General features: G+C 39.0%; 1 protein-coding gene and 1 pseudogene across 1 annotated transcript; one reads left to right on the forward strand and one right to left on the reverse strand.

Moving 5' to 3' along the window:
• Nucleotides 1-37317: 37317 nt before the first annotated feature.
• On the forward strand, nt 37318-37809 carry LOC111598850 (mitochondrial import receptor subunit TOM20 homolog). The gene has a single exon (XM_023314285.1). It carries the CDS (start codon nt 37318-37320, stop codon nt 37807-37809), a length of 492 nt encoding a protein of 163 aa, XP_023170053.1.
• A 1118-nt stretch (nt 37810-38927) lies between these two features.
• On the reverse strand, nt 38928-39377 carry LOC111598851 (annotated as a pseudogene).
• Between the last annotated feature and the right edge of the window lie 32712 nt (nt 39378-72089).

A 72089-nucleotide genomic window follows, 5' to 3' on the forward strand; every position in this document is an offset into this window, starting at 1 on the left:
GGAAAGTACATTCGATTTGCATGAAGTAAATCCCATTTAAGAAGAGAGTTAAGAAAATGAAAATGCGTAAGTTAAACACAGATGAGTTCATGAAAATAGTAGTACACAAACCCAATGAAAATTGACTTCTTCCGTGATTCTAAGAGAACTTCAATCTTCATCAAATCTTACTTCAGTTTCAATTGAATTCAATTTTTTTTCTTTCAATTCAACTGAGTTTCATCACTTTCAATTCTTTACTTCACTTAAACCTGTTTCAATTCAATTAACCTTTTTTCAATTTGAATAACTTTTAGTTTGTCTTCAATTCAATTTATTTTTAATCAAGTTGAAGAGCATTTTGAAATATTTTTGTTTCAATTTTCAGATTCAATTCAATATGTTATTCAATTATGTTTCAACTATGCATTTAACATTCATTCAATTCAATTAAATTTCACTCAAACATCAATACTTCAATTTCAACTTCAATTGAAGAACATTTTCAACTATTTTTGCTTTCAATCTTTCAATTTCAATAAAGAATTAGGCTATAAATATTCCCTTCGATTCGCATTGCGTTTCAACCTGTTTCAATTCGCATTCGATTTGCATATGAAGAAGATTAGGGCAACTGCAGCATCGAACGATAATCAAGAGAGTTCAGCTTGAAGTTCAATTCAATCAGTCAATTCAATCAGCCCATTCAATCCATTGAATGCAGCCGGTCAATTATGAACCTTGCCTCCAAGCGTCGCGAATTCAACTTCAATTGCCGCCGGCTAATTTGGCGATTTGTAAAGTGTAATTAAGCCAAATCAGTCGGCTATTAAACAATTGAAGATAATTAAGCGAAATTAAGGGAATATCAGATGAGTGAAAGAAGTCCAACTTTGGCTAATTGCGACTACAAATGGAGGAACCCCCGCGCTGCCTAGATATGCAAATCAGAAACATTGCCGGTGACCCAAGAGACACAAGTCCCACATGGATGGAGTCGAGCCAGTGGGGCAGAGTCAGGCGAAGAGGTATCAAAACAATAATTAATAAAGAAATAAATAATATGCAAGGGGATGGGTTTCTCCGACTCTCCCTCTCTCTCCCTCTCGCTCGCTACCATCTTTAAGCCTCAGCTTTGTGGTTCGTGGTCCGTGTCTCGAGACTCAGCACAGTTGGACGTCGCGTCGTTCTTTGAATATCTTGTACAACTCCTACGACTCTCGTTGTTGTGCGGTAATAACAGCTCAAGGAGTGACCGACTAACTAATACCCTGTATGTAGAGGAGACATAATGGATAAATACTGCCATAGATGAGCCCAAACTTCAGTTTTAGGCCTATCATAACTCGACTAAACCATACCTAGTTTATATGTGACTGGCTTTAGGTAAAGTTTTTAAATATTTTATATAATTTGTATCTGTTACTCGAGAAGTAGCACAAAATATTAAAAATTTTGAATATATTTATGTAAGTAAAGCCCATATATAGCCACATACCAAATTTCAGAGGTCTAGCTTGAACCAGTTCTTAGTTCCTTGAGGACATATGAAGTAGGGAAAGAGTAAAATGAGTCTGAAAAGTAAAAAGAACTAACAGCAGTCAATCATATGCACTACAAATACTGATGCACTCTGAGAACTCTCTGAAAGCAGTCAACATTTTGAATATATTTATGTAAGTAAAGCCCATATATAGCCACATACCAAATATCAGAGGTCTAGGATGAGCCAGCGCCTAGTTCCCTGAGGTCAGCTGAGCGAAGTCAGCGCGACAGAGCCAGCCGAAGACCCAGCTCGGGCAGTAATGATTGCAGGGTATACGAAACAGCTCAGCTGAGCGGTAACTCAGCAAGCAACTCCTTTAATGAAGTGAAAAAGTAAACACTGAAGCGCTGTCTGCGCCGCATATCCCACAGAGAGCGGCGTCGCAGCAGCAGCAGCTGGCGAGGTGTACGAAAAGAAATAATACAAATATCGGAATGCCCAAAACAAAGAGGCAGCACCAGCTATATAGAGATGTGTGTGCGTGTGTACAGTTATAATTAAGTGATACACATAGAAGAAGAGCGTGAGAGAGGGGGGAGGGGGGATGAAAGATAGGGCTCTACCTAAGTTTTTCAGTTCGTTTTTTTAGCCCTTTCTTAATGATTGTTTTCAATTACTTTTTTTGCCTCACTGTGGCAGCGTCTTATGGGCCGTGTGGCGGCGGCGAGGGGGCAAGGGGGCGGGGTCAGCTGAGAGTCAATCGCGTGGAATCGATTGCGTCGGAGCCGGAGCGCCTTTTAAGTGTTTACGCTTGTTTTATTAATTTCCATCATACGTCTTCAGCTGTCAGCGTGCGTCTTCCTCAAGGAAAACGACTCGCAGAGGAAAACTCGCAAAAGACGTGGCCGGCGGGCGGGGGCGGCGCAGAGAGAAAAAACTTCAACGCTTAACGAGCTGCCAATGAAATCAACATTTGTTGACGTTGAAATACGTTAAAATATTGACCCTGAACATATGAAAAAAAGTGAGGAAAAAGGTAGAAGAAGCAGACAACATAAATCAACGAATTGAAAGGAAAGTTGAATTGAAATTGAATTGAAATCTTTAGATTGATTGAAAGCTGTTGAAAAGTTCGGCATCTAAATATTTTGATAGACAAACAAATTGGGCTTGGGAATTCGGCTAACAAATTGAAGCGAAAACATTCAAAACGAGTTGAATGAAGACTGAAATTGAACGGAAATTGTTGAACATAAATTTAAGCAAAATGCAGATTGAGACAAATGGTAAAAATTGTATATAAATGCGAGCTATTTAGCTATATATTAGAATTGAAAGTTGCAGCAGGTTGAACATGTGATTGAAGAAGAAAATTGAATTTGAGTACAAATTGAATTGAAAAAGGAAATGGAATAAAGATAAATAGAAGTTTGCAGAATGAACTGACATTGAAATTGAAATTGACATTGATATTGAAATTGACATTTGAATTGACATTGACATTGACATTGACATTGAAATTGACATTGACATTGACATTGACATTGACATTGACATTGACATTGACATTGATATTGACATTGATATTGACATTGACATTGACATTGACATTGACATTGACATTGACATTGACATTGACATTGACATTGACATTGACATTGACATTAACATTGACATTGACATTGACATTGACATTAACATTGACATTAACATTGACATTGACATTGACATTGACATTGAAATTGAAAGTGAAATTGATATTAAAGTTGACATTGAAATTGACACTGAAATTGATATTATTTTATAAATAATATATATATAAATTAGGATTAATTTAAATTGAAATTGAAATTGACATTGAAATGAATATTATTTTAAATGTAATTTATATAAATTAGGATAAGTTGAAATTGAAATTGAAAGTAACTCAAAATTATTTAACAAAAATTTAATATTAAAAATTTAAATTGATAACTAAATTGAAGAACGAATTGTAATTGAAGGCAAATTAAAGTGAGTTGAATGTTACATAAATATAAAAACTAAAATTAAAATTTTATTTTTACTTCAAATTTATATAAAAAAAATGTAAAAATTTAAATTTAAAAAAAATGACAACAAATATTGAACAAATAGTAGTTTTTTGACATTTATTGGTAATAGTAAATTATGGGAAATTGAAAGTGAATTGAAGAGGAGAAGAATAATTGTAAAGCTAAAATATTATCATATATATAACTTAACATATGTTAAATAAAATAAATTACAAAAAAATATAAAAAATTAAATTGAATAGAAATTGAAAGCAAATTGAAAGTGAATTTAAGGTGATAAAATATATAAGAAATATAAATAAGTTGAAAGTGAATTGAAAGTAACTGAGAATTGTGCATGATTGAAAGCTAAAATATAAAACATATAATATTTTTTTCATTCTGAAGTTGAAAGTGAATTGAAAGGAGCTTAGCCAATAGTAACGACTAAACGACTCAATAATTGTTACCAAAAATAGTTGAACTTGAAAGTGGACTGAGGGCGGGCTGGAAATGCAAATATCAGAACTGACATCTCGCCGTTCGCCGAGTGCTGTAAGTGACAATTGAATTGAACAAGCTGACAGCTGTTCTGTCAAGTAAGCCACCGACCACATGAATGATCCATTTAAGTTTTGCCAGCCTCTCGATGCCCTTCAGCAGCGGCAGCGGCAGCGCAACCCCCGGTCGTCCGTCGTCGTTTATCGTGACGGCGACAAAATAAATGGCAGCTCGAAAGCCTTGATGTAATCCAGTGAAATGTATTATTAATGCCACAGCCTAGGCCATATATATATATATATATATATATATAGCTAACCCTCAGTTCGAGCTGCGAGAGGCGGGACAATAACAATTGCACTGGCTGCTCTATAAGGCACGAAAGTTTACAGCTAAAACGATTCGAATTGCCAATTTCATGCTTCGAGTGCAGGGCTTTCAATCAAACCAGAGATCGAGACAGAGAGAGACAGACAGTGAGAGAGAGAGAGAGAGAGAGGGACTGAGTGTGTGGCAAGCAACGCTGACATGTTCATAGAAATGTAATACAGTTAGCTACATAAGTATTCGTACTTAGAGTTACATATGCAGCCAACTTTACTGTCTCCTCTGTCCGTCCGTCCGCCTGTCCGTCCGTCTATCTGCCTCCTCTGGACAGCCTGCAGTAGTGTATTAACAGCCTTTGAGTGAGCTGGTTTCGTATCATCGTATCGTGACCTCGTCTTGTGGCAATTGGATGTGCCACCAGCAACGACATCACTTTCCAACACAGATGCTTCCATCTATCTGCTCTCTCACTCTGCCCCTCCCACACACTCTCTCTCCTCCTCCATCTGTGAATGTCCTTTTTTGTTGAAGGCGAGCGCACGCGATTTTTATGGCATATTCGTGAGCTTATTGTAATGAATTACTTTACGTATCTTTTGCGCTCTTTCATTTCTGTTATACTTGAAATACCCTGTGACAGACGAAGGCAGCTAGAAGGGGAGCTTGGGCTGAGCCAAAGGCTTTGCTTCGGAAATTTCTATTTATTTTTGCTAATTTTTAAATATTTTTTTAATCATTATCTGTCTTTCGCGCGCTGTCTGTATCTCTCTCTTTCTCTCTCTCTCTCTCTCTCTCTCTCTCTCTCTCCCTTCTCTCTTTTAGTCTTAGCCTCCTTGAAAGCTACTCTAAGTGCGCTCCACAGCTATTGGAGCTGTAGTTAGCTCTCTTTGGTCTCTCTCTCCCTCTCTTTCTTCACTCTTTCCACATACCCAGCGCTGCGTAGCAGCTTCTAGCATAACTGCTAGTCGGGCATGCCCCACAGCTGCCACTTTTATATATACTTTTCGGTGTAATCCCTGACGATGGTCGTTAGTCGTTAGTCTGAGGCGCGGTTATTGACTGCATGCGGTTGGGTTTTAGCGCCGTTTGCCCATTTCCGACTAGCGAATATATCGCATATATATATATATATATATATATATATATATATATATATATATATATATATATATATATATATATATACATGTATATATATCGCTTTGGCTATGATTGTGCTTCATATCGTGTGACATGTGGTATTTTGCTGTAATCATAATTTTATGTCCATCTAAGTAGCTGCGCCTGACGACTGTCAACGGCACGGCCAGCAGGATGTACGACAACAACAACAATAACAACAACAGCAGCAGTAGCAGTGTCCAGTTTTAGCAGCGCTGTCAATCGACATCTTAGGCATGTCCTTTGCACATCCCCAGCTCAGCTGTGGCACCTGCATCCTTGTTTGCGACTCAAGTTGAAAGCTCTGCCTTGAGCAGACATTGCTCGACATTCTCAAAGCAGTTCGATGACTCTTTCGACTGAGATTTGATAGCAGATTCCATTGAACTAGTTCCGAGAATGAGTGTTCATACAGCTATTGCGTCACATAGTCAAGTCTTTTGCAGTTCGATAATTATCGCTAGCAAAAATCGAAATATGATATGCTTAAATTGCATTTCAATTGATGCATCAAATATTTAACAGCAGGATAAACTAACTGACAGTCACTTAAGCAAAGTGCAGCAGCTAATTGCTCATGCTAAACTGCTTGCTAACTTTGACAAGAGCAGCCAATATACCCCTACACACTAAATATATATATATATTTATGTATATCCAAGCAGAGACTTGTAATCCAGTTGGCATTATCCTTAGCTCATTCGCAGTCCTCGACCATCAACTGGCACGCCCAGCTCAGACCAGGCCAGCCTCTGGCCAGACAATCATTAGCCGTACATTAGCGGCATTGACGTTGAAAATGTTGCAACTGCGAAACGTTTACGTTAATGCTATGAGTACGCAAAGTAAGCGAACGCAGTCACAGGATACGAACACAGGGCATCGGGGCAGGCTGCAGCAGGAGGCGCACATATGCCAATGCCAGAGGACGACTGGTGGGTGGGTTGGGGCATCTATGAAACCACGTAATCTGCAAGTGAGTTCTTTAATTATGCTTGCAGCGCAACACATGTAAACGGCGCAGCAGGTGGCAGGCGCAGCGGGGCTGGGGCCGCCGTTCGCTGTGACCGATGAGTGCGGAAGCGCAAACAAAATGCGAAGCGAAAGCCGCTTACAAAACCACAAAATGCTACGGACATCTTTTGCCGACAGAAGGAATAGGAGCAGCAGCAAGTGGCAGCAAGTGGCAGCAGGAGGAGCAGCTGCTCCCATGCCACATCATTCCGCAATCCTCCATTTTGAAGTTTTTGGGTCGCTGCGGCTTTTCGACTCGCTCCCTCTATCGCTCGCTCTCTCATACTCGCTGGCCAAAGGATTACAATGGAGATGCGAATAAACACAAATACAAACAGAAAACACACACACACACGCACACACACACACACACACGCACATATCTCTCTCTGTTTGTGTGTGGGCGTCCAAGTGGCTGCTGCTGCTGCCAATGCGAAACCATTTGCAGATTTAATTGCCGTTAACATGAGCCTCGCTTCACTTTGTTATTGTAGCTCAACTGCAGCAGCTGCTGTTGCTGCTGCTGCTGCTGCTGCTTCTTCTTCTACTTGTTGTTGTTGAGCGTCACATTCGCTGGTTGGCGGTTTTGAAGCCAGAGACCCGAGCACCTATTAGCCGCTTCCAAGCCCGTCGCCCCCCTCTCTGTCTCTCCCTCTCTCTCCAAGAACTTCTTCAACTTCTTTCGCCTTTGTCGCAGCATTGAGGTTAGCTTTCATGTCTCTAATACCCTATGTACAGGGTATTACAAATATGAGTTGAAGCGTACACACTTCAACTATAAAGAAAGCGAGCGAAGCCAGTCAACAGAGGCAAAAGGCAGTCTGCTGTGCTGTGCAACTCTTTGAATGAGAATAGTTGTTGACTTTAGAAATGAGAACAGTTTTTGTTGCTTTTAAATTGAGAACAGTTTTTGTTTAGTCATATCATATGTAAGGCAACAGTTTTTAGTCCATACTAACAAAATTTAGGAGTGGGAACAGTTTGTTGCGTTTAAGCTTAATGCATGAGAACAGTTTTTACTGCCTACAGTTTTACTGTCATATCATATGTCAGGCAACAGTTTTTAGTCCATACTAACAAAGTTTAAGAGTGGGAACAGTTTGTTGCGTTTAAGCTTTATGCATGAGAACAGTTTTTACTGCCTTAACTACTAAATTTCTTATTAGGAAATAATTTTTGTTAGTTACGCCTTATATTTAGTAACAGTTTTTAGTCTAGATGAACAAAGTTCAATAGTGAGAACAGTTATTTTTTGTTTTAACTGCTGAATTTCTGCATTGGGAATAGCTTTTGATAGTCCTTTTTATCCATGCTAACAGTTTTCAGCCTGTACTAACAAAGTTTAAGAGTGGGAACAGTTTGTTATGTGTAAATTAGAGGAGTGAGAAGAGTATTTAGACCGAGAACACACTATATACGTTAGAAATTGTTTCTATACTCAAATGTTACGTACGTTTAAAACTGTTTAACATAACTTTAAATATGTTTTAAAATGGGAACAGTTTTTTTTATGGAAAAATAGAGTAATCAATCTATAAATATATCTAGAACTTGCAAGTCAATTAGATAAAGTGGATTTATAAAGATAAGTTGTCATTGATTGTTCTCAAGAATATATATATATATATATATATATATATATATATATATATATATATATATATATATATATATATATATATATATATATATATATATATATATATATATATATATATATAGCTATATAAAGGTCCCTTATTACTATATCATAAATAAAAATTTGAATAAATTACAGAACATTTCAGCTTCGCTGTTCACAGCTCACAGAATTCTTAGCTAAGTTTGTGGTCAGTTGAGGGAATTATGTCAACTCTCAGGTATCGCAGCTAAACAGATTTTCTACTCTTAACAGCGACTTAACATTCGTGAGCCCCACACAGAGCAGAGGGCGCGTGGTGCGCGTTGGTCAAGCAGTTGGCTTTTGAGTTAATTAGAAATAAGCTAGACCTTAATATTATATAGGTATAGATATATATAGCAAATAGTAAGTCATGTTAAATACCTATTTTAAATATATATAAATATACGTAACTTACTTAAAAGCCGAGTAATTAGCGCTAAGTTGAGTATATGCAAATGAAACTTACCCCTGTGAGTCGCCTGGAGAAATGGGTTTTAATTGCTGCTCCACAGAGCGCAGATTATCGCTGATTATATAATCTGTAGAAGAGGAAGAAACGGGAATTATATATATTAGTCCAATTATTATGCTCGAAGTTATGTTAAATTGGGAAGAAACTCTTTTTTTTTCCATTTTTATTATAAAGATATATAGCTAAACTAACTTCTACCTCTTTAAATTTCAATTTAAATTTAAGGCTGGAAAATCTGTTCCCATATTGCCTCTAACAGCTCAAAATTGTGCCCATTGCACTTCAGGAATTTTTCAAATAAAAAATACCATAAAATTTTCGGCAATTAAATAAAGTTTTCAACAGACACAAACTGTTCCTATTTGCTGTTGACCATAAAGTATATTTAATTAAGACTGTTCCCATTCATAAGTCTGATTTAGGCAGACATTATTTTTTCAATAATTTCAATTAAAAAAAAAAAATAAATAAAATATGTCAATAATTTTCATATACAAAGGCAACACTCTGTCAACTTACTTCAATTTCAATGTGAACTAAAAGCTTTTAAAGCTCTCACTGTTAGCTTACACTGCTGTTAGTTATAGCAGCAACATGTTAAGTGTAGTCATAACAGTAACTGTTAAGTCAGTCATGTTAAATGAAGAACGGTAACTGTAAAGTTTGTCATGTTAGATTGGCCCAAAAAGCTCTGGGGAAATTCTCTTGCCTTAGCAGGGAAATTTGTTGGGAACAGAAAGCTTTTGAGCGTCGGGAATTGGAACTTACCCTTCTGGAGCTGGCTGGTCGGTATGAATTCCTCGTGTTTTTGGTCCCCCTTTTCCTCGTACTTGAGCTTGTAGTCGGAATGCTTGCGCAAGGACATCAGCAGCGATTGAGTGCGCGGCGGTATCTCCGGCGGCGCCGGCTCCGGCGGTGGCTCCGACTCGCCGCTGCTGTTGTTGTCCGCAAATTCATTTGGATCGCATGACAGCTGCAGCGATTGCTTTACCGTTAGCTGCTGCTGCTGCTGCTGCAGCGGCGTCAGAGCGCGTTCGCTGCGATTAACGGACAGGGCCGAGGCGCCGCTGCTGGAGCTCGTCATGCCGCTCAATCGGTTCAGCGTGCTGCGTGCTGCGCCGCTGCGCTGGCTGCGGCTGCTCGACGCGGCTGTCGACGAGGAAGCCGACGCTGGCAGCAAGTAGCCGCCCGCCGCTGCCGCCACGCCCCTACTGCTGCCCTCACCGGCATCGAGGGCCGCCTCCTCGGCGGCGTACTTGGCGTTCAGGAAGGGATTTGTACTGCGCGGCGCCGCAGTCAGCGTCGTGCTGCTGCTGCTGCTGCTGTTGGGGAACAGGCCCAGGTTGGCATTCGAGGGATATTTGATGGCAGCGCTGCTGGCCGAGACGGTGGCCAGCTTGAGCGGCGACTGCGCCGCTGCTGCTGCTGCCACGTTGCCAGCGGCAGAGCCAGCGCCAGTTCGCTGATGCGGCTGGGCGTAGGTCACTTCTGCTTGGCTAGCCTCCTCGCTGCGATGATCGCGCTTGCGCAGATAGTCCGGTTCACAGTCCGAATTGTAGTGCTCCATGCCTGGCGAAGGAGAAAGAAAGAGAGGGATAGAATTAGTATGGGTCTTGGCACTAATATGGGAACAGTTTTTGGTCAGATCGCACATTGAATCTGGAAATAGGCAACGAATGCAAAAACTTTTTATTCTGTTCCCAGCTCGACGCGATTGTAGCAGAGCGAAGAGGAAGACGCTGCTTAGAATGGGAACAGTTTTTAGAGTAAAAATTTCTATTTAATATGTCTTGTATTCTCTTGTTACACATTTTGAATGTGAGCACAGTTTTTTTTAATGGGAACACTTTGCGAACTGTTCTCACTTTTAATTTTTCACAACACAATTTGTATATATGAATATATTTAGATGACTATTAGCTACTTTATGGGAACAGATTCCGAATAAAAATACTGCGACAATCATGTGCATGGTCTTGATGTGGGAATGCATTGAGAACAGCTCATTAGTGGTTTTCAGAACAAAATGAGAACAGTTTTCGATCTATTCTCGATCTGTCTCTCTCTGAAGCAACAGCTCAGGAAGAGTTAAGTACTTCAGTGTGGCTCGCTTATGATTAATGTCTACAAAAATGATGTGGGAACAGATTAAAAAGAATATTCGATATGTCTACTTAACTGACTCTTTGTGGAAATAGAATGGGAACAGTACTACATTGCCTAGCTTAACTTTCTTAGTGGTAGCAAGCGTAAGCAAAACTGAATAATTTGAGCGTGAGAACAGTTATGATGCAGTATACAATTTGTGTAACTAAATGAGAACAGTTTTCTATATTTTGTTTTTGGAGCAGTATGAGAACAGAATTGAAATGCCTACACAATTGTTGCCCTGTTGAACAGCTGTGTTCCTGATAACTAGCTGGGAACAGCAGGGAAACTTAGCCAGTGTAACTGTGTATCTCTCCTTCACTCTCTGTCTATTGCCCTTGCCTTTAATATACACGTTGAGAACAGTTGCCTGTTTAAGCAAACATGTCTTGGGAACAGCTGGCGCATGCATTTTAGCCTAGATCTGACAATGTTTACGTTACGCACTGGCAATATAAATTCCATTCTACTCAAATGACTTTCGTTTAACAACTCAATGAAGCATCTATTAAAAACCTTCAGCATAACCTTCAAAATGTAGTTCGTGATGCGCCCAATATGCTCTCAAGAGGTCGTCCAACAGATTTAGACATTGCCACGCCCGGACTGCCCCAACCCCCCGCCACCCAACGGACGACCCCCGCAGACAGGCTCCGCTGTGCAAAGAGCAACAATCGCTCCCCAGCGGCTGTGCAGGCACCCAATGTTATGAGGTTGTAAAAAATGAATCGTAAATTGCATTAAATATTAACAGACAATAAAAAGCAAAACACACACACATACACACACACACACACACACAGAGAGACAACGAGAGCAACAACAAAACGCAATATGCATTACGAACATAAAAATCGCACAACAGACGCCGATTTGCGTTTTATGCTTCGATTAGGCGCGCTGTTTGCGAGACCCTCAGCTGCCCCTCGATTACGCTCCAGCCTGCCTCATTCCCCATTCCCCATCGCCATCGCCGCCACTTCAGCTGCTTTCGTAATTGAATTGAAGCTTCAGTTTCAGTTAGTCAATCTTTATCAGCCCCAACGCACTGGAAACGCAAATTAATCGCAGCTTTTATTGAATATTCAATATCAAATTCGCAATTTTCGCACTCGGGAACAGTTGAAATTGCGCAACATTTTCATTAAGCCAGCAATTTTGCCATGGAAAATGCTGAGAGTGAGCGACATCTATATGTATTGCATAATATAACTGAAGTCTTGAAGATGTCTATATATATTTGAACCAAGGCCTTCGCTGCTGGGCCAATTTTAAGTTAAACTAGTTCACATTGTGAACTAAGGCACACACAAGTTCATTAAGTATACGATTATATAGCACACATCATATAGCTCTATCTGATCATTATAAGATATAACACTAACTTATACAATCTACAAATAAAATTACAAGAAATTCAATTTGGAACTAGTCGCTTGCAGCTCAGCCAACTAGAGCTGTACGCGACTAGTTCCAAACTGAACTTTTTATTATTTTCAGATTATTATAATGCATTTTTTGAACTAGTTCAATTTTCTATACGAGTAATATACTCATTCATTTTGAGAACTAGTTCAACTATGTAGCAGTATATGAACACAATGACATTTTTGTTCATAAGATGAACTAGTTCATGAACACACTAAATTATGTCGTGCACTTAAGGCACTAGTGGCATTAATGAGCACTTTTTGAGCGAAATTAAATGCATCGTTCATTTAAAGAACTAGTTCAATTTTAATGCAATTCACGAAAATATTGCCAATTTTGGTTAATTGAAGAACTAGATCAGTTCAAAAATTCAAGAACACACTAGTTTGTGTCGTTCATTTTGGGAACTAGTTCCCTTTTGGGCAGTGCCCTAAGAACTAGTTTGTTCATTTTAAGAACATTTGCAATGGATCAGCAGCACTTGAATAATGCGAACATTATGGGTTCATTTATGGAACTAGTTCATTATGAACTATATTATCTCTTTGAAGAACTAGTTCACTTTTTTAGTAGTTAATGAAGCTAACGAACTATATCGTTCTTAAGAACTAGTTCACTTTCTTAGTATTTCATGAGCCAATTAGGTTTTTTTAGTTCATTTCACAGAGCAGTTCTTTTGAACGCGTTCGGAGCTGTCTAACCACAGACCTCAGCTAAGTCTCAGCTGTTATTGCTCGAGCCCTCTGTACAGGGTATGGAAAGGACAAAATTGCTTTAACCTGACTTCAAGTGATTTAGTCCTTCAATGAAAAAAAACCCAAAACCCAAAACCCGAACCCAAATCCCAAAAATCCATCAATGCAATTCAAATCCCAATGCGTTGCGGCACGTTGGCTCGAATCGAATTGAATCCAATCAGAGCCAAAGCTCGGCCAAAAACAAAACCGAAACTAACAAAGCAGCGACAAGAATACGAGCTAAAAGCGTCTGCTCAACTAGAGCATACCCTGGAAATGGACCAACAGTAGTTGCAGCTTCAGGCCAAGTGACTGCGATGTGAATTGAAAAAGTTGCAAGTTCCAGTGAAACCAATCGAGCTGCCCTGGACGCGAACAGCTTGGGAATCCTGTGAGTTCTAGCGCCCAACGCAGGCACAGGGTATGCACTAGTCCATGCAATCACTGCCAGTCTCTGGGCTTGACCTTGAGCCAACTTTTGTTGGGCCTCTGCGGATTAGATCCGATGACTACTGAATAATTCAATTAAATAAAATAATGAATATTTAGTTGGCTCCACCGACTTATAAATCGCTTACTTAGCCACGACGTTGCCATGTAAGTAGCTGTAACTGTAACTGTGTAACTGTGTAACTGTGTGTGTCTGTGCGTCGTTTACTCACTTGCCAATTGCTGACTCTGCAGCAGCAGCTGGGCCAACAGCTGCGTATCAAAGGCCGTTGCCTGGGCGGTATTTTGATATTCATCCTCGCTGCTGCTTCCGTAGCCGTGTCCATGTCGATGGCTGTGCCATTCGGCTGAGCGTTGGCGCCTCAGCTGCTGTTGCTCCCCGGCAGGGTTGGCGCTGCCAACGCCGCCGCTGGGGTTCGAGCCACTTATGCTGCTGCCATAGTAAAATTCGCTGCCGATGGCGCTGCCGCTGCCAACGCGTTTACGGCCAATTGTGCCCGAATGGCTGCTGGACATGTTGATGCGGGTACTGGCCGAGGCACACACCCTCCCTCACTCTCTCACTCACTCTCTCGCTGTCCGTCAGCTAGTGGATTTCACCTTCAATTGAACTATGCACGTAACTTGGCCAAGCAATTTGTTCTCGTTTGTTACTTGACTTGGCTTTTCTTATTGAAGTTGCTCGTGTTGTTGTTGCTGTTGTTGTTGTAGTCAACGCATTGACGTCGCATCGGCCGCTTGTGGGCCACATGGGCGTATGCCGCCTATGGACCGCGCCCTCTTTTTTATTTATTTTTTTTTTTTTTTTGGGCAGCCGTTGACGTTGCTTTAAGTGCTTAACCGAATTAACGCTGAAACGATAAAAACGACAAAGTGTCAGCATGAGTCGAGTATAGCTCACAGATAGAGAGATTCGCAGGGGCAAGCCAGATGTGGGGGTGTTAGGTAGATAGCTTAAAAATATGTGTGGCACGACTAGTTGATACCCTGTAAAAACGTTTGAGTTTCTTATTGTGTTTAGTTACTTACAAATGGCAGCGTTACGCCAAAAGTGTTCAAACTGCTGTGTCCATAAAGTGCTCGACTGGGAAATACCCTGTAATGAACCTTTAAATATACTAACACTGATTCATGGCTTTGCTCTTCTTCTTCTATACATATACACATAAATAATCAATATTAAATAAATAATTCTGTATTAGATACACGACTTGCAGATACCCTGTAAATAGTCAGTAACTCAGTTTGACAAGCTGAGCTCTTGTTCTCTTCAAAATACCTTGTTAAAATATCGCTTTGATATGCATTTGTTATCGATAAGCCACAATCGATTTATCGATAACTTCTCTCCCATCGATTAGCCAAGCTTACTGACTTCAACTGTTTGCTCATTACATTTTCTATGGAGTACAGGGTATCTACAGTGTGGCAGAAAGTAGAAAGTGGTGCGTGGAAGCGTAAGAGATAAAACCATAAATGCTCGAAAATGAAAATAAATAGCAGCCGGCGACCTTCTGCTCTTCCACCCCCACACACACAACGTTGAAGCTCTGAACTGGAACTGGAACTGACTCCAGGGCAGAGTTTTCGGTTGTGTCGTCAAGTGAACTTAATGGCAATTGCATTAAATGAAAGCTCAGCTCCTTAAACGCTGCCTGTTATTAGTCGTTCCAGCAACAGCAACTTTTTATGAGTGTCCAGCTTCAGCTCCAGTCCAAGTCCCCAAAGTTTGACAAGGAGTTGACCAGCACAGTTACAGTGGCAATTGGGGAGCTGACACTTTGGCTTCTGATCTGATGAGTGCGCATTTGAATGCACTCAAAAGGCAACACGAGTGGCCCATTACTTGCACAGCTAGCAGAGCTTAGCTGGCAACGCTTCGGGCCGATGTGCGAAAGCATTTTCATTTATCTAATCGCATTGGCCCCGAAACCGAACCGGACCCTCTGGACATTGGATACGCTTGCTTTGCTTTGGCTTGACACGAATTGTCGAACGGGTTTCTCATGGTAATTTTCATAAAATCTTTTCAATTCGGAGACAACGCTGAAGTACATTCGAACATGTAATCTGAACCAGTTGTCGAACCGTTCCATTGGTCTATTTGAGATGTTTTAAGAAATACTTTAAGCTCAACACAGTTCCAAATTTTTAGCTATTTTATTTCGATTTTTGTGCTGATTTCAGCTGCTTAGCCTAAATAAACTCTGTACCACTTGTAAACCGGTTCAAGGGTCAATGATAAATGTGTTTGCTCAATGACTTTTATAAGTCCTAGAGTTATACTTTATCATAAATAAAGGCAACACAATCTTATAGTAATGTATGAAACCGCACCAGTTGCGAACCGGTTTAATGCGCGTTCTCATATGAAACATGTTTGCTTGAACCATTTGCTAGAGATTCTACTTTCAATTGCTTTGCATAAAAATATAACTTTGAACCACTTGCGAACCGGTTCGCAAAGCATTGCTAACTCGCTTTTGCAAGCAATTCATAATGTTTTCCCTTATTGCTAGCTTTAGTTCTATTATCAAATATTAGCAGTTCAAGCAGACAGCCATTTAAAATGCTGAACCACTTTCAAAGTGGTTCAATTGGCGTGCTTTGCGCTCATATTAGAGTTGCTCCTCAGTTGCTTAACATTGTATAATAAATTTAATTGATGGTTTCATGCAAATCACTAGCTTAAAGAATACTGCGAACCAGCTTCGAACCGGTTTAAAAAATACTCCTGATAGCACTTGAATTTATTTCTAATAATATTGCCCATGCCAAATAGGATTAGCTCTAGATTGCAGACGAAAGCACTGAAGCACTTCCTGAACCGTTTCTTCAAATAAAATTTAATTAAACAGAGAGATACGAGCTCATACGTGCTCTCTCCGTCTCTTTCTCGCTTAACACTCTAGCAATTTCTTCATTCAACTTTCATCTCATAAATGTCTCTGCATCTGTTGCATCCATTTGCCTGTCGACTCAAGCGCATTTCACCTGTCACACCCGAAAGGGGTCGCACTGCATGTCTGCCCGCTGCCCATACACTCGAAGCAGGAGTAATAAACATGGCCATGCTCGACATACCTCAAACACGTGCCCAACACACGCAGCCGCATGTCGGACACCGAAACATATCCCAGATTACTCGACGCGCTGTCCAGTGCAGCAGTCCGAGACATTGCTGACACAGAGACACAACGAAATGGTCACTGGATTTGCTCTTAATGGATTGGGATGCAGCTGCTATATCAATCTATATATGGATACAATATATCTTTACTATGGAACAAGCACTTGCCTTCGCTACTTTTACCAAAATTACTGAGCAGCATCGATTAACTTACATCAAGTAAGCCTCCCTCGCTCTCTCGCTCAGTGACGTTAGTCGGATTGCTCTGAGCTGTGAACGCAATCGGAACTATCTCTCATTATCTAATGCCTCTAATGAGCAGAAGCGAGCTGAACGATGCATAAATATAGAGCAAATATGATGATGCCTTGCCTTGCCTTTCACTCGCCTTTGCCCGAGCTCCATTTGAACAGGTAGCAAAGAGCCTCGCCCCAACCATTTTGCTGACGTTAATGAAGCCGCGTTATTTTTAGGTAGCGCAACATGAAAATTAATTTCGCCATTTCACTTTGCCCACATGTAAGTTGATATATAAACACACACACACACACACACACAGGCGTGTGCTCGTAATAACACTTATTGTGGCTATATTTGCATTCATTAGATAGATGATGGCGACATTCAAGCACCCTTGCAGCAGGAGCTCATGGCATTGTCAGTCCGCGTCTAAGCTGGAGGGAATTTTGGAGCTGAATATAGCTATAGCTAGTCATAGTTATGCTCGGATTGATATCTTAAAAAATATATATAGAGTTTATGAGTGCCTGATGTATGAACAGTGAACCGAACCACAATTGGGAGTAAAGTGAGCTCTGAACCAGGCTTATGAATGAGAATGAAGCAAAATAAAGTCGGGTTTTCTAGCTGAACTCAGCTTTTAGGCAAAGTCTTATTGGGAATAGACAACGGAACCAAGAGAAAAACAAGTTCACAAGCGAAACAACAGTCGAACCATATATAAACCAAATAAACAAAATTCCAATAAATCAATACCAAAACCAAAATTCCTGAACCTTATTGAAGGAATGATTAGAATAAGCCAAGACTTTTAGCAAATAGAGAATGGGCACAGTTAACTGAAGCAAACACAAGCCGAACCAATTCTTCAAGCGAGTCCTGCATGCGAACCGTAAGCTGAACCATTTACAGCAAACGCTGATTCATAAGCCGAATCAAAATTTTAGGCCAATTAGGAATGGGCACAGTTCAATTTCTCATTCACAGCGCATCGAAAAGAAAGTTTTAGATCGGAATCAATAGCTGAACCAGTTCACAAGGCGAACCGTAACTCGATGCAAGTCAAGCCACAGCCGAAACAGGCCAAAGCAACTATGAAAGCTATGAATCGTAGTCGAGTCTAGCCTAGACTGCTGGGAATTACGAAAGTGAGCGCATCTGGAAGTCGACTCCACATCGACTTGTTGTAAGGTTCGAGGTTTGAGTACATTTTTACAGGTTCGCGCTCGACGATGTCAATAATTTCGTTAGCAACGAAAAGAGCCACACACACAAGTAGATGCTTGCTGGTGTATGGGTGTGTGTGAGTGTGTGTGTAGTCGTGTGTGTTAACAATGGCCGACCCTCGTGCTGTGTCTGTGTGTGTGTGTGGGTGCTCTGGTAATGAGGTTGTTTTGCATGTTTGGTCATAATACAACATTTTGTGCTCGACTCTGCGTGCGTTTTATCTATGAATGCGTTAGGATACAGCGATAACAGCAGGTGTTGCAGGTGTATGTGCATGTTTCGAGTTGATTCTATTTAGACATACAATGCATTTTGATATGTAATTAAATACTGTGCGGTTTTGTCAAACAGACAGCAAATCAAGTCACATGTTGCTCTCTCGCTCTCACTAAATATGCATTGAATTTGTGGCAAATACAATGAAATGCATCGCATCAATTGCTGTCGCAGGAAATGCAGAAAACTATTCCACTTGCCCCTCCACAGCCAAAACTGAAAACCGAAAATTTTAATGAAATTCAAAGCAAATGAATCGAATTGAATCGCATCGAATTGAAGCGATTTGAACTTTCTGCTCTCGCACTCGATTGCTGCTACAGGCTGCAGACCGTCTGAGCAGCCAGCGAAACGGAACGAAACGGAAACGAAACTCAAGATATGAAACGGAACAAAACCCTAAATGACATCTTCTACAGCGCTTCCTATCTACCACCTTCCTAACAATTAGTCAATTGTTCATGCAACAACAATAATCGCTGCCATTTATGCGCTCCAGAAATACAAAATTGAAATTGAAATAAAGTCAAAAAGTTGCTGTTGCCACAGAACACAGAAATGATAATAATTATGAAGGGCAATGAGCTAAAGAGTATAACTTTAGGAAAGGTTTAAGGGATTATTTGATATATTTCAAGTCGAGGCTCGGGCAGATAAGCCTTGACAGTTATGGCATCTGAGATAATCTAAAGAAGTTGCCATAAAACATTTATAGCATTTTAGAATAAATTTAGAATAAATTTAGAATAAATTTAGAATTAATTTATAATTAATTTAGAATAATTTTGAAGAAATTAAGAATTAATTTAGAATAAATTTAGAATAAATTTAAAATAAATGTAAAGTAAATTTAAAATAAATTTAGAATAAATTTAGAATAAATTTAGAATAAATTTATAATTAATTTAGAATAAATTTAGAATAAATTTAGAATAAATTTAGAATAAATTTAGAATAAATTTAGAATTAATTTATAATTGATTTAGAATAAATTTAGAATTAATTTATAATTAATTTAGAATAAATTTTGAAGAAATTTAGAATAAATTTAGAATTAATTTATAATTAATTTTGAATAAATTTAGAATAAATTTAAAATAAATTTAGAATAAATTTAGAATAAATTTAGAATTAATTTATAATTAATTTAGAATAAATTTAGAATAAATGTAGAATTAATCTATTATTAATTTTGAATAAATTTAAAATAAATTTCGAATAAATTTAAATAAAAATTTCAAATATAAAAAATTTCAAAAATTTGAAATTGGAAAAGAAAACGAAATTTCAATGTTAAGAACTTATTGTAAACTGTAAATTGCAAAAGCAAAGTCAGTCAGTTGAGCCTAGGCTGCAGCTGCACTTCTGACAGATTTGTAGAGGCTGCCCGAAGCACAAAATATTTTAATTCTTTTGCAGCCGATTGTTAATTATGTCGAGAGTGAAAAATGCCGGCGCACAGGTCAAGCCAAGAACTTGGCATACCGGAACACTGCAGCGTGGCAGATCTTGTTGGCTTTTTATTAGCAGCAGGCAGCGGTTGCAGCAAGAATTCAAAGGCATTCAGGCTCGCTGCTAATGAGAAAATAGTTGCCATAAAAAGGGCGCCCAACAAATACAGAGTAAAGAATAGAAAATGAGGAAAAAGTAAATAAAAACTGAGCAGACTTTCTGCTCTGAAGTGGGCGAGTGTGCGAGTGTGCGAGTGTCTGTCTGTGTGTGTTAACTTAATATTTTCTTGGCTCTTCGCTTTGGCAACTGTTTGTTGTTGTTGATACTTTTTTTCCACACTTGCGACGTACTTAAGCGTGCATATGAAAACGAATTGCAGTCCCGGTCGCTGTCCCGGTCTGGAGTCGCATTCCACGCTCCCTTCGCACACCACACAGACACACACATACATGCTATATGGGACTACATCCTATATACTGTATACATCCTGTCTCATTCAACGACTCTCTAATGCCCCACATATATATGTACGTATACCATTTGAGGGGTATTAAGTCAGGGTTGGGGCTGCTGGCTGGCCCAGTCACTCATTCGTTCATTTTCGCCTTGCACTTGTTCACATTTCAGCCAGCGCATACCCTGTAGAGTTGAGCTGTGCCGGAGCGGGTCGAAACAGCTAATGCTGTGCATACCCTGCAGCGCGTAGCTGTGCCAGTTTCAGCTCACACAGAACTCTTCGAAAAGTTCCTCAAATAAAACAGAATTATTGTCTAATATCCATTTGTAGGGTATCTGCTGGTCTTGTCTGTTAATGAAACAGCATATGCTTGGACTTTTTTTGCCCGCTCTTTTAAATTGTTAAAATGGAGCATGCAAAATAATTGCGTAGCCGCATATTATGTTTCTGGAGTGCTGCGAGATGAGGCGGCACTACGGACCAGGAATATGGATGCGGATATGGCTAGGCATAGGGTAAATGGCGTTGGGGCGGGGCGGCTGCAATTGGTATAGAAGTTGGGGCTTGGTGTTGGATTGCGGCAGTCCCGGCCGTATTTTATGCAACATTTTACGTCAAGAATTCCACCTTTTATACGCTCAAAGCTGTTGCATACTTGGAGGCGGTCGCAGCTGCCGCTCATTAAAGCCAAATTGTTGCAATGTTGCAAGAAAAAGTGTCGAAGAAATTAAGAAAAATAATCAAGAGCTAACTAAGGCCCACAGGCAAAAGTGAGGATTGAGGCGAATGAAATTTAAGGCACGTTTAAACAGGGCAAACAAGTTATACTTCAAAAGCTTCACTTTACTTCAAAAGCACATAAAGTATACGAAGTGCGGACATTATATAAAGTCCGTAAGGTATATAAAGTATGTACATTTTATAAAGTATGGAAAGTATATAAGGTATATAAAGTATGTAAAGTATATAAAGTATATAAAGTATATAAAGAACATAAAGTATATAAAGTACATAAAGTATATAAAGTATATAAAGTATATAAAGTATATGAAGTATATAAAGTATATAAAGTATATAAAGTATATAAAGTATAAAAAGTATATGAAGTATGTAAAGTATATTACGTATATAAGGTATATAAAGTATGTAAAGTATATAAAGTATATAAGGTATATAAAGTATATAAAGTATATAAAGAATATAAAGTATATAAAGTATATAAAGTATATAAAGTATATAAAGTATGTAAAGTATATTACGTATATAAGGTATATAAAGTATGTAAAGTATATAAAGTATATAAGGTATATAAAGTATATAAAGTATATAAAGAATATAAAGTATATAAAGTATGTAAAGTATATAAAGTATTTAAAGTATATTAAGTATATAAAGAACATAAAGTATATAAAGTACATAAAGTATATAAAGTATATAAAGTATATAAAGTATATGAAGTATGTAAAGTATATTACGTATATAAGGTATATAAAGTATGTAAAGTATATAAAGTATATAAGGTATATAAAGTATATAAAGAATATAAAGTATATAAAGTATATAAAGTATATAAAGTATATAAAGTATATAAAGTATATAAAGTATATAAAGTATATAAAGTATATAAAGTATAAAAAGTATATAAAGTATATAAAGTATATAAAGTATATAAAGTATATAAGGTATATTAAGTAAGAAGGTGAGATATGGTATTTCTTCTTTTGGTCTGAGTCTTAGCACTCGGACGAATGTGACACACAAAGAAAGACATTGAACAGAACCAATATACTCTCTTAGCATTTCGTGTTAGGACTCATAAAGTATTAAATGAAAGCATAAATTTGATGAGCAGGATATTAATCGACTTTCATTCTAATCGAAAGATGTTTGTAGCTTTTCATTTGCATTTACGCTGAGTCCTCTAGAAAGTGCTTGACACTGAAGTCCTTTAGTTCATTTTTTTTGGCTCAAGGCCAAAGGATGCGCGAAGTATGCGTGCATTAAAATGCATAACGACTCCCAAAGTCAAAGGCCAAAAGTTTATTTTATATACACATATTTTTTTCTTTTTTTTTTTTAATTCTATAAAAACAAGCTGGCAAAAAGGACTCACACACACACGCACACACAGAGACAGGCTTACAAAATGGTGTCAGCGATGGCTGCCATTGAAAGCAGAAGCGAAAAAAAGTGAAAAAATATAAAAGCAGAAGAAGAGAACCTAGAAACTATTAGAAGGTGTTGGCTGGAAACATTTTCCAACTTGACTTTTCACACACACGCACACACGTGCCAAGGATGCGTGCCTGCCCATGTGTGTGAGTGTGTGTATGAGCACATAAATTGCAGCTAGCTGCATGCATAAGCGAAAGGTTATTTCGTTGACTGGCTTTTGCGTCTAGCTCCTTCTTCTTCTAGCCGCTGTTGTTGCACATTTTTTAAAAGGCATTCTTCCTCTTCTTCATCATCTTTATCTTTTTTTTCTTTTTTTTTTGCTGTTGTTGAGTAAATGATTAAACTCAAAGGCCAAAAACGAGCTGTTGCCGCTTGAGCTGCTCTTGAAGTTTATGACTATAGCTAAAGGTCGTTCGCTTGCCATATCAAAGTAGAGCGCAGCACAAAGCACGTGTCACATATGAATTCCCTCTTAGCTAAGCTATATTGCTTAAAACTCGTATCTATGCAAACTTGTGTCAACAATGGGCGACGCTGCGAAAAAGCAAAAGCAAAGGCAAAGCTGACTGAAGCAAACAGCAAATGCAGCTAGATGATTATGCTTGACTACATTTTTGGCTAGAGTGCGAACTGATTGCTTGAAGACATGGAAAACCAAATCAAGTTGTCTTTTTGAGAGTTGCTACAGTTTATATCACAGTAAAATAAAACAAATCTATTTTTGATGACACTCAAAATACATTTTTTCGCTTGAGAATTTAATGCGATTGATGCTTCAATATGATTTTGTTTCAAAAATGGGATTCACTTTGATGAACACAACTCGAATTTAAATTATTTTGCAGACGTTGCTCAGGTGTAAGTCGCTTCATAATACAATGTCAAACAAAACCGAGGCAACTATCAGTTGTTAAAGGGGCTATCCAAAAATTTTCTAAATAACTTTAAAAAAAACTTTAAAACTTTAAAAACTTTGCCTAGAGTCAACTTTAGCTGCACTCAAAGTTGATATCTACGAAATTTTTAGTACAGCTCCAATAGCTTAAGGCTAGCTCTAGGCCATGCCTATTGGCCAATTCAGCTACTCAGCTAACAAGCTGCTTCACCTTTGTAGGATAAACTAATTTCGAGAAGTCTAAAAACTGCATATGAACTTAAGAGACAAGCTGAGTTGATCAAGTCAAGTCAGATCTGATTGTTTGTGTGAGATTATGAGTGTCTGCAGTTAGCTACTTGTTACTTAAAAATATATATTGCTCTACCAGGAACTGGCTCATCATTGGCTGTTGTCGATAACTCAACACATTTTCTGTGTTATCGATATCTATCGATATTTTGAATATGTTTTTTTGTGCTTAGTTTACCGGGTAGAAGTACGAAAAGGTTCTTTAATGAATAGGCTCTAGAATAAGTAGCTTCAGCACAGTTTTGGAATAGTTGTGATCTCACAGACTTCTAATGCTCTGTGTAGAGTTCAATCTCTTAGTCCTGCTTTCCCCTAGTGTCACATTGTTGATTATCCCAATTAGCTAGCTCACAAATTCTGATCACATTGAACTGCTTCGCTTAGCTTGTCATAAGCTTAACTAATCAATGAATGCATATAAAACATGAAACGTAAATGGAAAGTCGAATAAAGTGAAAAGTCATTTAATAACTGTCCGCAGACACTGAGGCAGAAACAAAAAACGAAGTAGAAATGTTGGTTAATAAAGTTATAAAGTGCTTGGTCAAAGCAACTTTTTATCCCATTTGGAGAGAGCAAAGCAAAGTTGCATGCGAGTAGTCGAAATCAGAGAGGGATAGAGATGTTGGAGGTGCTGCTAAGATATATGACAGTCAAGCTTATGGGGCGCACCACCAATGTGTTGTTTGTGGCCTGACATTTCTTTTGGCCAGGTGCTTGTGGGTTGAGCTAGTCAAACTCAAATTTATTATGGCATTGCACAAGGAGCAGGAATGCAGGAACGGCTTGCTGACTGCTTGACTTGCTGCATGAGTCAGCGTCCATGCCGCTCGCCTATCCCGCCGGTGATCAGCTGCCTGAGACAGATGCTGCCAGACGTGGCCAACGAGAGTGCCAGTTGACGGCGGCAAGGGGGCGATAGCACTAGAATGAGCACGTTGAAATGATTACCTAAAGCAAACACAGACATGGCAGCAAACAAACAGACACACACACGCACACGCACCTGCACACATATGCACACACCTGACTATTGTTACAAAATGTTGGCCCCTGCTTCAGTTGTTGCTGCTGCTGCTGTTGCTGATGATGATGATGATAGCTTGAAGGCTTAAAATGTTCCCTCACAAAGCGGGTTGGCTGCACCGCCAGAGCAGAGAGATACTGAGCTGAGAAGGGGGGCAGCCAGGTGAGCACATATCTGTATGAGGGAAGGAGCAGCGGAGCCTGCGCTGCTGTAGAGGCGACTGCTGCTGCATATGGGATTCTTCTTAGGCACGCATGTGTAAAAAAAACGCAAAGGCCGGCCGGCATGTGGTGCTCGTCCAGCACACGCCGCGTATACGTAATGCCATGCAAATGCACACAGATATCTATATACATATATATATTTATATATATATATATATATATATATATGTCAGTCTGTGTGTGAGTGAGTGGCTTGTGAGTGGGTTTGGTGGTGCTTGCACCACTTGAAAAACGTGTGCGAACAGGCACTTGATTGTGTTATTATTATTGTTTCAAGTGTTGCTTTCAGTTGTTGGCTGCTTCTTGTTTATCTGCAGCCATTGTAACAGCAACTGTCACAAAGAGAAGCTCGTTCCATATACATAACCTTATAAAGATATATATATATATATATATATATATATATATGTATTTATATATATGCGCATACATGAGCATACGTATGCATCTGTCTATTTGGCAAGAGACCTTTATCCATAGGAATTACCATTTGATTGAGTAGCTCAACTCTAAGCGCGTATGCAACACTTTGTTTTATGTTATCGATTAACGATAAGTTGCTCGATTAGCTGCACTTATTAGCCACCAGTCTGCAACGAAAGACTATTAAATAGCCTTAATCAACTAACACATATTTAAATTAACTTGCACATTGTTTAGTGTTATCGATTACTGTCATCGATTATTTTCACTTGAGTTGCCTATATGTAGGGATTGTGTGATTTCAAATTATTTGGCCAGTTACTATACCATTTCTCACACTTAACTCAACTTTAAGCTAATCGATTATTTATTATCGATAACTGTTTTAATACTCTTAACACAGTTTTTATGTATATTCATATGCAGAGAATGACTTTATATTTGTAAAGAGAAATTTCTTTGCTTGACAACGTTTCCCCACAAACGATAAATACTATCGATAACCGATTAATCGAGTAATTGCTTTATTAGCATGCAAATAACATCTAAAAATAAGGTGGGTATTGCTATATATAACTTGAAAGTGCTAACTATGCCTCTTTGCTTTCGCTAGTTGCTAGCGATAATCGATTATTATTCTCTATAGTAAGCAACAAACGATTGCAGTCAAAATAATCCTTCTGTAAAGGACGAATGCCCTTGAAGTGCGTTCAAGCGTCGACTCACACTCGAATGCGCATTCATTTCAAATGAGTGAAAATTGCAGTCATCAAAAGAGGAAAAACAAACCGAGGAAAGACGTTTTTAATATATTTATCGAATACTCTGTGCAGGAATATGTTTGGAATTCGCTGCCTTTTAAGCAGTATTGATGCTTCGGCACATTATACTCCATGCGGGACATGGCCAGGGTATACGCGGCAAGCACAAATAAATTGTTAAATAATTTCGACGAAAATCTGTGCAATTATTTGATCATTTAAAATGAATTTGTTTGGCTTGAACTGGGTTAAGGGAGCGTCCGATAATGATAATTTGTAGCTGTGTGTGCGTGCGAGAGCGAAAGCTGCGAGTTCTTGCAACAATCCTTGAAAATCTGTTTCCCAGCGCCTCGAGCGCCACTCGCGCTATCCTTTGTGCTCCCCGCCCCTGTCCCGCTCCCGTTCTTTGAAGGGTAATTTATGAAAATTACTAAACGAACCACACCGAATGCGTGCAAATGCTGTTTCGCTCACTGCCGAGCGAAACGTAGATAAGCACAAAATAAAAAGTGAACAGCTTCACAATTAATTTGTGAGCCGAGCAGATGCCCTGTAATAATGGAGTATTTCAAATTGTCAAGTGAATCGGTTAGCTGTGTGAAGAAGACCATTTCTTTTGATTATTTCTATTCGACTCCTAGACTCTGAACTTATTAACTTACAGCTTATCAATTGTATGTATTCCATCTATCTATCCATCTGACTCTTTTTAGCTCTATGTCTTTCAATTTGTCTTTTTATGTCATACTTCTCCTATAATATCTCTTCACTCTAGCCGTCTTAACTATATATTCAACTTTTTACCCTGCTTTTCATATCTATATCTCATCAAACCTAACGTATTTACTTGTCTTTTCTGCTCATTCTATCTATCTTATAAATCTTTTATATCTAACTCTGCGTATATCCATCTTGTCTTTCATATATATTCAATATATTTTTTCCTATCTATATATTACATCTATGTATCCTATGCTATACATCCTATTTTTTCTATCTATCTCTTTATTCATCCTCTCTATTCTATCTTATCTATCTATCTCATCTATCATATCCATCCAATATATTCTCTTCTACCTATCTATCTAGCCTATTCACTTCATTCTATTATATATATTATACTTTTTTATCTTTCCTATCCTAACTTATCCAATCTATCTATCTTATCTTATGTACCATATATACGCATACTATCCTATTCCATTCTTTTTATGTCTTGTATCCTATATACCTTAACAATCTAACTAATCTGTCCAATCAAACTAACTATTTCATCTAATCTATTCTATCTTATCTATGAGCTCTATCTATACTCTCTATGCCACCTTATAAATAATATCTATTTAATCTTATTCGTCTTATCAACCTATCCATCTGCCTACTCTATCCTATCTATCCATCTATTCCAGCCTTTCCATGACATAGCTATTATATTGCTATATCATACAGTTTCTAAGAACATGATCTTAAGATGTAGTTCTCACACTTCCTGATCTGTGGCCATCATTAGTGCTCTCTGCTCTTTTAATTACAGGGTATGCAAACGGGTTAAATGCAGCTGCAGCATGCAAAAAAAAAACGAAAAACTTAAGCTGGAACAGACACAGTTGGGCGTGGCACTGGCGCATCACAGGATGTTGGCGTGCTCTTCATTGTCGTAAACAAAAAAGTAGCGAGGCACTGCAGGATGCAACGCCCAACCGGAAGACCCGGACAGAGACAGAGACAGAGAAAGAGAACGAGATAGAGACAGGACGGAGACAGAGAGCGGACAGTACGCCATGATAATGCTAGCTGAAGCTCTGGCTCCACTTGCTCGTAATCATCATCATCTTAATGTTGTTGCCGATGATGTTGATGATGATGAAGTTGCTGTTGGAACTGAAGTCCTGGCATGCTCATTAAAAATTACCGTTCTTATGAAAAGTGGAATTAAAACGTGAAGTTTCTGCCAAGGCGCGTAAAGTTTTAATTGTTTACAATACGCAACGTTCCAAAAATACACTCCAAAAGTATTGCAATCGGCAGCTAGGAGATACCCTGTAGCATACATTTTCTATAACTACAACTCGAGGCATACCTCGAATCTATCGAGTCTTAGCTTTAAATCGATTTGCCTATACAGCATATACATATACACTCTTAGCTCTAGCTCAAAGCTGGCATAGCCTATTGTACAAGTTAGAAAGTACAGGGTATATAATAAATACGCAGACGGTACTTGCGATGCATCTTTCATGTTTATGCGTGGCAAAATTACGATAATTCATGTGCATAAACTTCCGCCGGCTTAAGATTATATCACTTAAAGCAAGCAACTCAGCAACGGCGTAGAAGAGCTGTAAAAAGCTCATTTTGTGATCATTAAAATACAACAATGACAAAACTGAAGTGAATCATGACAAGGAGTAGGTTTGGCAGCCTTTGCAAAGGTATGCTGGATATATATGCTCGATACTTAGTTTGTCTCTGGTACAACATAAATCAACAGTTGCTGTGCATGTGCAAGAGTTTTTACTGTACTTGCAGCAAGTCTGTTTGCTTTTCATGATATTGCCAGACGCATAAACCTGATTAGTTGGGAGGACAGTTTTGTAGAGCTAAATAAAAACGGGTAATCACTGCAAAGTATAAAAAAGGAGATGCACGCACACACACACACACACACACACACACACACACACACACACACACACACACACACACACACACACACGTACACTCCACTTCAGCTGTTGAAGTTGAAATTTCATTTGTCGCCGTCATAGCAAATGCAGCCTGCAGTTAGTTTGCAGCGCCTACGTCGTTTCTTCCGCCCAATCTCTTTCGACCACGCCCACAGACAAGCGCCCGCGCCCCAACGCTAAATACTTTCATTTAAAGAGAAAAGAGTTTGCTATTTTCTGCAGATGCTTCGCTAGCTGCAGCTCATTCAGGCCTTGACTATTTATTTGGCTTACGCTCTTCACGTTTCGCTCTTTGTCTTTGTCTCTCTCTCTCTCTCTCTCTCTGTCTCTCTATCTCGCTCGCCCTCGTTGCTGCAAAGTCATTAAGACTAATGGCCACCTAAACAGCTCAAAGTGCAGATTGTTTGAGTGGGCGTGGGACCAGGTTCGGAGGCGTTGCAGTTGCAGTTCCACTTGTTGTTGCTTGCTACAGTTCCTTGCTGCTGCTGCTGCTGCTGCTGCTGTTGTTGTTGTTATCGTGGTTTTGATTTTGTAGTTTTCTGGTATTACAATACAACACGTTCCACCGCACACGAATTTATTTGCCACTCTCCTTTTGGCTATTGTTTGGCATTGTTAGCTCTCCCTCTCGCCCTATCCCGCTTCTGGCCACTCGATCTATCTCGTTCCCTCTGTGTATGTGTGTGTGTGTGTGTGTGTGTAATTAAGCACTCCAGCTGAGTTGTAAAATGTGTTTCAACACTTTTTCACTTGTTTCCCCCAGAAGTCTCCATTGTATCATTCCTTATGCCGGCTCTGCAGCCCACCGCCGCCGCCGCCGCCGCCTGCCATCCACTCATCACGAAATTTGTCGGAAAACAATTTAAGGCAAACCGTGCGGCTTGTGGCCCCATTCCCGCCGAACAGACAGACAGGCAGCAATACAGAGCGACCAGGCCACTATATTCCACTATTGACTACCAATTTCGGTTGATTTTATTGAATTTCAAAGAACACGAACCAAAAAAAAAAAAAAAAAAAAAAAACAAAACGAAATAAAAAAGCCACAAAACGAATGAACTGCATAAAGTTTGCATTGTGTGAATGCCAAGCGCTTGAAAGGTTGCCGAAGAGGAAAATTCAAATGGACTTTCTTCAGCTGAATGAAAAATGCAATAGAACGAGAGCCAGGTGCATCAGAGAGAGCAGAGAGCGGGTGGGCGGGAGAAGCAAAGTGAGAAGCAAATGAGTAAAAAGTTAAGTGTTAGGCAAAGAGGGGGCCACATTGTTGAAGGCACAGAAAGAAACAATAGAAGAAGTTGGAAAACTGAGGAGAAAAGCGAGTAAGCCATAAGAAAGAAGCACAATAGGCTTGTAAAAATACTATTAAAAGCATGTATGTAATAGCAAAAGCTCTGAGAGGAGTATGAATTTAAGGACAAAGCAAAGTGAGAAGATAAAAAAAAACTGAAAAAAACAAAGAGGAAATTGAAACGCAACCAAAGCAAAATAAAACACTCAAAATCAATTGCAAGCTAGAAAATAGTTTAAGCAATAAGATAAGCAATAGCTGCAAATCAAAGAGAAGTGACAGGCGCAAGCGAGAAGCATGCAGCAGCAAAAGGATAAGCAAAGTGACAGAGTCAAAGCCTGCAGCGATCAAATCAGAGCAGCAAATTAAGAAATCAAAGTAAGAAGCTAAGACAGAATTAAAGGGAGCAGCAAAGCAGATTGCTAAAATCAACAGTTATGCGAAAGAGAGAAGCGAAGCGTGCAGCAAGCCAGGGAATTGCCAGCAGGAGCGCCTTATCACTCAAACAAGCTATCTACCCCAGTTGCAGTCGACTTCACTTCAATGGTGGCAACGAAGGTAGAACGCAAATCAAATCCAAAGCAACGTCGCCGTCGTCCTTTTGGGAATGCGTCCTGGCGACTTGCAACAACCTTGAATGGGGCAACATTCAACTGCGTTAAGTGCATTTGCTTTCAGCATTTTGTGGATGCTTTCAAGCAGCAATTAGACACTCTTAGCTACATTTGAAATTAAATGCTGTCAGGCTGTTGCGAATTGAGGGATCACTCGACGCACACGCACAGTGAAGGCTCCCGTTTGGCCAAGACAATTTTCATTCCTTTACTACTAGTTGAACTTCTTTCTTATTTTCTGCACAAACTAAATGAAATTATTTCCGTATAATTTATTTGCACTAACAAGAAAATGATATAAGCGCCTTGGGCGCTAACTCGGCGGCCCTCGGGTGGCATTCATTAGGAACAGCAACCACCTTCTATATAGATAAATATATATACATATATATATATAAATTTATATACACAAATCCCACAGCTCTGTCGCGAGTCTGCCTGTCTGCGTTCGTCTTCATCATACTTAGAGAGACAGAGAGTGAGAGGAGAGCTAAAATTTATGCTTGACATAGAAACACAATTTCGTCTGACTGTCGACCATTTTGTTCATGTAGTTGCATCTGCCTCCATTTGACTTGTTTTCATGTCTACTGTAGTATCTCTGGCTCTGTCTGCGACTGGATGCGCTGCACTTTCATATTTCGGCGTGCTTTCAAATTGAGTTGCAACACGGAAGGCTCGAGTCGAGAGTCAAGCCAACTGGCAGATACCCTGCAGCCTGAATATTTGTTCTTTCGATATGGGGTAAATGAATGAAGTCGATATGAATAATTAATATGTTAAGTAAGGTAGATGGACAAATTGGCAACGGGACGGAGGGACGGACGGACGAACGAATGAACGAACTGAAAAAGATAAGATCAAATAGATGATCAGAGAGACGTACTGAAAGCTCAAAGACTGAACGGATAGAGAGGCGAACTGATGGACAGACAGACAGACGGCTGAATGGGTAGAGCAACAGCTAAACAGCGGAATGGGTTAGTCACATAATCGGATGAACAGGTCTAACTCAACTCGGCTGCCTTCTACATTGATTTAGACCAGTCCAATATACCCAGAATTGCAATTTCCCATGGTCTTAAGTTTTGTGTGTGTGTGGCATTGTTGCAGTTGTGCATTCGACTAGAAGATGCCCTCTCGCATGCTGCCTAACAGCAGCATGAACGATAAATTCCATGTGAACTAGCTGCAAGTCCTTGTGTATGGCTGTGCACCAGCGTTTGCCCTTTGAGTGGGTCAAGGCGGCTAATAAGCCCCTTAAAGTCTCACTTGGCTTAACATGTCCACTTAACCTCCAGTCTTAGTTGGCAATGTTCGCAGTTATTTTTGTGGCTGGCATTACTTTGACTTGACTTAATGCATTTTGTGGCTGGCACTTGTCCGCCATGGTTATATTAAAATTAATTAAATTATGTTTTCTTTTCTTAGCCATAGTTGGGCTTCTGCTTCAGGTAGCTGTCCCAGCCATGGTATCCTTGTCCTCTTAACTCTTCTTCAAATTAAAAACTATCAATTTCTCCTCCACTCCCCTAGTCACACACTTTTTACAGGATAAACTTAGCTTAAGCTTTATCCTTTAATTGGCTAAATATTTGCTGAACCAAAACCAACAAAACATGTATTGCAGCCTTGACAGCTACCCTGTAATCTCTGCCGCTACCCTGCAATGAACATTCGTTTGTCATCATCTAATTAGCTGCAGCTGGCAGTTTGAGACCTGCCGAGTGCAACAGCCACAACTTTGATAAGGAAAAATAACTATTAAGCTGCCCTCAAGTGTCAGAACCGCACAGAGAAAAAAAGAAACTACACACACACACACACACATGCACAGATACATAGTGAGCTTGCACAAGGATGAGCCGTTGAGCTGTGTGTGCGGGCAGATAGCTTAAGGTCCCATGTATCATGACGAAGCTGTTGACACTTCATAAATACATGAGTTGCACTCGGCGTCCGCTCACACGTGCACAGCGCGCGCGCACACACACATGGGACGGACACACACACACACACACACACACACACTTGTCATTAGGTATGCTTATAGTTGTGCACAATTGTTACTGTTCACGTTATGTTATGCCCTACAGAGTTGGCTAAGCAGTGCATGCACTGCTGGCAGTTGATGCAGGGTGTTGCTTGATGGGCGTGGCATGTTTGATGGAAATAAATATTTTCTATAGAAGAACTAAAGTCCAATTAGAGTTAGGTAGATTGCTATAAGCTGCCTAACACGACGTAATTGATAAAAATTGTAATTGAAAATTTTTATTAAAGGTGAGAGCAGATTAAGGCCAAAGCCTGGACTAGATGTGGGCCTCTTCGATTCACTAACAAAATTTGATAGCAAAAACTCTCCTAAGCTCAAATGCATGACCATTACCTATTGCAGGGTATTAGCAAGTGCTGCATTTCCCCCACGCAAACTATTTTTTTCAACTGTATCTTTTTTGTGCTTTGTCCCCATCCGAGCACTTCAACAAATTTACACTTGTATCACTCATACGCTACGTTTTTATGCTATTTGCACACACACACACACACACACACACCTCAGCACAGGTTGTTGTTGTTGTCAACGCTTGTTTAACGCCTGAATCGTCGCATGCGGGTTACAAGAAAAAACTGCAATGCTACAAAAAAAAAAAACAAAAAAAAGGGAACAGGGAAAAAGGAGTAGAAGCAAGAGAAATGAGGCAGAAAAAAATGAGGAAACAAATTTGAACAACAAAATTAAAAGCACGCGAAATTTGTGTGCACTATGAAAATAAAATGAAGTGAAATGCAATGAAATGAAACACACGATTCGAACGAGGGCGGGCTAAACAAGCGGCAAAAGTGCGAAAGGGCTCAAGGATATGTGTACAGGATAATTGCATGCGCTAGGTTCGCTGAACCAGCTCATGAGTGCATCACTTTGATAGCTCGCAAGCAGTAATGAAATGGACTGCTTCAGAAAGGACAAAGAACTGCAATAATACGTGAGCTTTGCTGCCTGCTTTGTGCTGTGAACCGGTTCAAAAGCGGTACACAGTAATAATCTATTTATGTCAGTATATATAGATCAATCATTGCCTTTGGCTTTTGGAACTTGAAATTGAAACTGTTGGTGACCTTGTCTTCAGTTCATGAACTAGTTCAAAAGACACTTTATTAAAAACATTAGAAAGCAATACTTAGAATAGTTTCAAATAATTGGAAAACCAAGCAGGATATGTTAATGACTTTGTTGTCAGTTCATGAACTGGTTCAAAAGAACTGGTTCATGAACTAGTTAAAAATGGTATAGTAAAATACTTAGCATCTTTCTATATAATCCTATGCACAGCAGCATAATATTTCAATGACTTTCTTTTCAGTTCATGAACTAGTTCGAAAGACACTTTGCTAATAATGTTGTAATGCAATATTTGGAATAGGTCTAAATATCTAAATACACATATTAGCTTATGTGCTGAGCAAGCAAAAATCATAAGTTCATCATCATGAATTTTTGAACCGGTTCAAAAATAGTTCAATATTGTAACTCAATAAGTATTCAGTTAAAAGTGCTGCAATATAGTTCTTAGGCCAGTTTTAAGTACCACTGGTTCTGTCAAGTTCATGAACCGGTTCAAAATAGTTCCATGTCATTGTTCAAGGGCTGCTACGTTACGAATATTTCTTAGAGAAGTATTCAAACAGCTGCAAACCGTGAACCGGTTCAATGCCATAACTTAAAAATTGGAAAAATAAGAAAAGTGGTTCAAAATGAAAGCGTGTGTCGCAAGCCGCACATTTAAAGTGGTTCACAAATGTCTCAAGATCCCAAGTCAAAAATGAAGCGCCGAGCATCGATGGCAAAGTCTTCTGAAGAACAGCAAACGCTTCGCTACTAGAATGGAGAACACAAAACAGAGGGCATCACAGCTCTGGCTGATCACATGGTTTTCTGTCGTGCTTGCGCTTGATGTCGCCCTGGGGCCACGACAAGTGGCAGTGCGACCAAACAAAGAAGAAGAAAAGCACTTAATAGAAGAAGCAGACACGAGACGTACTCTTGGGCACTACGAGTAGCTGGAGCTGGCAATAGAGGCGTGTCAGTTGGCCGGGCTATGCGAAAGGCAAATGAAGGCACAAATAAATGCGAAGCGGAGCAAATGAATCACCGACAAATTACGGTAAGAAAAGGAAATTTCAAAACGGAAATGGCGGCAGCAAAATTTCGTTATGGCCGCATCACAATTTTTTTGTTTTCTTTCCGCTGCGCATTTTTCCACTGCGCTCCTTTTGTGTGTGTGTTTTCTTAGCTGCTTCTTCTTCCTTATACAGTTGGCAACAATATTTGCAGTTTCTTAAGTTTTCGTCTCTCCTTTCCGTTCCGTTCCGTTCCTTTCCCTGCCATTTCTTTTTTGTTTTATGGGCCAGCGGCCAAACGGAGTAGTAGTAAAAATTTTAACATAACTCGAGAAGCAAAGAATACAGAGGCGAAAACTAAAAAAAAAAGAAAAGGTCTTATGAAATATGCATATGCTCATTTGGGCTTACAGCGTGCCACGCCCACACATAAACAAACACGCTCAGCCTTCTACTTTTTTGTTCAGCCTGCACAATTTCATTAAAGCTCGTACGAATCGGAGCTATCCTTTAAGATGTTCGCGCTGGGAATGCTGAAGGGAATGTACGCCTGACTAGTTCAAGTGAACAAGTTCCAGCGATGTGGCCGAGGCTGCGTCGTGTTAATTACCTGAAAGTGAGAAAGAAACGTTACTTATTAAGCATATGTCCAATGGGAACTTATAGTATAGATGAGCTAGTTGTATTGTATAAGTATCTTTTAACTATATAAAAGTATCTTTTGGATATATACAAAGTATCTACAGCAGAAATCTGTGATCTCCAAGATATTTTCATAGAGAACTTATTGTATAGATGAGCTAGTTGTATTGTATAAGTATCTTTTAACTATATAAAAGTATCTTTTGGATATATACAAAGTATCTACAGCGGAAATCTGTGATCTCAAAGATATTTTCATAGAGAGATTATTGTATAGATGAGCTAGTTGTATTGTATAAGTATCTTTTAACTATATAAAAGTATCTTTTGGATATATACAAAGTATCTACAGCATAAATCTGTGATCTCAAAGATATTTTCATAAAGAACTTATCGTATAGATGAACTAGTTGTAGTGTATAAGTATCTTTTAACTATAGGAAAGTATCTTTTGGATATATACAAAGTATCTACAGCGGAAATCTGTGATCTCAAAGATATTTTCATAGAGAGATTATCGTATAGATGAGCTATTTGTAATGTAAAAAGTATCTTTTAGATATATACAAAGTATCTACAGCAGAAATCTGTGATCTCAAAGATATTTTCATAGAGAACTTATTGTATAGATGAGCTAGTTGTATTGTATAAGTATCTTTTAACTATATAAAAGTATCTTTTGGATATATACAAAGTATCTACAGCATAAATCTGTGATCTCAAAGATATTTTCATAAAGAACTTATCGTATAGATGAACTAGTTGTAGTGTATAAGTATCTTTTAACTATAGGAAAGTATCTTTTGGATATATACAAAGTATCTACAGCGGAAATCTGTGATCTCAAAGATATTTTCATAGAGAGATTATCGTATAGATGAGCTATTTGTAATGTAAAAAGTATCTTTTAGATATATACAAAGTATCTACAGCAGAAATCTGTGATCTCAAAGATATTTTCATAGAGAACTTATTGTATAGATGAGCTAGTTGTATTGTATAAGTATCTTTTAACTATATAAAAGTATCTTTTGGATATATACAAAGTATCTACAGCATAAATCTGTGATCTCAAAGATATTTTCATAAAGAACTTATCGTATAGATGAACTAGTTGTAGTGTATAAGTATCTTTTAACTATAGGAAAGTATCTTTTGGATATATACAAAGTATCTACAGCGGAAATCTGTGATCTCAAAGATATTTTCATAGAGAGATTATCGTATAGATGAGCTATTTGTAATGTAAAAAGTATCTTTTAGATATATACAAAGTATCTACAGCAGAAATCTGTGATCTCAAAGATATTTTCATAGAGAACTTATTGTATAGATGAGCTAGTTGTATTGTATAAGTACCTTTTAAATATATAAAAGTATCTTTTGGATATATACAAAGTATCTACAGCAGAAATCTGTGATCTCAAAGATATTTTCATAAAGAACTTATCGTATAGATGAGCTAGTTGTAATGTAAAAAGTATCTTTTAGATATATACAAAGTATCTGCCGCATAGCTATATGATCTCAATAGTCAAAAGTCTATAGCCCAAGCGATTAGACTGATTATAGAAGAGAGGCTGTCAGTGCCTAAGCAAATGATAAGACGAATCTGATTTTATATGTCTTCAGCTTTCATATCTCATTGGAAAATCCCGAGCCAAGTGCTTGCTCCCAGTATATTTGCTTTGCTCTAAACGTCAGTTCGGACAGGTACTTCAATATGGAAGGCTCTCAGTATTCGTTCATTATTCCTTTGGTAAACACAGATAATAAGGATAGGAGCTCACAACGTCGGGCTCATCAAAAAATATTTAAAAAATCAATAAAAAATTTATAAAAAAAGACCAAACAAGCCAGAGGAAAACTTCTAAATGTTTTTAATTAATTTTTTAATTTCGAAATTTTTATAACGTTTTCGTTGATGATTTGCTAAATTTCTGCTCGTTATTTCGAAATCAATATTGTCAGCTGATTGAAAATGTCCATCCGATACTTGATGCTACTGAGCGTGGGCACGGTTAGTGCCATTATCCTTGGTTATTGCATGTACTTTGATCGCAAGCGTCGCCTTGACCCGGCTTACAGGCGGAAGGTGCACGAGCGCCGTCAACAGGCGCAGATTGATGTATTGAAATACCGTCTGACCAGTGGCGACAATGAGTGGGCGCTCAATGGAAGCCTATTGGATACCAGCGATCATACAACTTTGGAGCGTTGCTTCCTTGACGAGATCAAAGTGGGGGAGCAGCTTATTAGCCAGGGCAACATGTCTGATGGCCTCAGCCATTTGGCCAGTGCGATCATGATGTGCGCCCAGCCGATGCCAGTGCTATACACATTGAAGGAATCGCTGCCCGATCGTATCTTCATGCCATTGATCATGAAGCTGTACGAGCTGCAAAGCAATTATAGCAATACCACATCCAGCTCCAGCAAGGACGACTCAACCAGCTATCCAGACTTCAGCTAAATCATTCAATTACAAAAAAAAAAAACTACATATTAAAAAGTTACATATATACATATATATATATAAATATATAAATATATATGTGTATATGCATGTCTATGAGTATATATATCTATGTGTTCCGATATATATTTGTATATATATTTTTATGCATATATATATATATGTATATACATATGTGAATATATATATATATATATATATACAAGATCATTAGCCAAATTGTCAAAAGTGTAATTTCTATCATCAAACCATAAAAGTGGAAGGCAAATACACTCAACAGTATATTTACGTGCACTGTGAAACCACTTTGTTTTGATTTTATATATATTTTATATATATATATATATTCAGCAAACTTATTTGGCTTAGATCAGTGTAAGAAAACAGCAATTGATTCAGTTTAATTTGAAATCGCCAAAATGATTCTATAACAACTCAGCAGATCCAAAGATCCAAAATCATGTTAAGAATGTTGTAAACAGCTTTAAGTCGTCAAGTAGTCTGCGGGCGTCGAGAGTGCCCGACTACGAGATACCCTGTCTTCTCGTCAAAGTAGTCTCTGCACGGCTCAAACATTTATACGTATGAGCTGATAGTTAGTCTTTGTCAACAGTCATATGCCATCTGGAGTGGCTTTGGCAAGAATCGATCGCTAGGAAAAATTTTGCTTTATGTATGTAAAGAACGAATCGATCGACAGATATTTATTAAAATATTTGTTTTTTTTATATAAATTTTTGTAAAGAATATTTGTAGGTTTTTTTATTTTTCTGGATTTTTTTAGATTTCTAAGACATATTCGAAATTGTATCACACAAACAGTCATTTGTATATGAGACTTTCCCTTCAGAGTGCTTTTCGGGCATATGACAGCAGCAAGGCGTTATGCAAATTGAAGCACAGACGCTGGAAAATATTCATACATAATTTCTTGCAGCCAAACGAAAGGAGGCAAATGTCCATTTTGGCTGTCAGTAGCTATGCAGCAAAAAGTTTTGCTGCTGTTTTACAAGCAAATTTTTTGTGATTTTTGATTTTTTGTTTGTTTTTTTTTTTGGGCTTTTCTTCTACGTGCTGATTAGAAAAGGAAGGCAGCGTGAGAAGATGTATGAGCTTCAATCGAGCGCAAGTTCCATATCCATGGCCTCGGCAAAGGGATCGGGTAGCTGCAAGTCGGGCAGCTTGGTCAACAACAGATTGAAGATGCGCTCTGGCAGGGCGACCTTCATGGCCTCCAGCAGGGCGACGGGCTGGGCACAGACCATGATGGCATTGGCCAAATGGACAAGACCCGTGTCCAGTTTGGCCTGCCTGAACAGATCTTCGGCCAGTCTGATTTCGTTTTGGAAATAATGCTGCACAACCTCATGATCATTGAGCTCAAATGTTTCCTCGCTAGCCGCATCATAGACGAACGGCAATGCGTTTATCTTCTGGCGACGCTCGTGCACCTTGCGCTTATAATTGGGATCGGAACGACGCTTCCGATCGTAATAAATACAATAGCCAAGCAGAATAGCACCGGCTGTGCCTGCGGTCAGTACCAGCAGCGAGTTCCTCGACATATTTGTGTGGGTCAATTTAGAAATGAATAGCAATTGACGAGTGCTTTTATTACAGTTTGTATTGATCTGAAATATAATAATCTAATATGTTCTATTTATATTGAAATGAAAATTTGAACTAACAAGAAAATCATTGTATTTCTAGCTCCAAGGAAAAAGTCAGATTTCGCTCAACGAATCAATCTCACTTTGTACTTTAGAACTGGTTCGCCTTTGAATCTAATTAATTTGAGAATATCCTGTGACCTACAAGTTCGTTTAGAAGAAAAGGATGTTGAACAGCAGCAACTTGGGTAAGAGAAGGTTAGAAAATATGATGGGCAGCAGATCGGAATAGGAGGAGGATATGGAGTATAGAGGAAAGTGGGGAAGGAAGTAGGAAAGAGAGTAGGATAAACAGTCTAGAAAAGGGAGTAGGTGTGGGTGTAGCGGACGGACTATGTGAGAGAATAGAAAAGGGGCTAAGGGATGAATTAAAAAAGGATTAGAAAAGATCTGCTCTTTTCTACTGGCATTAAGTAAGAAAAGGGAGTGGAAAAAGAATTAGAAAAAAAAGCATGTTAGAGCATAAAAAGGAGTAGAAGAAAAGAGGATAGATTTGGAATAAACAAAGTTAAAAAGAGAGTATAAAGTAAAATAAGAACAAATTGATTAACATAGTAGAAAAGGAAATAAGGTAGGAATTTGGATAAATAAAGTATGAAGAGGAGTAAAGCGAGTAGAAAGTAGAGTAAGAAAGTAAGTAGAGGAAAAGAAAAGGAGAAGAAAGAAGAGTACGTATAGAAGTAGAAGTACAATACATAAAACTTATTTTATTTAAGTCCAGGCTAACTAAACCTTGTCATTGAACTAAGCAAAGATTCATCCGTCAGATGCATGTCCCAACCACGGCATGAGGCAAAATGTAAGTTGTTCAAAAACTTCCTATGTTCTTGAAGGCGACTGGCGCAGTCGTTACTTGGGCTTAGTTTACAACATCCGTATCAAAAGGAAAATCCCCTTTCAAGCGACATGTCCGCAAGTGTATTTAACCTGTGCCATGCTGCATTAGGCGCCTCTTTCTAATTTTATTTTATATTGTTGCAAGTCACAAATGAAATACGATTCATAAAAAATGTTTATCTCTTTAGCCGTACGCTCGGCTGTCATTATTTAGCGGCTGGACGAAATCCTTGGTCCCTTTTCATTATTTAAGCTAACATGTGCGCAAATACAGGCACACACACACAGAGATACACAGGCACAGGCGCACACATTTACGCACGCTTAAATCTCACGTTACGTTAACGTCAAAGAATTTATCACAATGACAAAATCAGGCAAGCGCAGCTGGTAGACGAAGGGGGCCAAAGGACAGCAGAGCAGACTTTACTTTAGGGTTTAAATGTAACACATTTACAAATTGTTTACACACACACACACAAGCGCGCGCGCGTCTCAGCATGGTGATAAATGATAACAAATTAGCGGTTTGTCTCTTAAGCGAAAAAGAGCGCACCACGCACCACACGCCACACACACATACAAACACACTCACTCACAGACGCATAGACCGTGGCAGAGCGATACCTGAAAGTTACCACAATGCAATAAATCACATCACCTGGCCACACACACACACACTGAGACACACGCACAGGACTACACACGCAAAGCTCATACAGTAAACTCTACTAAATGACAAACATTATCTTGATAGAAATCCAAGACAGAAATGAATAAATATAAGAGAAAGCAGCAGAGAAATATGAGCACGAGGCAAAATATGAAAAGGTATAGAAATAGAAATGGAAATCCGAAGCAAAATAAGATGGAACAATCTGATTCGGAAGAAGCTAGAAAATTCAATGGAAATATTACGTATACGCAAATCGCAACGTTAAACGCCTGTAACAAGAATAACAGATTGAAATACAAAGAAATAAAACCAAACCAGACGAGGCATACGAATTATTAGTCTAATTTGAAGCTAATCAATCACAAACCTTGGACAAAACCCTCTGCCCCACTAAATATTGCGTATACGCAATATGGCATGCAGCGCCTTAGCTGCTTGTAGGTGAAACAAAATAAAGAAGCGAGAGCAAGCAGTGGACACAAAAAGAACAAAATATAAATGAATAAGAATTTAAGCAACTAGCTAAGCGACTGGCAGATCTTAATCTGAATATTACGTATACGCAAGGCAAGCCATTAATAGAATATATCGAAATAAATTGAGAGCATAGCTAAAATGGAATTCCAGGAGATAAATGATAATCAATTGGCTATTAGACAGGTTCCTCTTAGTGAGTTCGCATTGTAAATATTACGTATACGCAATGCTTGAAGTTGAATGTTTGCAGTTTTTACCTACGGCGCCCGCGTTTGTGTGTGTGTGGCGGGGTCAGGGGCGTGACGCTCGCTTAAGAAGCTGCTTTCTTATGCATGCATGAAGTAGATGCCAGCATCACAGTCGGTGCCGTAAGTTGAGACAGCTAGCAGAGTTTACCGTGAATCCTGACGCCTGAATCCTGACCCGTGCTAGCTAGCGCACGTACTCCGGCTGCCGTTACTGCCTGATGTCCTTCTGGCATCCTGTGTGAATCCTTTTTGCTCGCCTGCACAGCATTTATGAGTTGTTGCCCCGCCCATTCAAGCGCTGAGCCGCCCACGGCCGCCCGCACCGACTCTTCAACTGCAGCATGAACGCCGGCAGCAGCAGCAGCAGCAGCAGCAGGATGCCACGTTGTGAGCCGGGTCGTTTGGGTGTTAAGTGTGTGCTTGCGCATAATACATGCCACACACACACACACATACACATCACATACACCATACACCAAACACACACAAACAGCACCGGGCCGGCTCTAGCTAGAGGCTGGGGCGCATTTTAATTATCATTTTCAGATTCGGGCGCGTTTGGAAAACTATGAAAATTTAATGAGAGCTGGCTGCGAGTAAAATTAGAGCCACCAATTTGCTGCAGGCGCATCCACACACACACACACACACACACACACACAAACACATACAACCACATGTGCATTTGCATTGCCGGACAAGGACTGCTTCTTCAGAGCCTGCACGCCAGAGATCCTGTTGAACTTATTTCATTACATTAGAAAATATACAAAAAAAAGCTATGCAACCTCAACGCTATTTGTTTTTCAGTTTATGCATCCTAATGAAGCAACTTCCACCGAATGTCTAAGTGTGTGTGTGTGTGTGCTGGACAATTTGGTCAGCGCGAGCTGCACTGGATACTGCTCCACTTACCGCGCACCCACTTAACAGGGTTAGCCGCATTTTAATCGCTTTTAATTCAAGTTTTTGCATTTTTAATATTCACTTTTATTAATTAACCATGTTTCAGGCTTAAATTTCAAATTAAATGCTCGAATTATATTGTCAAGAGCTCTAATTTGATCAAAGCTTAGCTAATTTGTGTTCTCAGATTCATTTTGAAATTAGTTTTTCACATGAAATTTCACATACATTAAACATCTCAATTATGACGAAGTCTCTTAAGCTTAATATGCGTTTCAAATACAGAAACATTAAAAATATAATATAAATAAAATTACTTATATATTAATTTTAAATATTTATTCATAAATATTTTGTTTCTCATCTTCTGCTTGTGCCAATGATTTCTTTCAAGCTTCGATGCATTTCAAAGCTGCAGCTGCTGCAACTTCGTTGCTGTCGGTGCTCGTAGCATGGGTTACAGAAAGCAGTAACTGGCTGATCAGATCTGGCTAAGCAGATGGTTATAGTATCATTCCTAGCCAAAAATTTGATACAGTCCCTTCTGGTATATGAGTCTGCTGAAGGGGTTTGCGGTACAGGCAAAGCAACATACGTAACCTTCGAACAGACCTCGCATAATATGTGTTAACTAAAATATATTCTTCTTAATATATGCAACCTTCATTTGTATACATTTCACTTTAGCTTGAGCAACATTTTCCTTACTAACTAAATTTAGAGCTTATTTGAATAGTGACCTTTCGTGCTGTGAGCGGAAAGCAATAAAAATTTATTTAATTTTTAATATTCAGCAATATCAATATATAATGAATCCTTGCATAAAGTAATATCCTGATTGATTTAAAATGCTAAAAATGCCAACAAAAAAGCCAAAAAGAAAATATTCAATAAAAAAAGGAAAACAACATGGGCAACAACATCCTGTGAAATTGACAAAACTTTTAATGGATTTTTTGACAACACAATTTTTTACAGTTACTATTGCTATGGCCGCTGTTGTTGTAGCTGCAGTCGATGGTCAAATCACTTGCGCCATTTCCATTTCGAATTTCCTGTAGCTTGATTTAACCCCAGCGATATTTCTGTTTTTATTTTTTATTTTTTTCTCATGGTACACAAATTGTCAACCCGTTAACGTGATATATCTATAAATACATATATATATATATATACATATATATATATATATATATGTGTCTATGTGTATATATCTACAGATATCTTTATAAATATATATGAGGCTGGGGATTAAACAAAAAAGTTGTTACAAATATTCAAAAACTATTTTCAGCTTGCGCTGCACATTTCATTGTGTCTGCCGTGTACTTGTGCGTGTGTGCGCGCGCGTGTGTGCGTGTGCGTGTGTGTGTGTATGCGATAGTTCAATATTCATTGGCCGTAATTTGATTGAAATAAGTGAAGCGCGCTTTTGTGCGTCGCCCGAGTGAGCAGACGTAACGGATAACTAGTTGGATCAGGTGGCATAGGTGGGTGGCCTGGGCGCTCATACTAATACGAAATGGGGGTAAGCTGCAAGGGCACAGCCTAGCTAGCGGCAATGGCAAGCGTTCTGCTTGGCTCATCATGAAATTTATGAAGCATTCAACAGAGTACAGGAAATTAAAATTATTAAGTATCACTTTTTGTGTGTGTGAGTGTGTTTGTGTGTGTGAGTAACTGTTTCTTGCATGCTGCTGCCCACACACATTGTCCTTTTAATGGCACTTTTGGAGTTCACATTATGGAAAATGCAAAATGATGCCGATGAATGCACAGCTCACTAGGCAGGCAAAGGCAAAGGACTTGCTCAATCAATAGCCATGAAAGGTAGAGTTTCGACTACTAGATACCCATTAGTGGTTGCATACAGAGCTTGGGGAGATCATTCGTTTCGACTTCGATATCGATACTGCCCAAGCATATCGATATACGATAGCTAATATATTTACAGAGCAATTGTCGAGCTATCGTATCCCATTTTTCCTCTTATTATTTGAATATGCCTTTAGTTTATCATGATATGTCTTCAAAACTCTAACGCCAACTATCGATAAATAATCGATAGCTTACGATTAGTTGTCGGTCTTAGCAATCTATAAGATATTTCCGTTTCTCACATTCTACTAGATGCAAGACTCATTCAAGGCTCGCACGCTGACAGTCCAAATCAATTTTAATCAAAATAGAAAATATGTTCAAAAGTTTGTTCGTTCGACTAATTTTAAATGAGAATTTTATCGCATGGGGCTCCAGCTAGAGCGTGAGTTACACTAATTAAATTACCGCAGTTCCATTCGCATGCGATGCCATTGTTCAATATCTCTGACTAGGCTGAATTTCCTCCATATCTATCTATGCCACTCTCTCTCTCTCTCTTTCTAATTCGCTCTCTGTCTCTGTCTAACTCGGCCGGTATTTCGTTTTTCGAGAGCATTTTTGGGGACGTCATGCGGCATTGTCGTTTGGCTTTTACCATTTGACTGCGCGCATAATAAAAATTGGCACATATTTTTGGTATCGATGCGGTTATTGCTGTTGCGTTTTCACTTTTCACAGCAAAAAAGAAAATACGACACAATTGCAATGCAAAATGCCTGGCTACGTTTTCGAATTTATACCCTTTAAATTTAAGATGTCAAATGGGGTATGATCGAGACAGTTTCATATGTTATATATTATATATTATATATTATATATTATATATTATATATTATATATTATATATTATATATTATATATTATATATTATATATTATATATTATATATTATATATTATATATTATATATTATATATTATATATTATATATTATATATTATATATTATATAATATATATTAAATGTCACTATTTAACGGGTGTTTGGCAGGTCGAATAAAAGTTGCTCAAGTAACTTTTGTTGCTGCTTGTTATGTTTTTGGCGTTTTATTGAATATGTGTGTTGCGAACCCACACAAACACACACAAACATGCGCTCGAGCAGCCACAAAAAGTACAAATTGCTGCATAAATTATAGAAATCGCAATGCGTTGACTGTCAGTTTGGTCGCTGAGCACAAAATGTGCGCCAAAGCGTAATGAAAAGCAATGAAAATGCGACTTTCAAAAATGAACAGCAGCTGCAGCTGGCGCCACCTGCCGGCCAATTCGAAAAAAATCGTGAATAAAACGCCAGGACGCAATACATGAAGGTATAAAGCCCATCTGAATCTCACAACATATTCATAGTAACAGTAAAGACAGCTTATGGTTGAGCCTACACTCAAGTATATACAACTATAGATGGCACTGGACTCATAGAAAACTCATTTTGATGTGGAAATATTTTGTTAACTTTTGATCTGACATTTCAGTATTTGGCGTTGGCCTAATGGAGTTTGGCAGATGCTGAAAGTTTCTATGTTTTTTGCCTCCTTTTTCTGGTTTAATTTGTTAGCGACCGATGCGATGCCATGCGATGTGCTGGTGATACGTAGTGGTCATGTAGTGTTCCATGCTCCAGTAATTGAATTTCACTGCGAGCCCAAAAGTATGCCACATGCAATAACGGACGAAATTTGGACGAAAACGTGGAATTGCCTGCGGTTTTTCTGTGTGTTTTTGTTTGTTTAAACACCCGTTCATAGTTGCAAAAAGGAGTATGTTAGGTTATGCACTGAATGTGAGAAGACTGAAGAGTATAATAGTATAACAGTATAAAGGAACAGGATAACAGTATAACAGTATAACAGTATAAAGGAACAGGATAACAGTATAACAGTATAACAGTATAACAGTATAACAGTATAACAGTATAACAGTATAACAGTATAACAGTATAACAGTATAACAGTATAACAGTATAACAGTATAACAGTATAACAGTATAACAGTATAACAGTATAACAGTATAACAGTATAACAGTATAACAGTATAACAGTATAACAGTATAACAGTATAACAGTATAACAGTATAACAGTATAACAGTATAACAGTATAACAGTATAACAGTATAACAGTATAACAGTATAACAGTATAACAGTATAACAGTATAACAGTATAACAGTATAACAGTATAACAGTATAACAGTATAACAGTATAACAGTATACCAGTATAACAGTATAACAGTATAACAGTATAACAGTATAACAGTATAACATTATAACAGTATAACAGTATAACAGTATAACAGTATAACAGTATAACAGTATAACAGTATGACAGTAAAACAGTATAACAGTACAACAGTATTACTTAAAGTATAAAAGTATACTTTTATAACAGTATAACAGTATTATGGTATAACTCATAAATAAGGTAAAGCATACAAAAATGTGTTTAGTTTTGAGCGAGTATCAGGCAATCGCAATCGCAACATTCGCGGTGACCTTTTTTCTTACTGTGCCCTTATTTTGGGACGACCAGTGGGCAGGCTTATGCGCTGTAACATGCCAGTGACAATGACAGCGGCGCTGACAAAGGCAACGACAGCAACGGCGATAATTAAAAATAATTTGCAGAAGCCGAAGCTGCGATCAACTAAAACCAAGCCAAACAGAAGCCAGCACACATGCATGTGGACGGAACATGGAGGACATGCAGGACACTCTGGTATGCAGGACACAAATTGGAAGCTAGAACATGCAACGCATTCGATATGGATGCGAATGTGCATGCGAATCCGACGGCGAATGAAATGGACACTCGCGCTAACCGCCAACAGCATGTTGGGTAACAGGCTCAACAACACTTGGCAAACAATCAGTCAAAAGGTGAAAGTGCGTTTCACTCTCTCACTCTTTCTCTCTCTCTCTCTCTCTCACTAGCTCGTTCTCTTTCTGATTAAAACTGCAAACACGCGCCCGAAACTTGGAACCGCAATGCAAGTTGATGCCCGCCACCCGCCATTAAAACTCGAAAGCTCTAACCCAAACGCAAAGCCGAAACCAATCCAGAAACGAGGCCTAATACCAAAGGGCTTGGCAGTTAAAAAGCAAACGTTGAACAGAGAACACAACATACACACACACGCACACTGACACACACACCCGCACACACTTGCACGCTCACAAAGCACTGACATGAGCATTTTTAAGTTTGAGTGACACGAACTGAAGGCACAAAGTGCTTGCCAACATAAGGGAAACAGACAGGCGGACAGACAGGCAGAGTGAGAAAGAGAGAGGGCGAGAGAGAGAGAGAGGTCTTTTTTTAAAGGGTTTGTGTCTAGGATCTGTTGTGGGTTTGTCCGTGCAGAAAGCACTTAATGCAAGTGAAAACTGGCAAAGGCAACGCCACTGGGTCGATGGGTCGGTCACTCATTCGCTCGCTTAGCTCCTCTCGCTCTCTGCGCTGTGGCCTGGCTTATTCGAGCATTGGGCTTTTGGTCTTGACTGGCGGCTGGCAGACAGGCAGCAGCAGCTCAGTCACTCAGTCAAACAAACAAACAAATAGCCAGAGAAAGGACGGTAGACGGCCCAAAGTGAAAGTCACCAACAGGCAGCACAAAAGCAGCGCCAAAGAGCAACAGAGAGCGACAAAGAAAGAGAGAGAGATAGAACGAACAGTTAAGCAAGTTGCAATACTCAACTAGTAGTTACCTTTACTGCAGTTCAATGAAAAGTCTGGCAGTAGCTATAAGCGTATCTTTGGGAAATTGAAAGATTGACTTATTGATCAAAGAAAGAGAGAGAGGCAAAGAGACACAGAAAGAAAGACAGAAAGAGGGTAAGACAGATAGAGTGAGAGAGAATATTAGAGAAAAACAGAGTGAGACAGAGAAAGAGATAGATATAGAGAGAGAGAGACAGAGAGAGAGAGAGAGAGGGAGGAGAGATAGAGACTGAAAGATGTAGTAAATATGAGAGGGTGAGAACGAAAATATGTTGATGAGGGAGTATGCTTGATTGACTTCCTGATTGATCACTTCAAGAGAAAGAGAGAGAGAGAGAGAGAGAGAGAGAATAATCAAAAAAGACATAGTATGGAAAGATATTGACTTAATTGACTTACTTAACTATCAACTCTGAGCCACAGCTACATGAGCAAAGCAAAGCAAGGCCTTCGCTTCTCAAAATTATGCGAGTATAAATTTCCACATTTAACTCGTTCACATGACTTCCCGCACCTGCAGAGCTCAGTCTGTGCTCAACCACAAAGTGTGGCGCATGCTAAAAACATAAATATAATTTAATAACTAGGATATTGTAATATGGAATATTGAAAATGTTTATGGCTGAGGTCAAAGCTGTCGATATTTTATGAGTTTAGGCAAAATATGATATAAAAGCAATATTTGTGGAACAGAATCATTAGCAAGCCCTGTACCAGATGGTACTATACTATAAGCATAACTATGAGAGCTTAAAGCCAGCTTAAATTTTGAGCTAATATGGAAAATATGAAGTGCGAAACTCTCAAAACCGATTTGCTGGCGAAAGTGAAGTTGAATTTGCGCTTCGCCCGAAAGTATGCAGCATAAAAATAAAAACTCATGTAAAACACATTTGGCGGAGGGAGAGAGAGCAGGAGTGGGAGCCGGAGGAAGCGGCATCTACTTGTAATCCCTTCAGGAAATCAACTAAGCATTTTAATTAACTTGGCCCAGAATAACAAAAGCAGGCCAAACAACTACCCCGCAAAATGGGCAGCAAACAACAAACAACAAACAGCAGCTGCAAAATATGACCAAAGCCACAAACTAAAATCAAAGCCACACCAGAGACTTTCGACTAACTTCTGTTGCCGCACACACACACATACGCCCGCCCTCGCTCATGTGTGTGTGTGTGTTTGGCCGTGTATCATGATAATTTACTGAAAGCGCAGCCATTTGTAGACACACTCACACACACACACGAACACAATCAATATTAAATTTGCACTTGCCACATCTTTATTTGCTCCTGTTTTGGCGCAAACAAAGCGCGGCTCGTAGACCAAATGGCAGAGCATTCGCGTCGAGCCTTAGCGATGAGCGTGATTCATGACTTCACATGACTCGCACACTTAATTGCTTAATCATCGCATATGAGTGAAAAATAATAATCCAACCTCAACGTGACTTTACTTTAATCATCTAAAATACTGCAAATATGTAACATAAATTAATTTAATAAATATAATTATATTAATCTATTAACTATAATATTATTTATGATTATTATAATTATATGTCAATACATATAAAATATATTTAATAACATTTAATCCAAAAGTATTTTATCAAATATTCCTTATATTTAAATATACATATTTATAAAATTAATAATTTAATATTAAATTAATTAATATTGTTGTATGTATAATTTTTTAAATTTATTTTTCTATATATATTTTTTAATAGTGTTTAAAAATATTTAAGCTCCGATATAAAATATATCGTTTCATCGTCTCGTGTCATCGCTAACAGAAAGAAAGCAACTGGCTGAAGGGTTTAAGGCGTGCGCTAATATCGGTCATACGGGATAATGTGCGGAACAGCAAGGAACAGAAAGAGAGAGAGAACAAGAGACGAAAGGCGTATAATGTAAGCAAAGCACAACTAATTTCCAAAAAGTTTATTTTATTATTCTTATTTGTGTGTGATTTCCAGAACATAAACACACATCGAATGAGAGAAGAAGGGAAAGAGAAAGGGAAATAGAGAGAGTGCTAGAGAGAGAGGACTTGATGTGCATACAAGGGAGTTGTTGAGTAGCGCTTAGAAACACATTCCCAAATGCAAATCTAAACTGCCGTTGGCACACACCCACCCACCCACACACACACATACACCCACGCACACAGGTGAAAAGTTGACACAAAGTTTTCAACTGGCATACAAACTGAAGTTGAAGTTGGAATTGGCTTTGAAATCAGCTTTTGGACAGAGGAAGCGAGGGGTTGCCCGTTGCCGGCCTGGCGGATAGGAGTTACAGGGATTGCGGGCACAGAATGTGTAAAATTTGAGTTATTTAACAAATAAAACCAAAAACAAGTAAAAAAGATCTAGTCGGAGTGCCCGACTACGATATACCCTGAACCCAGTACTATATTTAATATTAATATTATTATATTATATTAATATTTTCCATAGCTTGTATCGAGCATTTAACATAAAAAGACAAATAAAAACATAAGGACACCAAGATTCGAACCAACATCGAACAACAACAACCAACTCTACCAAATAAATAAATAATTCTTGAAGGCATTAAATATAGGTATAAACATAAATATAAAAATGCTAATATAATTATTTCTTTTAAATATTTCATTGTTTTCTAACTTTTTGCTATTGTTTATTTTTTTTTTTCTATTTTTATATGGAAAATAAACAATGATCAAAAACAAGGGAAATCTAAATAGAAATGTACATATTTATTAAGCAAATCAGCATTTGTTTAAACATATACAATATTATTCAATAAATACAAATTATTTAAACTAAAATAATTTTAATAAAAAAACCTTAAATTTATTCACTATTTGCACTGAACCGCACTGCGACTGACCTAGTCCAGGTCTTGAACTTGACTGATCGTCCACAGCCGCTGCTGCGCCCTTTTATACCCAAAAGTCACTCAAAGAGCAGCGCCAGCAGAGCTCTTGAGCGCTTTGTGAGTGAGAATTCACACTCAATTTTAATGATGTTTGAAGCAGTAAGAAAGGCGAACAGATAGAGCGAGCGAGCTATATACGCACAACTTGTCATTATGATCGGGAATATATTTATATATATATATATAAAATATATATATATATATATATAATAAAGTATATATAATAAAAATTGCAGCTGTTTTCTTACATATAAGTACAACATTTTTAGACTCCAACATTTAAGTCGTACGAAATGGACAAACGGACGGATGTATGGACAGATGGACAATCGACCCGGCTGATCGTCCTGATCAAGAATATATACTTAATGAGTTGCGCTACGCCTTCTTTTGCCTGTTACATACATTTTAACAAAACCATTATACCCCGATTTTCCATTTTCAATGGGTTCAGGGTATAAAAAGATGAAAACGATGCAAACGAGAAAAACTTTTAATTTAATTTACAATGCGCTTTGGAACATCAAATTTGGTTGTCGCAAACGTAATATGATACTAAGCGGAATATATTGTAATGCCCATTTAATAATACACTCTGCGTGATATGTATATATGTACATATGTATATATGATTATATGACATATATGTAAGTGGCAATTAGTTCACAAATTTCATTAGGAGTCAAGTTCACGAAATGAAAAATGTTTTGCAAAAATTTTGTCAATATTCTGCTTTGAGTTATGTAAAATATATATATATAAATTATTCTACACTGTGTATGGATAAATTAGAAAATTGTAGTTAATTTTATAATCATTTATAACTTACAGTCAGAAGTAGATATATATTAGTGGTATATACATATGTAAAGAGTGTTTCTCTTAGAGTTACAGAGCTTTAAGCCATAATGAAATAATCAAATATAGTTTTAATATTATTGAAGTAGAAATTGTTATATAGAAAAAGTTATGACATTGTTTTAATATAATATTGGTTGTGCTGTTAATAAAAATTTGGACCAGTAATTTTAGCAGTTATCGCAACCTTAAAGGCATCTGAACCAGCATATATATCGCATCAAACTGTTATTTTCTGTAATGCAATGGTGTTTCGATAATATAACAAATTGCAGATGTTACCTTATGCTATTCTATTCGTATTAAAATAAATAACAATAATAAACTGTTAAATACATTATTAAATTATTTATATAATATTTAATAAATAATATAATCAATTTCTGATGAAGTCTTTCTTAGATTAATTAGAACATTCTTCAGTCGGCTAATACGACCAAAATAGGGCATTTTATGAACTCCATTTAAAAGCTAATAGTACAAAGAATAGGTTCTTAGCTTTTGCTTCTATATATATTTTATATAAGCGAAGTTCTTAGCCTCAAGACCTTTTACAATATTTTCTGTCAACGTCTTGTTGGACTTGGTTATTTAATATTTGCTAAATTTTTCTTTTAGTTTTTTATTATTATTTATAATTTCTAGAATTCAGCTCTTTGTTGCTCTTTCTCTCCATCTCTCTTTCTCTCCATCTCTCTCTCTCTCTCTCCATCTCTCTCTCTCTCTCTCTGTCTCGCTGGCTTTTTCTTTGACCCACTTGGTTGGCCTGGCAATCAAATATTTTGCCTTGCAGCTAAATATTAACTTTGCCGCTTAAGCCACTTGCCATGCTCACATATATTTAAATAAACACACATAAATACATTTACTTATATATAGCTCTATATGTATGTGTGTTCTCTGTGTGTGACAGCTCAAAATGCAATCGTAGCTATAAATTCCATTTACAAATTCGCTTGATTTCGCTGACTTATCGCTTGACCTCTTTCTTGCGTTCGCCTTCTAAGTTCATTATATCTCTCTCTCTCTCGCTCTCTCTACTCCGCCATATATGATGCCAGATTCTATATACGTATACGTGATATTAGCTCTATCATATAAAGAGTAAGAAGCTTGTGTGAGAGAACTTTAGCTCAGCTTGTTTTTCGTTTTGCTTTGAGTGATATTTGGCTGCAATGGTAATTGCCATAGTTGATCAATATACATATATATATATAGTTTATCTACCTATGTCATATCTATATGCCCGATTTTTTTAGGGTAGATTGCTGTTCAATATTCCAACATTTCACTCGAGCCAGCTGCAACAGCAGTGGCCCTGCGCCTCGCCTCTTCGTGCCTGGCTGCCTTCTAAGTGTAGTTTATGTCTCTGCTGTTTTTTTTTGACACTTGACAGGGAAAATTGGCGCGTTTCTTGGCAGGATTTTCAATTACGTAGCGAAAGCGCAAAATAGCACGCGATTTCTGCATACGAAGCGCTGGCAATGAAGTCATCTGCGAGGCGAACGGATTTGAGTGCTCAGTCAGTCGGCAGATGTGGGTCAGACAGCGAGTGCAGCGGGTGTGCACTGTGCACACAGACAGACCTATATAGACCAGGTAGCCAAGCACTCGCATCGTGACATCTTGATGGATGCTCTGGCATATCTCTGAGATACTTTGCCTAATGCATTCCAATTGAAAGCGAATAAAGGAAATTAGCTATGCAAAGCTAGTTGAGGAATTGCATGCGAATTGCAGAGGGCGAGAGCAGTGACTGGAGGGAGTGAGAGTGCGTGAGATATGAAAAAAAGGAGAGAGAGAGAGAGAGAGAGAGAGAGTGAGTAGAAATGGGTTTCGAAATGAGTTGGCTAGTAGATACCCTAGCATTGTATAACCTATATACAGGGTATGCAAAGCTAGTTGAGGAATTACATGCGAATTGCAGAGAGAAAGAGAGAAGCAAGTGAGCAAAAGAGAGTGAAAGTGGTGCTGTAATTGGGCTGGCTAGTAGATACCCTAACATTGTACAGGCTAAGTTACAGGGTATTCAATTTGAAGCAGGGTATCCTTGAACAACTTCAGACTTGTTGCTATCGGAATGGCTAGGCTTTGCCGTCTTCCATATAGCTTCCTGCCATGGCCTGGCCATATATATTGGTCTATTGCCAAAAGGCTTTACAAATTGTACAATAAACATCGAGCACAACCTATGGCATCGATGATTCGACTCGCATTGCCTACTGCAGCCAGCCAGCAGCAATGCACGCTATCTCGCTCGCACGCCCAAATGCCAAAACGGATGAAGCAAGAAAAAAAAAATGTTGAGCAAAAAATGCCAAGCAAAAATTGTGAAATGCGCAAGGAAACTGCGATTAGTTGTGTCTGCCTAGGCAAACGAACTCTGCCCCTCCCACCATCTTACTCCGCACTCTTTATCTTCCCCTTTACTTTATGCTTTTCAATATTTCTTTTTTACTTTGGTTTTAATTCTCTGTCGCCGTCGTCGTCGCCGTCGCAGTTGCTGCCTGCTGCTGCTGTCAGTCAGGCTCTGCTTTTTGTTTGCCGTTTTTTTGTTTTTGTTTTTGCTTTCTTTTTCTGTCATTCATTTTGCCATTTTGCTTTTGCATAGTTCAAGTTATGTAGCCCGAAAAGGCAAACCGTTAGGCCATCATACACACACACACTCGCTTAGATTGTGCGATATTTGCACACATATGCAAAAAGCTGTTTTGTGTCTGAGCCAACTATTTTGTAGGTTATTAGGGCGTATTTCTCACAGCAGATAGACTGTCACACACACACACACACACACACATGTATTGCTGTCAAGCATAAAGAGTGCTTTAAATTTTAAGCATTTTGTTGCTTTTTTTCATCACATTCCACAAAACCCTCTGACACCAACTGTCGGCTAAATGAAATTGAATTTAATCAATGCAGCTAATAAAGTGAACATGGCGGACGAGACTGTTGTGTGCCTGCACTATCAATTGAGTTGCAGCTGCTGTCCAAAATATTTTGGCTATCTGCAGGATTAGCTAATTGGCTAACCTCCATTTCATGGCTAGTTGGCAGCACTCGCTGCTCCAGCTTTGCTTTGTTTCACATTTCACTACATTATTAAATAATGAATTTTAATCAAATTTTCATGGCTTAGCTAGGATTAAGTTAACATGGAGTGGCTGATAAGCACGCCATTCATGGCCACTGAGATAATGAAAGCTGACTAAAATAGTATTGCAGAAATAAGGTAAGCCTGGAGCTTATATAGATATACTGTTTGTATTTTTGCTTTATGTACTATTTTACAGGGTATCTGCGTAGTCGGTCATCTGCTGGCGCAGGGACTCAATGTGAAAGTCCATTGCCTGAATGTGCCGCTTGGCACATTTTTGTTGCTGCTTTTGTGTGTTGGGTTAATGTTTATAGCCGTTGCCATTGCCGTTGCCGTTGTCGATGCCTTTGACCATTGACCAGGCGCTATCCCAGCTTCAGCCGGAACAAGTGTTAGCTGGCGGCCAGCAGGGGTGGCAGAGGGCTTGGGTGTGCTTTTGATTATGGAGCCCAGCTCGTTTTAAAGCGGATTTGAACGCTGTTGAATATTATTTATGGGGCTGCCTTTTATTTCGCACAAAACTCGCAACGAGCAGCGCTGATAGCGACCCTTAAGAGCCGCACGCACACACATGTGTGAACGCGCGTGTGTGTGTGGAAAATATTTGCCAACATTCTTTGGGTATTTAAACAAAGATTTATTTTATATATATATATATATATATAGATATATAAATTTATTTTGTGCAAACGGCCAACGGAAATTGCAAGTAGAGCGTTGAATCCTTTTTGCTTCAACACGTCCTGTCTGTCTGCTCATGTGTGTGTGTGTGTGTGTGTGTGTGTGTCTGTCCTGTCCATTGTTCGAGGATTTGTTGGGACTTGTTTCATATTTCACAATAACTCCATTTATTGTTGTTGTTGTTGCTGTTTGGGGGGCTTTAAAGACGAAATGAGGTTATCAGCTTGCGGTTTATGGTTCAGGGCTCAACTATTAAGACCTTACAAGGAGCTCGATATGCCACACACACACACACACACACACACACACACACACATACACACGCCCACGCACACAGCTCACACTTCACTCTAATTGATGCAATATGCATATTTTGTCTATTAATTTGTGTTTATGCATAATTCAAATTAATTATGCATAATCGTGATTAACAGCCAAATGCAAATTTGGCATCGAATTAAACGGCAGCCGCTAAGCCTCGACTTTTTTTCTCTCACTGTATTTTAATTAGCTATATAACATGCTTGTTTATGTGGGTGTCCTGCCCTCTCCCCCTCTCCCTCTCTCTCTGTGTGCGAGTGTGTGCTCTTTTATTTATGAGCTTTACACGTGACGCGCAATGTTTTATCTGCGCGACAGTTGGTCAACAAACGGAGGGGGTGAGAACAGCGTTTCGACCTGGCCCAGTCCATTGGGGCGTTAAATGGATATCACACTGATTACTTTTGGGGCTTGGGACATCAACAAAATCTATTGAAATACCACAAATATACCATAGGATGAGGAGAGCCAGAAGGGTAGAAGCAGTTAGGCGATAGCAAAGTGAGAAGCAAGGTGAGAAGTAACGTAATAGTCCAAGTAAATAACAGACAGACAACGCAGCTAAGTGGTTAGCAGAGGCAGAGTAAGCACTGAAAGCAAAGCGAGAAGCGTTACTCGGAGCATAGACATGAAAGGAGAAGCTGTATTGGAAAGCAAAAGTAAAGCGACAAGAAACGGGAGAAGCAAAGGAAGCAGCAAAAAGAGAAGCAAGGCAAGAAGCAAAGGGACAATCAAAAGGAGAATCAAATGGAGAAGCGAAATGAGAAACAAAGGCTGCAGAAAATAGAGAAGCTAGGGATGATGCGAAGGAAGCGGAAAAAGGAGAAGCGAACAGAAAAGCAAAGGTAAAAGTAAAGAGAGAAGCAAATGGCAAAGTAAGGGAAGAAACAGAGGGAGAAGCAAATGCAGAAACGAAGTGAAAAACAAAAACGGAAGTAAAGAGAAAAACCAGGGGAGAAGCAAAGGAAGCAGCAAAAGGAGAAGCAAGTATAGAAGGGAGAATCAAAGAAGAATCAAAGAAGAATCAAAGAAGAATCAAAGAAGAATCAAAGAAGAATCAAAGAGCGAAGCAAAGTAAGAAGCAAAAGCAGGAGTAAAGGAAAAGCAAGAGGAAAGTCAAAGGAAGAAGCTAAAGCAGAATCAAAGTCAGAAGCAAAGAGAGAAACAACGAATGAAGCAATGGAGAAACGGAGAAGCTAAAGGAACAGCTCAGGTGTAAAATTTAGCAAAACGGAAAACACAAGAGCTAAGCGGTCAGCGAAGTGATAAACGAGAAACTAATGAATAAAGCGATATTAAAAAGCCTCAAGTGAAAGCCAAAGTCTAAAGATAAGAAATGCGAGAAGCAGCTCCAAAGAAAGAAGCAGAATAAGATGAGAACGAGTTCAAGCCGTGCAAAACTTTAACCAAAAACAATAAAAGCGGAAGACTTAAAGCAAAGGAGCAAAGGGAAATACGAATAAAATGAATAAATGGCAAATAAAGGGAGAAGCAAAGCCAAATGCTCTGCCAAAATGCAGCTCAAAATGAATTTCATTTGGCAATTAGGAAGAGTCCGAAACGAGTAGCAGAAGTCAATGCCTGCCTACGCTTCTCTCTGCACTTCACTCCGAGCATATTATTTCGTATTTATCTACATCAGCTGCATGAAATATTATCTGGCAATAAGTTGAGCTTAGTTCGCAACTCAATTTGATGGCGTTGCTTACCAAATTTGACGGCCCTCGCACTCGTTTTTGGGGCCATTGCATTTTCCAGTTCCAAATCTCGTTCGCAGCGCGCAGTCGGCGCCTTTGGCCCAGTGCCAAAAAAAGAGAAAATAGAAAAAAAAACTTTGCCCTAAGACAACAAAATGGAACGAGGTCCGAGGATAGTTCGCACCCGAACCCGTGCCTCCTTTGCCACTCAATACTAAGCTACAGTTAACTGGCTCAACAGACTTGAAATTCACCCGGAAAGAGGGAACTGAATAAGTGGTCTGGCTGGGCATGCTCGACCAGCAGATATACTCTACTAAAATGGATGCCTCTATTTGTGTATAATGCTTCGACACCCAATCGATATTTATCGATTCTATGCAGTTGAGAGATGAACGCGTTAAGCGGGACTTAACTCTGTGCGCAAAGCGCATATGCCCGCTTTCAACTGCACTTAGGGTATTGCACATGCAGAGCTGTGGAAAAGTAAGTGACCCTCTGCGTTTATCTTGCTTTTTATTATGGCCAACGCTTCGGCAGCTTTCGGCTAATTTTGTTTATTAAAAGTTGGCTGACCTTTTGCTGCCCCCAAAAAAAAGTAAGATATACCCCCTAAAACGTTCATTTGATGCTAGCTCCATGAGTGAAAAGGGGTATATGGGCTCAGTATGTTTTGAGTTTTTACTTATGAAGCTAAGCTGAACAGTTAAGAGGCTTAAACTACGTACTCTGGAGCCAAGAGTGTTGGCAACTGTTTGATTATACCAATCGAGCTCTTAAGCTTAATTTCAATCTTAATGTTCAATTTATTTTAGAAAACTTCTGCTCAGTTTGTTGAGCGAGTATTGGACAGCCGGTGCGCTGCTGTGCAATTGCTGCTCATGTTGCGAAATTAATTTTTCCGTGTGTTGGCTGAGCTTTCAGGATTGCCAAGTGTCATTAGTTTGCTGTTTGGCAGCAGCAACTCGGAGACATAGTTAAATTAGCTAAACATTGCGGTTGCCGTTGGCTCTTACAGCGGCCACGGCCAGCTACTGGCGATCCACTCGGGCCAGGGCGTGGCAGTCGACCGCGTTTGATGAAAAAGTTGGCTGCGGATTGTTGCTGCCGGAATGTGGGTGGGTTTGGTTGGGTGATTTGGGCGGCTTGGCTGGCTGGTTGGTGTGGCTAATGCCTTTTGCTTTTGCACTTCACTACACTTGGCAAAAAGTTTTCGCATAAAAATGTAGATAATGCCGAGCTTGGGCAGTGCTTGGGGAGGGGCGAGCCGCGGGTGGCCCGACGCTATAAATGGATTTGTGCCCTGAATGCGTTTCGCCCACCAACTGCAAATGATGGCGGGCAACAGCAGTGGGCGTGGCCGGCAAAGCGGTATGCGCCGCTTGCCAAATGAATTTGTCTACAACAAAAATTGCGAACAAGTTCGCAAGCGCCAAAAGAGTGCAGCACGAACAATTTTTAACTGTTGCGGTCAAAATTAATCGAGTTAAAATTAAGATTTGCTGTTAAGTTTCGCTCACGCCAAATTTTTCCTCCCCAAGCAATGCAATTTGTAAAGCAGCAAATGCCAGTTCTTTACGGCTGAATTCATATAATATATTATTATAAAAGTTAAGCATGCACTTCGGAGCTAGTTCATTGTGATCGACAACTTTTGGCTAATAAAGTTTAACTTATATAAGTTTGGTCTAGAATTCAATTTGTATCATGTAAAATATAATTTTATTTGGGCACTAGTTCATAATTTGCCAGTTCACTCAGCTGCTAGTTCATAATACACTGGCAGTTCATATGAACAGTTCATAAGTAACTCAATTTATTAAGTTGTAACATCTAATTATTCATAACTGTCTTTAATTTTTTTGTTCTTTGTGAACTAGTTCACTTTTTTTAAGTGCTCATTAGAACTAGTGCTTAAATTGTTTATATTATGTTTTATATATACTATAAAACAATTGTGTTTTGCTTAAAGCATTGCAATGCTCTCCCAAAATAGTAGATTTTTTTGTTCTTTCTGAACTAGTTCATTTTTCCATAGAACTGATAAGATCTACTTCTACTTATATAATGATATATATATATATATTTTTCATTTTAATGGCTTAAAAATATTGCTTATTAAAAATAAACTCCACGAACTAGTTCAAATGATCAAACGTTTTTCAATAACAGCCCAAAAATTAGAATCACTTCGAGAAAATTTCGACTTGGGTTTGAAATCTAATTTGAACTCATTTGGCTTGAGAGAAATATTCAATTGGGTCTTAAGAAATATTAGAAAGAAAGAAATATTATTAAAGACTTAAATCATATTAATATTAATATTGGTACACAGATATAAGAGAAGCTTAAAAATCTTTTTCGATTTCAAAACTTGAGCTTCGTCAGTTGAAGGCTGCAATGAGTTGTGCTGTTTGACTTGACAGAGTCTCTGTGGGCTGGTTTTCTTGATTTCAAAACCATTTAAGTGCTGCATCAGCTTGAAATGAATATATTTACACACCATATATATATGTATATATTTATATATATGTATGTATATCTTTGTTTGGTAAAAAGTTGTTGGAAAAAAGTTTGTTAAGTGCCCTGGCTCAATATTTATGTGGACTGTTTATCGATTTCACGGATTTCGAGCAGCTATTTGAGTATTTGAAGCCAAAGTGGAAGTGCACATAGCGAAGTCAAAACTGTTTGACAAGCACCTGGCATGGCGCTGTTCAACTGTCCATTCGAGCTGCCCCTCTCTGTTTCGCAATATATATATCTATATGTCTAACTGGTAACCCGACTCTTTGCTATTGCTGTGGGGCACAGTCGGGCATCACTTATCAACCATTTATAAACAATAAACGAATATAAACAAGAAACTTTTGCCAGCGTCAAATGCATTACAACGAGTGGGCGGCAGGGTGTTGGGCGTGTGCCAGCTAAAGGGCAACAACAATAAGTGCTCAGATAAATGGCATAAATATGGCAAGCAAAATGGCAGCAGGGTGCGTAAATTGACGCTGGGGTCTGCCAATGTAACTGAGCCAACAGCCAAAGCAAAGGGCAGAGAGAGAACGAAATAGTGAGTGGGGGAGAGAGGGTGCGTGAGGGGGAGGTAGGGCGAATCGCTGCTCGTTGGCTCTCAGCTTAGCCAAAACATGTCAATGTGAAAAGTTTTTTGCTTGATTTCTTCAAAAACTTATTCGCCCCGTTTTTGGCTTTTATTTTGCTTCATTGTAAGTTGCTGCACAAATGACAAAAAATTTGAAGGAGAATATAATACTTAAGGGTGTTCGTCTACCCTGTACGAAAGGGTCTTTCAACTAAAGCGTTTAGCTTGCTACAATTTGTAGTGGGTAGATACATAGAGACTTATGCTTGATGCGATCAAATTTGTAGTAAAATTCACGAATTGGGAAAGAGAGCTTTGGATCGATAACTTGGGTATCGAAAGTTCAGCTAAGACGTTACGTTCAGGTAACACACTCGCATGAGCAATGAAAAAGAAGAAGATGAGATGAGTAGAAGAGAGCAGAAGTTGGCATCTACAATTTATTTCCAGACTTTGTGTAGTACGACTTACGACTTATAAAGAGAGCTTTGCATCGATATCACTGATATCGACAGCTGCAATCAGTTCAGTTCAGAATTTATGTTGAAGTGAACAAACTCAGAAATGATTGATTGTGCTTCACAGAGCTAAGGCAGCCGTCAAATATCTATTGAGATTATTTTGTTATATTAACGCTGCTAAGCTGAACATCCGCAATCAGCAGCAGTTGAGTCTGGCTTATAGCATGAGCCCATCGGTTGCTAAACACTATTAGCCAATTACTTAGAGGTAACCAAGGAAAGGCAAAGCTGTCTAAGAAGTCAGCAAAAAGAGTGTTAAGTCGGCATTAGCTACAGCCGCTTTGCATTTGATTGAAGTTAAGCTAAATGGTAGCTGTTCAATCTTTAAGTAAAATGTAAATTTGCGAAGTACATAATATGAGATGCGTCTATTTGCTGCTTCATTTGTCACACATTATGCACACCTTACTTTAGCATGCGTTTTGGCAGTGGGAAATGCCTCAGAGCACTGCGCAGCCAAGGAACTCCCTGCGCCTTTCACACAGTGCCTGCACAGTCAGCGTGGCAAACAGGAAGCTTCGTTTAGCATGCCCCACATCGACCCTTCAGACGCGCTCTAGGATATACAAAGTTGCTGGTGAGCAGCAGGGGGAAAAAATAGAATAGAAAAAGGAAGAGGAAGAGGAAAACAAATTTTGTACCAGTACATACAATAAAATGAGGGCACGCAAAAGATGACACCAATCAGCGGCAGGAGACAGAGGAATATCGCGAAGTTAGTTAGAAGAGCGCGGATGGCGGATGGCGGATGGCGGATGGCAGAGGCAAGCGAAATGGTTAGAGCTGCGGAAAATGCGAAAAAGAAAAGGAAAACTTTTACGTTGATGTTTGTTTACGAAATATGAAAGGGAAGAGCGCAAATAAAATGCCAACTGTAAGGGTGCTGATGGCGGAGGGAGCAGGCGGCAAGCTGTGTGAAGGGGATATAAAATAGGTGTGTGTCTGTGGGTGTGTGTGTGTGTGTGTGTGTGTGAGTGTGTGTGTCTGCGTATCCAAAAGTATTTTATGCACATTAGTTGCGCTTTTATGAACTTGGAGTTGTCATTTCTAGCCAACAAAGTTGACGCTCAACTGTCGTACACAAGGCAACGCCCCTACCAACCGCCCGCCCCCGCCCACCTCTGCCCAACGCCCACTTCCACTGCTGTGCATTGTGTTGTTGCTGTTGTGAAGTAGGCAAAACCGCTCAAAAGCAGCTGCAAATGACAAGAATTTGTTGCTCGACTGCCTGCCTGCCACTTACCACCTTCGCTGCCCGCCTGCCGGCCTGCTGGCTCTGCTCAGTTGCGTTCGTGGCATGTAAATATTAACTTTGAACAAAATACGACACGGTCGGACTCGGGCCAGCAGCCTAACCAGACAGAACTAGCAATCCGACCAAATAATTGGCAGTCAAAGTCCATGAATATATATATACTTGAAACTCTCTCCCCATCTCTCTCGCTCTGTCTCCGTATCTCTGTCTCTCTGGCTGTTTATCGTCTACTTGTTCAGTGCTTTAACAAGCTCTGCTCTGATTCAACCAAAGGCCAAGTGCTCACGCAGATAATCACAGTCAGCTCCTCCAAACACTTTCACTTTCAATCGCTTTCACAACAAATATCGCATACTTTGCTTCCTTTAAGATTGCGCCTTGTTGCCTCAGTTGAAGCTGTTGAAGATGTATAAATACTTTTCTAGAGAAGGGCTTTACATATATTTTGTATATATAAGATTGCTATTTTTAGGTTGCTGGCAAAGTTTATGAATGAAATAAATCAAATTTAACCAGAGCCTGTGCTTATAACACTGTTATAGAGGGTAGATTGGTTTTATGTGTGCAGCTGCTATGCTTGTAGTATATTAAAAATATTTCTATACTATCAGGTTTTATATTGCCAAAATCGATATATATCGAGCAATATTTTTAATCACAATGCAGAGTAAAATGAACGCTATAAAGCCTTTGCCTCTTACTAACATCTACTCTACTTATAAAAACTATGAGTCTGTGTGCCTTAGACCAAAATCGATAAATATCAATTTAAATTCAAATGTGCTCAATTTCAGATGCTTTGCAAGCACATAAACAAAGGCATATTGGTTTTGCGTATAGAAGGACTAACGCACAGAGGAATATGCAGACGAGAAAGGACAGCCACATGTTTCTTGTTAATATCGATTTACATTGCAGCAGTTATCTATTCTAGAAGTTTACATTTGTACTTCTTTAAGGTATTACCAAGAATTACGCCTTCAATATAGATAAACGTCGCTTAAAGAGATTCCTAGCTCTCACAGAATGACTAAGTCCTGCTCTGTATGGAACGAACTCAGGTTTTATGGGCTCCCAGGCTTTAAGCACACTTTCCAGTGTTGCATAAGTCTGCAATGGTTATGCTTTTTATTGCAAATTTCTATATTTCCGTTCAATATCATATCGCAACAACTTTTATTGAAATTAAGCATCTTTTCATATGCTTTCGTCAGGCCTTATTCATATCAAGCATACGCAATGTTAGCCAGTTTTTGGTATTGCTCTTTCAGGGATGCAGCTGGCAACTGCTGGGCTTAAGTAAAGTATTACTGCACGATCTTCAATCAAATAATGTGTTTGTTTTTGGAGCACGTAGCTACGGCGAGTGAATAAATGTGTACGTAGAGTGTGGCTTGTTTGGCTGCTATCTTGAAAAGTTGTTTCTAAGCCTCGGTTAAATAAAACTTTGCGCTTATTTTTTGTCATACTTTATGAATGTTGTCGCAGCTCGCAACACTGATCCAACACGCTGCGCCACACTGCATCACACTGCATCGTCATTGTTTGCAACTATCGCTGGCTCTTAGCCAGACGACGCGAGATATCTCTCCCTCTCAGTCGCACCCTTTCTCTCCCTGTCTCTCTCTCTATCGGTCTGTGTCTTCCCTGTTTTTCATTCAACGCGTAATCGGATGCAACTCGGCTTAGAAGTTTTGTAATTGTTGCGATGGCTGCCACGGCAATAGCTACAACTGCTGCAGCTGCAGCTGAGCCTTCTGGCCAACGGCTGCCTTAGATCTGACCCAAAATACAAAGACGATGAAGTAGCAGAAAGAAGGAGTGATACAGCGCGCTGCAACGGCTAAGGCAACAGACTCGCTTCATTAAAGCCCAGTTATGACACTAAGCGAAAAGTTGTGGAGCGTGAATTTGTTGTTCTTGTTACGCTGGCATCGAGATGTAGTTTTCTTTACGCCAACTGAACACGTGTCAACGTTGCGTATGATTGATGAAGGCTGCCAACTCGACCAGGCCAACAGCAGCACCAGCACCAGAAGCAGCAGCAGCAGCAGCAGCAGCAGCAGCAGCAGCAGCAGCAAAACAATAACAATAACACACAGCAACAGGGACATTGAGCAAGCATGCCAGGCACAATGATGAAATAAGTGCGTGTTGCCTAAACCCAAAACCCAAACTCAAGCGCCCAAAAGTGCCAACTGGGTAGCTGGCGTAAGGAGAAGAGTCCAACTTTGGCAACGTCAGCCCCAAAAAAAAAAAAGAAAATGCTGAAGAACCTTCTGCTTGGGTTCATTAAACTGATGGCAGCCTAATCGCATTTGCCCAAATGCCAAAGAATTTTTCACAACCATTCGCTTTTCCTTACTTTCTACACTCTCTCATTCTCTCTCTCTCTCTCTCTACGTCGTTGCTGACCAAGCCGAAACTCAATATTGATACGCACTAATGTCTTTCAATTATGTAAAATTGAGCTTAAGAGCATTTCATCTTAGCCTGTCAATCGCAAGCTACAAGCATTTATTAAGCCTACTGCCAGTTACCCTGTCTTCATGTTGCATCATTGTCAATTCTTTTATTATATATTATATATTTTTTTAATGTATCAACCAAACTATTGTTCTTTTGACTTACTTCCTTATAAATGAAACTGATTTAAAAATATAACTTCTCCAAAATTTTGATAGTTGAAATAAAATCCATAAACTGAAAATTTAAGTTGTTGCAATAAAAAGAAATATATAATATTTATTAAAATATTGAAAAATATATTATAATATATATATATATAATAAAACATAAAATACTTTTATTTTATTTTATTTTTTTTTAATTTACTAAAATAAAAATTTTAATAAATAATTAAGTTTAATAACATTTTTTCGTGGCTTAAATATAAAAAAATATTTGTTAATAATTTAATTTAATAGATATAATTTTTAAAAAATATCTGTTTTTAAAAAAAATGTTAACCAAATATTTTTAAAAAATTTTTGTAATTTATTTTATTTATTTTTTTTTTTTAATTAAACTAATCAACTAAATATTAAAAAAAGTAAATGTGTCTCAATATGATATTTATTGGATATATATATTTATACTAATAGTCCAAAGAAGGAGCAAAAACTAATATACTCACTTGCAGTTAGTAAATAATGTAAGTAAACCAAATTATTTATAAATAAACAGAATTAAATTGAGAAAAAAAATCAGAGACGAAGGTTTGGCATCGAAAGATAGCAACGATCTGTCGCTGGGTCATCTCTACCCACCATGTCCTTACATATATAAGCCTTAGATAGAGCTGCTTTGTACACAGCTATGCAGTTAGCATCTGATAAGCTTGTCCAAAGTGCAGCGTAAAGATTCGAACGCAACAATTTGCGTAAATGCGAAATGTGTTTGATCAGCTGGTGCTGCTTCAATGCAATCGCAGCTAATACAAACCCATTGAGCTGCATGTGTTATTTGATGTGCATGGGAATAAACAATTCCGGGAGGCAATCGGAATTCCACAACCGAACGGGAAGGGGCTAGGCGGGGGGGGGGAGGCGGCTCCGTCATAAAGCAGCTGCAAGATGAGCAATTTTATGACCGGGCGAACGACGGGGCAAGCGAGCGCACGGCGGCACTTTGATTGCAAATAAAATCAGATGGGAAAACACAGGCAGCGCAATTTAAAGAGCGAGCCCGAGAGCGGGTAGCTAAAGGTATATATATATATACATATATGTATATATTGACAAGTCGCACTTGCAATTTGTTTGCACACAATATTTGCTTATCAATTGAGCTGTGGCCAGGTCAGGACTAGCTCTGCTAATGCGACACTCGACAATGGATGGCAGCTGCCTACCCCAACTGCTAAGCTGCCCAGCAATACTTAAAGCTAGTGCCACCTGGCATATATATTTGTTTTGAGCTGGCATTGAGGACATACTTAGTTTGCTTCAAGTTCTCGATACTAGATACTGGAGAGTATCTTTATTTGTGAATAGATGTGATTCTGATGCAGCTCCAGTAGGCAGTTCCGACTACTTTCAATGACACTCTCGCTTCTCTTTTAATAGGCCGAACTGGGAATCTCTCTGCTAGTGCCTCATGTTTGGTGGCTTTTTCAGTCAGACCGCACACTGCAGGAATTTCCATCACTGGAAGCTTGCCATATGCACTTGACATTGGTTCGTCCTTTTGAGTCTCTGCTTTATTTCATTCTTCTTTCATTACTTAATGCTACTGAACAGTAGCTCACACTTATAGCATAAGTTAGTAATAAATAAATATATATATATATATATATATAGATTAGTCAGTCTTCTCCTATCTCAACGAATCGCCCTTGTCTTCGCATGTCAAATGAAAGTTGAAAATGTTTGAATCTCATACATAGTCAACATATATTTCTCAGCTACGACTGATATCGAAGCATTAATGAGCAGGGTTGTATGCATAGAATATTTGCACATATATATTTAATATTTTATACATATATATCATGTCATATACGCAGCTTCTATATGCCATATCGTAAGCATATTCAGCTCAGAATCACGTTTCCAATTCTTTGCTCGGTTTTCGGCTTTGACTGCTCTTTGTTGTCATTGATTTATTTTGATTTTGATTGAATAAGTGTAAAGGCAGCATCGAGTGGATTTACACGGCTCCGGCTTCGATTCCAATTTCGACAAGCCCCCACTGAATCTGATTTCCTCTTGCTTCCTGCAATTTGTCGTTGTGTTGATTTAGCGCATTTACGCGCCCGATTTGCACCATCAGAAATTTGTCTCAAATTTATTCTTTTCTTATGTTTTGTTCTTGTTTTTGTTTCTGTTTATTTTTATTTCTTTTTTATAAGCTTAACGCATTTGGCAGATTCTGTTTTTTCACGTTTTTTGAGGCTGTGTAGAGGCTTTTGGGGTAGCTTATAAATATTTAAATGGCAGCTGCTTGACATGAAAAATTATTGTCAAGAAGAACGGCCCACCTGCCAGTGCTTCAAAGCGGCGAAAGTACCATCAATCATTATTCCAGAGTTAAAACAGTTGCAGGCTGCGGATAAGGAGAGCGAGTAAGAGAGAGAGAGAGAGATGGAGAGACAGAGAGAGGGGGTCGACGGCAGAAAATATGAACATGACGGAAATTGTGGATTCACAACTTGCTTAAAATGTTCGGAAATTAAAGATAGTAAATTATGACAATGTGGCGATTGAACAGCGGACAGAAGGAGGTCATAGTGTTGCTCATGAGAGAGCAAATGACAGAGCTATGGGAAGAGCGAGACTGAGAGATAGATGTAGAAGGTGAGAGAGTGAGCGCGTGGAGAGAGAGGGACAGGCAAAGAGATCGAACAAGGAAGTGTAAGACAAAGACAGACTGAGAGCCAGTCAATTAGAGTGGAACAGTGTGTAAGAGATATAGATATAAATAGAGAATGAGGGAAAGAGAGAGGGAAAGAGATACAGAGACACAGACAGAGAGAAGGAGTGTAACACAGAGAGAGAGAGAACGACGTAAAACTGTTTCACCATTTTCCCAGTGATTATTTGTATAGCTGTATATCGATAACAAGATTCTTATCGATTTATTTCAGCTATTGCATAACGTTTTCCTTGATAACGTTGTCAACTGTTGTACATCTGATAGAAAATCATATTTGGCTTATCGATTATTACTAGTTATTTTCTCATACGCTCCTAGCCCAGCATGCGTTATCGAATATTGGCAATTGATTAGACTAAGACCCTAAGTCATCGAAATATTGCTTAGCTAGTTTCTTGGCTCTTTATCACTTGCTAACAAGAAGCTAGTTAAACAAAATTTCGATAAACGTACTCATCCCTTAACGTAGTCACAAATTTACTTGTCCTCATTTATCGATTTGTTATCGGTCATGTTTCGCATGCGACTGTCTGCAGAACGTGAAGCCTTTGTGGCTGTGCGGGCGTTCGTACACTCAGCGTGGCTACTTGAATGCGCTGCACAACTCTTTAAGCCACTACTCGAGACTTTTGCAATGGGGGCTTTAAACAAATTAAGTGGCACAGGGCGGGCATTTCACTTTATTGCCATGTGGCCGTTTCCACTGACTCGGCGCTTGCTTGTTGTTATTCATTTTTCCTGCCAAGCACACACATTCGCACACAGAGCACCTGGCAGTGACTAACCTGGTGGCTGCCCAGATGGTTGCCTGCCTTAGTAGCTGACTGACTGCTTGACTCAGGCGCAGGTCCTTGTCCTGGTCCTGGTCCTGGCCTCGTATTTATTTTCGGTCGCGCCATTTACTTATACGCTCCACTTGCTACCCCCTTACTTACTCACACACACGCTCACACACACACACACACACACACTCTTACAATAGACATCAACTTATGGCCCCAGCAAAAGACGTGGACAAAGAAGGCGGCAGTTACGAAACGGAAAGCAACGGCAGACAGGATGTTTATCGAAGGCAGAAGAAAAGGCAAAGAGACTAAATGTCCGTCAGAGAATCAGAGAGAGAGAGAGGATAATGAGAAGACTTTACGAGTCGTAGTGCGAAAAAATGCTTGCAAAGGATACTAATTAAGCCAACTTGATTAGGCATAATGCAATCAACAGGACTATCGAAATGTGAGTGCGAAATTAAAAAAGTGCGAAAGGGCAAAAGCGTGGAATGTGAAGAGAAAGCGGCTAAGCTAGTGGAATGACAGAGAAAATGGCTATAATGCGAAGCAAAGGTGAGAAACATGGAGAGGAAAGTCAAGGACACACAAAGGAGATGGGACAAGACAATAAAAACTTAAAGAAGAAGAGATGAGAGAGGGCTTATGAATATAAAGGGAGAGAGAGAGAGAGAGAGAGAGAGAGAGAGAGAGAGAGAGAGAGAGTGAGAGAGATAGAGAGTGAAAGCGACAGAGATTAAAAAATAAAAAGCATAAGAGACGAGAGAAAGAGAAAGAGAACAATAGAGTGATATCGATGCAGAGTATTTAAAACAAAAATAAATGAGAAAGAGAGAGTGATTCCTTCCCTCAGATAGCAGGAGAGAGCAAGAGCTAGATAACAAAGAAGCAAGCGTTGAGTTAAGAAGAGGTCGATGATCGAATATTGTTAACGAAAAAAGAAGAGATCAAGGCATAGATAGTCATAGATAGAGTGAGATAGAGATGTAAGAGATTAAAGTAAATTTCTAATTTGCATGAACATATGCTCAGCTGGTTTGCTGTACGCAGCTGAAGGCACTTGCAGCAAATACTTTTGAAAATTTGAAAAACAATAATTGAGTCAAGTTTGTGACAGGTTGTAGAAGTGGCAAGCCTCAGTTGCTGGCAATTACTGGCGCTGTTCGAAATTCCACGTAGTTAAATAATCAGGTGCCATTGACAGGGCTGCTTCAAGTAACAGTTCAGCTCAGGCCACATTGCCGGAGCTCTGGCAGTGCTACTGGTTTCTTGCCACACCTACCCCAGAGCTCATGTCAAAACAAAGACCCCGTAGCACAAATTGTAACCTTTGATGAAAGTTTTTCGCAACTTTGCTACCGACGAGAACGAACCGAACACGGCAAGGGGAACGCGGCGGGAATGGAACGCAACGATTTTCATTATCAGCAAAGTTGGCCGATGCGGCAGCCATTTGCTGCGCCACGCTAATTAACAGGCCCTGCCCCAGCTAGAAGCAAGCGGGCGGCCTGTGGCTGTGGGGGAGCGGGGCGTGGCCTGTTGTGGCAACTGCTGTATACCAGTTTTTGGCAACAAAAGTTTTGCCCTCCTAATACGCATGCATACATAATTAGAACTGAAATTGAAACAACTCCAACCGAACTTGAAAATATCTTTAGAATTTCCATCGCTTCTTCTCTCCCACTCGCTCCCATGTGTGTGTGCGTGCCGCGTAACCGTGAAACTAACGACTGATACCCGTATCAGCAACAGAAATTAAAGCGAGCATTGTATTAATTGAAAAGTCTATAAATAGCTCCTTAGTAAATGCCAGGAACTGAGTCCTGCTTTATCTTTCCACACAATTTTTAAAGAACTGCCCCGAATTGAACTTGAGTCTTTGTGTTTTTGGATCAGCTTTCAGTGCGCTGCCTCTTCAGCTTTATTAATGACTCTTTATGAAAACGTCTCTCTACTAGGTGTAGTCGACTGTCAGATACCCGGCACAAAGTCTTTGCTGCTACCGAAATGTGGGCTGATTTGACATCTCTGGATGAAGGCTTTATGCAACAATTGAACTAGACAAAAAAGAAAGTTTTGTAGTTACTACATAGTCTTTTTCCCTCTCTCTCTCTCTTCTCACACAACTTATACTCTACAGGGTATTAGCATTCGAGTGTGTGTGTCAGTCTCTCAAATCATTTGATAGCCGTCTGCTGGCTTTCATATGCATATACGCTCACACACACTCGCACTTCTGCAATCAGCAAGATGAGCTTCTAATAAACACACACACACGCACACCCACACACACACTCGCATGCACATTAATGTGCTAGGCCTAAAAATCATTGAAGCAAAAAGAAGCACTTTATGATTGCTTTCTCTCTAGCCCGCTCGCTCGCACACAAATGCCTTCCCTTTCGCTCAAAATGTGTTTGTGTGTGGCAGCACTTTGTATCTAAGCGTAAGTGCGCACATTTATCTGTGTGTGTGTGTGTGTGTGTGAGTATTCTTTTGCTATGAAATTGCATTTCATGAATGGTAATGTGCCATGATGTGAAAGTACGCACACACACTCACGCACAGTTTTCGCCTCAGCTCTGTTCGAGCCACTTCCTTAGCAGTTAGAAAATATGAACATGACAGCGCATGCCACGCCCACACCAGCATTTACCGCCTAAAAACATCTATGCACAAAAGTCAAAATGTGCTTAATATTCATAGCCGATGCTACCTCTTCTTCTTCTTCTTCAGCTAGCTGTTGTTGGCACTGTTTTGTATTACCAGAAATATGCCCGTAAAAATGCTTAGACCATGGCCAACAAACAGCAAATAGCTTGAAAATATGGTAAACAGAATTTGGCTTATAGACCACTCAAATGCACTCGATTCCGTTAGTTGCTGAACTTTAGAGTTTATGAAGACCTAAGTCAGGAAGCACACTAATATGCACACCTCTGTGGCCAGTGCTCGAGTGCGAAATACCCTGCACAGTCCATAGACATGTGCCTATAAGGAAATCAGTTCTCTATTCATATATAGCAACAGGTAACTGAACTGAAGAAAAAGTATATGGACTACTCGGGGCATATAAGAACCTTCATCAAACGAATGCTCAATCGAATTGAAGTTCGTTAAAAGTTAAGCAACTGCTGTCAGTAGATTGCCTATCTTGTAACTGTTGAACGTCTATCGATATTTATCGAATTTGGTATGAACTTAGTCAAAGGATATTGATGGTTCTATGAACAAAAATTGGAT

This window comes from Drosophila hydei, unplaced genomic scaffold, assembly GCF_003285905.1.
Source record: "Drosophila hydei strain 15085-1641.00,03,60 unplaced genomic scaffold, DhydRS2 tig00000215-arrow-arrow-pilon, whole genome shotgun sequence".
Classification (NCBI taxonomy): Eukaryota; Metazoa; Arthropoda; class Insecta; order Diptera; family Drosophilidae; genus Drosophila; species Drosophila hydei.

What these genes read in the sequence shown, in the direction of transcription:
- LOC111598850 (XM_023314285.1), top strand. Translation starts at nt 37,318, where the DNA reads ATGTCCATCCGATACTTGATGCTACTGAGCGTGGGCACGGTTAGTGCC.